This window comes from Mastigoproctus giganteus, chromosome 1 (genome assembly GCF_048544385.1).
Source record: "Mastigoproctus giganteus isolate SK-2022 chromosome 1, ASM4854438v1, whole genome shotgun sequence".
Lineage (NCBI taxonomy): Eukaryota > Metazoa > Arthropoda > Arachnida > Uropygi > Thelyphonidae > Mastigoproctus > Mastigoproctus giganteus.
Window position 1 is genome coordinate 123,215,053 of NC_143575.1, and position 72,089 is coordinate 123,287,141.

Consider the following 72,089-nt stretch of genomic DNA (forward strand, 5'->3'; position numbering starts at 1 on the left):
CTAGCTTTCTTTCCTTATTATTCTGTGCATGCGTTAGATTACGGGTACCTGGTACCCGTAATCTAACTTAAATTGCACGATAGAGTCGCAATAATAGAGTCATCGGTCAGCACCCCAAGAGTTATATGAGATTGTACCTAGAATATTCAATCTCTCATGTAAAAATGACGCAGACAGAGAAGAACGCTTTCGAAAAACTAGTATACCTCTCTTTACGTGTCTAAGCAGAGCAAAGTTTGAACATCTAAAAATAATAATCAACCACTGCATATTGATTACAGTGTGTAAAAAACAAAATTTCTTATTTAGTTAATAATTTATAATCTTTATTGCATTAATTATTAATCTTTAGTGCAGTAACACATCCCTTCACGGCCAGGGTTTTTACATCGAGAAAAGAAAAAGACAAGAACTGAATTAAGGTTATATGGCTCACATCGAAATCTAGAGACTCTAGGCTTCTTAGTGTAAATTTGTCTATGTATAAAAGTCGTTATGCACAAGTTTAAGATTATCAGTGAGGATGTATTAAACATTCCGTATTACATAATTCGAAAAATATACAATAAAAGATGAATACAGAAAATAATTCGAATACTAGATAAGTATAAAATAAAAGAGAAATGATACAAAATTTAGAAAAAAACAAAGGAAACATAATGACACATTTATCAGGTGTTTACGGTGGCGTAAAGCTGCCGCTCTACATGTTATGCTTGCGATAATTTCCTTTCTATTCTTTTTATTACGAATAAATTGATGGGGATCTGCATCCAAGTTCTGGAATGTCTGAACCATGCTGGGCAGGAATGAAGCGGCCAGCTAGCGGAGCCTATTGCTGTTGCTGCGGGGAGAAAGGTTCTGAGGGTTTGATGTGAGATCAGCCAGTGACAAATATCCCGCAAATCAGGAAAGTAGATGTAACCTGTAACCAATTTGTAGTGTTAGGCAGTCTGCTTTCTCTGATCTTTGATTTTATAATTAGGTAACTGAGGACCAGCCTTCAGTCTGGATGCGACACAGACTCACCAAATGGAGTCCTAATGACGACACTTGGACTAGACCTTCCCAAACATGACACATCCACTATAACAGCACTCAAGCTGCTGAATTTCCACAAAGTTGTCAGCTTATACTTACAAGCCGTGCTAGCCGTACCTACCTTGCACTTGCAGGAAATCCCTCTCTCTCTCTCTCTTTTGGGTGATTTTCCGCCCCCCCCCGCCAACCTACTATGCCCTCTGGTGAGGCACTGGGCATGTCACACTGTCAGTAGGGCCATCTTTCCTGTCGGACCCTTCCTTCTATTTCCTACCCTCCAGTCTTCTGCCTTCCTCCCTTACTTTTCTCTTGCACAACAGGTTATATATATACAGTATATATACAGGGTGTCCCAAAAATACACGGCATTACTTCAGGAATGAGTTCCTCATATGTAGACAATAAAAATATTTTATATCAACATTGTTCCGGAAATGCTTGGTTCCCGAGTTATTAACTGGAATGTCTTATCTCCGGCATGTGATTTCCTTCATCACAAGATACTAACAGAATCTGGTGGTTTTCCATTCCGACCATGTACTCAAATCAAGGGGCAAACGGATATACACTTTATGTACGGTTTGGCGGACGGCAATGCTCTGGAGGCTCGTCGTTTGTACCACGAAAGGTTCCCAGAACGAAGATGTCCAGACAGGAAAACAAACATGCGTGTGCCGATTCCAGGAGTGGCATGCACAACATCCAAAATGTCCTCCTCTACTTCAGGAGTCGTAGATCTTGGTCGCCCTCTGTCGGCAGCACAAGATGTAAAGGTCCCATGTTCACAAAGGCGGCGATGGATACCTTCAAACGATTTCCTGTCTGGACATCTTCGTTCTGGGAAGATGTCCAGATGGGAGATGGGAGAAATCCCAGTAGCTGTTAGACACTGACATACCTTACCTTACATTATGGTTTGCCAACTTTTTTTTTTTTTTTTTCGTAATTAGGTATCCAGTTTTCTCTGACCGCTCATTGCGCGTGATTGTAGACGGCTCTCTGTCTTCTAATTAATTCCGCTAATTGTTAGTGTTCCCCAAGGTTCAGTTCTTTCTCCCAATAGTTTACTATTTTATATTAATAACCTTCTTTCATTGAATGGAAAATCTTATCCATAGTTTTGCTGATGACAACACATTTCATTCCGCCTTCCAATTTGAGAAACCTTTCCCAGCAAAAACAGCTTCAACTGCTTGAATATCCACTGCTGATTCCTTAAATGCTGATTTCTAGCTCTCCATTGATTCAACAATAATTTAGTTAATGCAAATCCTTCTAAAACTGAGTCTTGTAATATCTTTCAAAAAGGATTATTTTGTTCCTATCGTGTCTATTGGAGTGGTAATTCCAATAGACACGATCACGTCTCTCTTGGAATTATCGTTACTTCTGATCTCTCTTGGCATAAGCACATCACAAATATTGCTTCTTCTGTATCTAAAAACTGCTTTCTCTTTCGCTCCTGGCGTTCCGTTTTCTTCTAAACAGCTACTTACTTTGCGCAAATCTCAAGTACGCCTTACCATGGAATTTCGTTCCACACATCTGGGGCAGCGCTCCTATAACCTCTCCCGGGTTTCTAGATTCCATTCAAAAGAGATTTAATGAGCCATTTTTTATAAAGCCTCTCTACTCCCTCTCTCAAAAACGTTCTGCAGTATGCCTTTTCTATAGACACTTCCATGGGCACTGTTTTTCTGAATTAGCTTCTGTAATTACCGCTTTCTCTTCAAAACCAGTCTGAAGACGTGCTGCAACCAGTCGTCATCCCTGTACTGTCCAACTTCAAATTCACAGAACCAACTTTTCGTCTTCCTCATTTATTGCTTCAATTTCCGTTTTCTGGAACAACCACTCCAATTGTAATTCCTGAAAATTTCTATCTTCAGAAATACAAGTCTAATGTCTGTTCTTTTATTCCCTTTTCTAACCCTGCAGTCCAAACATGGTACTAAGTACTACACATTGTAATACTTTTCGTATAGTAACGAATGCGCCTGGAGTACTGGGGTCCATAGTTTAATATATACACTTAAGTTAGTTATAAAACGGTACGCTCCCGTTCCTGGACGTCGAAGTGCATCGCGTAGGCCCACATCTAGAGACCTCAGTATACGGCGAACCCATGTGGTGCGGTCAATTCACTAACTACAGGTCCGGCCACGCACCAAGCCATCTCAATAGCACTGCCCGCACCCTATTCTCCAGGGCTTGGAGCCATTCCAGCACAGACACAATTAGGCGTAACGAGATCTCCCGTGTGAAGACGGACCTAACCAAATGTGGTTATCCATCCATGTACTAAGCAGATGCCTATTACAGGCAGAAGAACTCACATCCAACCCAAGACCACCGAACCAAGTCGGTATATCGTCCGCCTACATTCCCTATATCCAGGCGTGTCAGGACGGATCTCGAAGGTCCTTAGAAGTTACAACATCAAATGTGTGCAATTACCCTGCAGGAACCTACGTTCACTTGTCTCCAGCGTGAAGACCCCTGTCACACCTGTCTTACGCAGCAATGTGGTATATCGCATCACCTGTAGAGACTGTAACAGTTGCTACATAGGAGAAACATCAAGGCGTCTCCAGGATCGCCTCACGGAACACGATAGAGCAAACCGGCTTGCCGAAACTGACCAGTCCGCGGTCGCGGAACATTTTTGGGCCACCAACCACGATCTTGATCCCAAACGCGACTTTGAAATAGTAGACCACTCACGGCACTCACGCCACCGCCTATGGCTAGAGTCACTCAACATAAGTAAGCAATCCAAAGGCATTAAATCGCCAGAAAGGCATACGTCTACATCCCATCCTGGAGACAACCGTTTTATTGCTGGATGATCAGTGGCGTAGAAAGCAGCACACGTCCGCGCAACAACAATGACGCATGATTAACATGCCTCACTCAGCTCGTATTGTATTTAATTTGTCAGTTGACAAAGGGACACGCGTCCCGAAAGCTACTGATTTTTTGTTAATATATTTGTATAACTGGTTTATAACTAACTTAAGTGTATATATATTAATACTTTTCGTGTTTGGGGTTTTCATAAAAAAAAAAAAAAAAAAAAAAGTTATTTTTATCCAATTTTATCAACGCTATTTCAGCTGGGGACTATATTTGAGAGGCATACTCCAATATCAGAAGGTTAACTATTTTATAAACATTTATTATTCACCTGAAATCCGAAAATTCTAATCATATACTGTATGACTCAATATCCCTAAGATTCTAGCAGTTTGCTTAATGACGATAGTATTTTAGTTTCAACAAGAAATAGTGTACCGTTGAAAATATCGGCAATAAGCATAGAAATAACTTCATATTTCTCACATGTGATTTTTATGAACTTGCTCTACCATTCCATTTCATTAAATGAACTACGTTTCTTAGGTTAAATTGAGTAATATAGTATGGAGGAAAAATATTATATATATATGCGTAAACTAATTTTGAAAATCATTGCCTATCCAGATAAATCTTTCAGTTCTCTTATATAATCAAAAAAATAATAATCATTTATTAGCTGTATTTATTCTTATCGAAGAAATAAATATTTCGATACAGCTGCGGTACACTTCACTAAATTTTAACTTTACATAAAATTCTGTTCCTTTTGCTTTCGTTGTTGCTTTATAAAAACTAGGCATAATTAAATATTGCAGTTATTGAGGCAAATAATTAAATATTTCAGTTATTGAGGCAAATAATTAAATATTGACTGATTAGTTAAATATTGAAGAATTAAATTAAATAAGGCATAATTATAGTTACTATTAAGAAAACAAAGAAATTCAAGTGTGTTCATGATGGAAGATTACTAAGATTTTATGGAGGTTGGTTCAATTTGGTGCACTCTAAGTTCATCTTAAAACAATACTGCTGACTAATTCAAACTATTTCTATATGATCTGTGATATCACAAAAGAACGAAGTAAATGTTTACCGAAATTCTCAAACCATTATATCCTCTACACCTAACTCATTTGAAGTTATTGCATTTCGAGTCTCTTAACATCAAAGCGTTCATTTTCTCACCAGGATTATCGCCTGTCTCCTCCTTCGTTCTCATCATCAGTGACTTTATTTGCGTTACCTTTAGGGAATGCATAGAGCGAGTCGTCTCAAGTAGTGCTTCCAATAATCGGCAACTTTATTAGTCTTCTCTTATTTCCCTCGATACCTTCGTCTAATCTCCACTCATTGCTCGCTCGGTAAACGTTAGCATCTACGTTGCACCCAGTCGCTTAAATTGTGGCATGCAATGGATTAGAAATTAATCACATTTCCAATAAACTGCGGTTATGATCTATCTAATGAGAAGATACAGGAATTCGGCTAGCTTTAATGCAAACTATAAACTGAGGCGAAACTAACCTTGGGGGAAAATCCGAAAATGCAGACCACAGATCAATACACGCTCATTTCCCTTCCTAATGTTATGCGGACGAAGTCATTACCAAACGTTTGCTTCGTCTCCGCATTTCCCTGAACTAAACACTGCTTACATGCCGCTGCTATGGATATTGCGGTATTAAAGTTCAGATTTTTCTGCCTCGATGGAGTAGCGGATCTGAAGGGAGATTTACTCTGGTGCGTCTCAAAACTCTTCTGAGATTCATAAAGGAAGGTCGAAAATAATGGGTAGGAATCGGCGCTTCATTACTATACAACATAAATGTTCTTCGTTAGATAGCTACTGAAGTAACTAGGCATGATTATCCCTTAGGTACCATTCATGCTTAGTAACACGCATCCATGCATTTGTTCAGCAAATGAAACGAAATAATGCATAAACTACTTCCATAACTCATACACAGATTGTTTCAAAAGTATATACAAAAACTTCTAGCATATTCTAGTGCAGAGATTACAAAACTTTTCCAATCCTCCTTTAAATATTTCAGAAATTTCGAGCCACCTCATCTTCCAGAAGAAGTGTAATTAACAGATTTGACAAACTTTAGCTTTAAACGAGCACAAATACTTTTATACATTAATAAATATTTCAAAACATTTAATCACAAATACGCTTCATATCTGTATTAGTGGAATGGTTTGTCCATATTTTGTTAAAAAAGTGCTTCATGAAAACAATACGCCCCTCCCCAAAAAAAGAAAACTAAGCGGCCCTCAGGGGAGGCGCTCATACTTTGGGAACCTTTTCTGAGCCAAAAAAGAAAAAAAATCAAACATGTGTCCGTTTCTCAACTGTACAGAGCTATTTGTAATGCGATATGGTGTATGCCGAATTACCTAGAATTCTGTGAAATCGTGGAAGCTTGAGTCTGCTATATCCACCGCAACTCCAGCTCCTTGTGCTGGCATTTCTGTTATCGGCAGCTCCTGGCGCTGGTATTTCTCTTCTTGGCAGCTCCTAGTGCTGCTGGCTTTCCAACAGACTGTGAACAGATGCAGATCTTTCCAATGAAGTTTGGACTTTGTCTGAAATTTAATTATATTTACAGTATATTTTATTTTTTTACGTAATTTGATTATTTTTCAACTTGTTCATATCAATCTTTTTTGGTCATGGCAGGTTTTTTCCCTCCCTGTACTTGGGCAAACAGGAGAGGGAATATATAAGAGTACTGCTAAATTATGTGTAACTGATAGTGGGGTTGCCATTGGTTGGCTGGGACCGCTTTAAGTAATAAATATCAATGTACAGAGCTATGACTGTTGGAATTAAAGAAAAATTACTGTGGAGTTTTTAATCGTAAAACAAAACCAAATAAATGATCAGATCTCTACATAGTGAAATATTTATTCATATTAGATAATTGTTTCGAATGAGAATAGTAATTGGAAATAATATATATATATATATATATATATATTATATTATATATATATATATATATATATATATATTATATATATATATATATATATACAAAAAAAGTAAAGCTCTACATGTAGTATCCAACAGGCCATCAAACTTACTTAAAGAACTTGAAAACTTTCTTTTCCGAAAAATTAAATTTATTTAATTTAATTTTTCGGAAAAGAAAGTTTTCAATTTATTCAAGCAGACGGGATGAATTTTTAATAATGGAAAAGTATCGTATTTTGTTGTTGTTTTTTTTAAATTAAAATGGTGAACGTCAGTAGTGGGTAGAACAGTAGGGGTGAAATTATTAATAATAATACAATACAATATTATTAGTATTCATCAACAACATAATACTATCAATAACGAAGAGAGCTACATGCCACGAATTTTCACGAGAGCTGCAGCCAACAATCCTTTGTTAACAAAAGCAAATGTACATATTTCGTGTGCTGTACATTTGACGTACAGCACACGAAACTGAACTGTAGACCAAAGGAAATCGATTCAGTGGAGCGATGAGCCATGCTACACGCTCTCGAGTTCGATGGATGTGTTTGCAAATGAAGAATGCTGAGAGAACGTTTACAACCTGAACGTCTTGTCCAAACTGTGAAGTTGGGAAATGTGATGGTCTGTGAGAATATCTCGAGGTACAGACTACATCCACTGGCCGCAGTGTACGGAACCATAAATGCTACGAACTACGTGACGATTTGGCCAAATCTTTGTGCTCTACGTTTTAACAATTGTGGAGGCGGTCCTTATTTTCCTACACAGCAACGCACCATCTCACTTAGCAAAGATTGTGAACTTGTAGTTTGAAGAGAAACATTTCTCGTCAAACTACGCGTTCAATAGAATTGAGCCAGGGCCCCTTCTCAATTCTATTGAACATCTCTTAGATGAAAATAGCTCTCTCCTTCACAATTAAACTGCATCAAAAATTCCCACATACTTTGATTAAACTCTTCAATAAATTCTTAATCTTAAGATCTTTCTCTACAGTCTGGAAATCTGTAGTTGTGAAAATTCTCTTTTAACCTGGCAAACCGATTTATGACCCTCGTTCTCTTAGACCTATTTCACTTCTAAGTCACTTAGGAAAAGTTTTTGAGAGACTTTTGCCTTACCATATTATTAGTATGTTGACTGAAAATGAATCCTACTCTGAAAATCAATTTGGCTTTCGTCCTGGAGTTGATACTGAAGCCAGACAGACATATTTGTGTCGATTCCAAATTCCAGGCTGTTTATAGACAAATTAATCATAGTTGCCCACAAGGTTCCATACTTGGTTCACTAATCTGGAATTTGGTTTTAAATCAGTGGCTGCTTAAACCATACGACGATTATCAATCAATGACATATGCGGACGATCTTGTCCTTTTTCGCTCCAGGGCCCAGATAGAAACTCAAGCTAATAACATCTTACAGGACTTATCCGAATGGGCTAAAGCTAAAAAACCAAAGATTTCAACACACAAAACCTCTATGATGGTATTTAAAGGTTTTTTACTGCTAACAGACCTCCCTTAATTAAACTTAATGGTCCCAGAATTCGTTATATCACTAAAACCTAATATCTGATATTAGTTATAGATAGTTGTTTGATGTTCTATGCTCATTTATAGTTTTTTACGCGATAAATTGAAAACATTTGCTAGAAAAATACCAGAATCACTCACCTTGACTGGGGCCTTAGTCAAAACACATTAATACTCTCCGCAAGGTTGTCATTCTGCCTATTGTCACATATGACAATAGGCAGAATGACAACCGAGGCTGCAGCCTGGTTTACTCGAACCCAGGCTTTCCGCTTTCAAGAGTAAACTATGCGCAATACAACGCAGTTTTCTTTTACTTTTATCGAAAACTTGTAGAACTACCACGACTCCTGCCTTACAAGTATTGTCCGGTTCCATGCCCCTTTACTTATTCTTGGGTTTCGAATATTTTTCTATTTCATTAAAAGTGTTATTCTTCTTGACTTTGACTCCATACAAATTGATATATCTAATGATCAGAAAAGAAATAAAAAATCCGGTCTTCAATATCCTTATGTCAGAGTGACAGCAACGTTGGACTGACTTCCCTACGGCTCAAGTCACTAAATATTTTATCAGTGATGTTAATTTTGTCAATCAAAGTACAGTGAATTGGTTTTCACCAAATCTTTTTTTTTTTCCTTCTTACAGATCATGGCTCTATAAATGTGAAATTGGCTAAATTTAATATTTCTGATTCCTATCTTTGTTTCTTTGGCGAGGTCGAGATTTCTGAGCACATTCTATTTACACGATCTACTTATGATGATTTTTTTTGTCAAACCGCTTTTTATTTTCACTCTCGAAATCTTTCGAATTCTCACGAAATCAGAATCCATGTTCCTTTTAAATAATTTTATTGCCTTTCAAAAAACTTGCTTCTTCTTCTTCCACTTTTCGTCTTCGGAAGTCGTCAGTAGTGGTTTCGATTTCCTATAATGATAAAGTCTTCTTTTTATTTCATTTTTCATTAATATTTTTATTAATTTATTAACTTTTTACTATGATTAATTTATTTTTATTATTTTTTTTCTTGGGTGTCTGGGTTTGGGCCACTCAAGGTGCGAGATTCATTGCTGACCCTCACCCACTACCTCCAGTGGGTGAGGGATAATGACAGCAACGCGGATCTCAGGCAATGATTTTATTGCCTGAGATCCGCCACGTTTTGTGCTTAGTTGTAGCCCACCTTCTCGTGATGTAGACGGGCACTGGGCAAGCTTTCCAGTTAATCGGTGGCAAAGTTCCCAGACACAAATAAACAATACCACACACACACACACACACACACACACACACACACACACACACACACACACACACACACACACACACATACGCACGCGCGCGCGCGCGCGTATTTACAATGTACCAAGGAGGGGTTAAATTGATGTTCAGGTGTTGCCCTACATAAGATAGTGTGTAGTGTGTTTAAGGTCTAACGGCACCAGGGGCTTCCCCCATCTCCGCGTAGTTTACATTGTTGTGTGATACAGTACACTGTACAGGCCAGAGATTTAAAAGTGTATGGATATTCTGCGGTGGCTGAACCGTCTGGGAGGGAACCCCTTCACCATCTCGAAATCCATTCTCCTAGTCAACCTAGGCATGACCTCCTGGAAGCTCATTGTCCTAAAAAAAATCTGTCAACGCTTACCAAGCTGCTAACTCACCATATTGATGCCCCATCAATAAAAGATATCATCGCACCAACAAGAGGAAGAAATAGAAGCCATCCCCCACTTAGGATGAAGCTATCAAACTTGGGCTCCCTAAAAGGAATGTTCCCATGTAACATCATTGAACACTTCAACACCTTCTCCATTGATCCGGTAAAGTTTGAAGTCAATAAAACTTACAGAAGTCAAATTATAGACCAAATCTGGACTAAATCACCAGGATTGCTGTGAAAATCTAGTAGTTTTTATTAGAAATGTGATGATATGAACAATTAAATGCAATAATGTAATGAATATAAATAAATCTGCATGTTAATTGCTGATTAAGAAGTCAACCTATGTATTTAACTCTTCAATTATCAAGATCTATGTTATTTCGAAGTGAATACAATTAAGCAAATGTATATATCTATTTAATAGTTATTATTATACAATAATTATATTGTAAATATCTGAAAGTTTGTACAAAAGTGTATAATGTATATTTTAAAATTTCTGTACACCCTCCTAGCCCACTTGCTGTACAGGGGGTGAACCTTGTGTTAATAAACTGATAGTAAGTAAGTAAGTAAGTGGTGTGTAATGTCGTGTACCGTTGTTTTTCTGGCCATTTAGCCGCTGGGACCCTGGTGAGTCCCAACGTTGCCCACACTAAGCCGCGTGGAGGCAGACCAGGTACACCAGTAATTCGTTTTACTCTGGCAGGCCCTGCCACCTAATTTCATGAGATTTCAGTGGATAGGGCCTAAAAAAAAAAAAAAAAAAAATTGGGGAGATAATGCTAGAATTGGAAAAGCCTGGTGAATGCTGTTTAATTTTGTCAAATTTAAATTTGGACGTTTGAGACGTGCGCTAGTGTATAGACAGAGTAGGGGAGAGAGAGAGAGACTGAAGGCCGGGGGGAAAAGTCAGAAGTATGGAGACAAAAGAGAAGACGACTCCAATGATTTACAGTGGGGCATGCCCATGCCCCACCAGGAGAGACTGGGGGATGGCGGGAAAGGAAGAAGACAACAGATCGTCCCCTCCCTTCCCCTCACCATGATAGGGAAAGAAAGCAGGTGAGGCTAGGTGCCCTCCCCAGATCGCCAACTGACGAGGTGGCAGCTTAGATGCATTCAACGTCTTGGTTTTCACAATGTGTCCAGCCAGGGCTGCTCAGGCTGAGTTTCAGTGCAGGGTTCATAGTGATGGTTGTTCTGGTCATGCTAAGTGGTTGCCAAGTTTCTTGGTTGAGGTAGGGTTCTGCGCCTTGTGAACAAGTCTTAGGAAAACTTTGTGAATGGTTTGTAGTTCTGTTTGTCATCAAGTAAGCAGTGTTCCTGGATCCTGGGATTGTACTGGAGCAGGAGATCTTTGTACAGATAGCAGTTGAACATCAAGTGGTCCCAGGTTTCTTGGGAGCCACATGCACATAGGGGGTTGTTTTCGATGCCTAGCATGGTGAGTTTGCTGCGGATGGTGCCATGTCCAGTTAGAAGATAGGTAGTTTGAAGTCCTTGTGAAAACCAGGTCGGAGACTGGGGAAATACTCTGTCGATGCCCGGTATAAATTTTCGAGTTATTTCTCCTTTGGTGGACGTTTTCCACCTTTCCTGCCAAATTTTTTGTAGGTAAGTCAAAACTTTTTTTTTCTCGCTGGGTCTGTTGCTTAGTGGATCTGTTGTATGATCGATATAGGTAGCGGGTTTGTCCCTACTGAGTTGGTAGAGCATTCTAACACGTGTGACCTCCAGCTCAAGGGGTAGCACCTCTACCAGTACCTGCAGTGCATTGCGTGTTAACCTTGTTACACGCCCTGGTCATGTTAAGAAGAACTGGACTCCAATATTCACTTATTGACTACGGTGGTGGCCTTGTGAAACCACGCCCCAGAGGCGTAAGTGATTGCGAGAATGAATACGGCTTTATAAAAGAGAGCCAGCGTGCGTTTTTTCAAACCCCCAGTCTCGGCGGGTCACCCTGGCCATCATTGCCGTGTAGGTTCTGATCTTTCTTTGTATATAGTTCAGGTGTGGCAGGAAGGAGGGGGGTTCTTATCTATTGTTATTCCTAGGTGCTATTGTTATTCCTAGGCTAGTTCAGTGACAAGTTTGACTGTAATGCCATGGATCTTGATCTGTGGTGGTCTTGTTGGCGCCAGGGAGCCTTTTAGCAAAATGGATTGAGATATTGTGTCCCCCAGTACCCAGTCCATAAGGGTGGTGAGGGCGCGATTTGCATAGGTTTCAAGTTGAGCCCTTGAGTCAGCGGCCAATATTAGTGACAGATCATCTGCATAGGCCAGAGTGCGGACCTCCCCGAGGTCCATACCCAGGAACTCATCCAGGATATAGGTCCAGAGCAGCGGGCCAAGAACCGAGCCCTGGGGACAACCTCGATAGATTTTCCTCTTCACATGGGAATAAGGTGCCTGGACTACTACACTTCTGTTTGTTAGGTAGTTTTTTATGCAGTTATAGAGGTTGTTATGGAGTTGCGCTTGTCGCAGTCGGCCGAGGACCCTCGGCCACCAAAGGGTGTCGAACGCCCCAGCGAAGTCAACTGAGATAACTAGGAGGTATTTCTTGCCATAGTTATTGGCTGCGCTGATGCGATTTTCCAATGCATCGACAGTTGATCTTCCTGGCTTGAAGCTTTATTGATTCGGAGCAGACATCTGTGCAGCACTGTAGTGGTTGTCTATTTTTTGACGGAATAAATGTTCGAACACCTTACTCAGCACCGAGAGTAGGGCGATGGACGAGTCAAGAAGTTCTTGAGGTTTAGAAGGATTCTTCTGAATTATGCAAATACTTGCCGTCCGCCAGTCTGATGGGAACCACCCCCGTTGTAGGCAATGGTTATAGAAGTTTAGAAGGTGTAGGGTGTGTTCTGCTATTTTTTCACGATTTCCGGTTCTATCTGGTCAAGTCCGGGGGATTTTCTGTTTCTTCCCTACATAAGATAGTATACACTGAAAGGACAGAATTCATGGGATACTTAATTCCTGGGCAACGCCACGCTGTCAGCCCTCTCGTCAGTGGACGAACCCGCCGCTTGGCAGGTATATAGGTACAGAACATCACTGCATTCACGTAGACGGTAATTCAATGTTAGTATGGATAAACGGCGTGAATTAACCAACTTTGAAAGAGGGATGATATTGGGTGCCCAGGCATGGGTTACCATCGTAGAGGTGTACAAAAATTGCATGGATACCGAATGGATACCCAGTTTAAATAACTGGGTCTCCTGCTGGATAATAACCTTACTTTTAAACCGCACCTCAAGTACCTGCAGAGGAAAATTAAAAACTATGCTTTACTGTTTGACAGGATTACCAGGAAAGACAGGGGGTCAAAAAGGAGAACCCTCAGTGTATTCTACAAGACGGTCTTTCTACCCTCTGTTACATATGTCGCTCCAGTCTGGTACAACAAAACCACAATGGTCTCCAATCAACGGAAGCTAGAAACTATCCAGAGGACAATATTACTGACAACTTCTCGAGCCTGCTACACGGTGAGCACCCACGTCATGCAGACCCTAGGGGAAGCTCTCCTCCTGGACTTGGAGGTTAGTGCGGTCTGGCATCCTAACCAACCTGACCAGAGGAAAGGTTACCACCTTCCGAGACCACCTCAAACACAACAAACAACCACAAAATGGAAAACCGACGCTTGACCGAATACTTACATGACCTCTGGCAGCAACGCTGGAATGACAGCACAAAGAGTGCCATTACCAAAATATTCATTCCAGACCTCAGAAAAACTCATCCAGAAATGCCGGTCTGGCTTTCCCCAGGCCTACTGTCCTCAAACCTACTCACTGGGCATGGGGCCAACAGAGGAAAGTTAATAACAATGGGATTAACAGACAACCCCCTATGCTTCTGCGGGCTCCTAGAGACCTGGGAGCACCTAATGTATAATTTCCCAATCTACGAAGATCTAAGTTGTGTATTAATTACCAAAATACATTTTAATCCAAAGGACCAAGAGGAGTCCTCTTGGAATCCAGCGATACCTATAATGCTTTTACAAACTTCGCACAGGAACTCTTTTACAGACGAAGGACCCTCCATCAGCCATAATCTTGGCTTATACTGTACATAAGCCTGTACATAAGCAACCGAGTACACCCCTTAACAATGCCGCCAAATTATAACCAACGCCTAAATTCTACCGGTTTTGTGCAAATCTCTAAGATATCTAACACTATCAGCTTTTATCTAGCGTTACATGTCTAAATTTAATAACATCAAAATTTTGCCCGACCTATTTGGCCTTTAACACATCTCTTTAGTGTTCAACCCTAACCAGCGATTTCCTAACAGCAATCCCATTAAGCATTAATGTCAAATGCATAAAAATTTTATTTTATTTTATTTATTTATTTTTTTTTTTAAATAGGCCCTAGCCACTGAAATCCCAGGAAACTAGGTGGCAGGACCTGCCAGAGCAAATTGTTGTGATACTGGATACACCCGGCTAGCCTCCAAGTGGCAGGGTATGGGCAACGTCGGGCCCCACTAGGGGCCTGGCGGCCAATAAGCCGGATAAACAATGGGCACAACATATCACACTGCACAGACACGACCCACACACTTTCAAGTCTCTGGCTTGACAGCGTACTGTCCTCGATACAGCGAAACACACGCGGAGATGGGAGAAATCCCAGGTGCCATCTGAAACGAACATACCTTATACCTTATACCTTATACCTGTACATAAGCCTCCATAAACTCCATATATCCACTAAGAAAACTACTTCAATTCTACTCAGAGGAACCCTTCAAATAAGCAGGCCGCCGCAGATTAAAATTGCTGGTAGAACTATCAAACTGACAACTGAGATGAAGTACCTTGGGGTAATTCTCGACCCCAAGCTCACATTTTACCCGCATATAGACTACCTTCATCGCAAAGTCAGGAACTACACGGCAATGGTAGTGAGGATCAGCAGGTCTGACTGGGGCCTAAATCGCCGCTCGCTGCACATGCTATACAAAGCTGTATTCATTCCCACTATAACCTACTGTGCAGGTGTCTGGTTTCATCGTGCACTCATTGTTCGTAACCAAAGGAAGCTCACCTCCATCCAGCGTAATATCCTTCTCACTATCACCCGTGCCTGCTGCACAGTAAGCAACCCAGCGCTCCAAGTCTTGGCAGAAGTTCTCCCTCTGGACCTGCAGATAATTCGCAAAGGTGTGCACTACCGGCTCGCAAAGGGACTCCCTACCACCATCCTGGATTTCACTACAAACCCAGCAAACACCATCAAAGAAGAAAAAAAGCGCCTTGCAGTCTACCTTCTTAACGCCTGGCAAAACAGATGGAATACTACCCCCAAAGGTTCCATCACTAAAAAATTCTTACCTGAAATAGCCCAGATCTACCCTAAAGCTCCAGCATGGTACAGCCCAGGTTTATATACCACTTTCCTGATTACAGGCCATGGATCTATAAATCACAAACTTGCCTCTATGAACATCGTGGATGATCCTCGCTGTCTTTGTGGTGAAAACGAAGACTGGGATCACCTATTCTATGTTTGCCCGCTCTACGAGGACCTGCGAACGTTGCTCATATCAAAAATACATGCCTTGCCTCGAGGAAATGAACATTTTCTGATCAACGAGGAAGACCAGTACCACGCTTTTTCTGCCTTCGCCCATGATCTCTTCACCAGAAGAAGATCACTGGTACAACGTCCTGGAACTGATGCACATTGATGAACACTCTTTCTCATATACTGAACATCTTCACCTAGATTGTGACCACTTCTAGCTACTGGACTTGACACTCAGGTCGCTTGAATTGTTTCATCCGTGTCTCTCTTGATACGTGATTGCCTTCCCACCCTCTCGAGGGGCCTCTTCTACTACTTTTGCTTAGGTGAGAGAATTCCCACCCAACCTGTGGAGGATGCCTTCCCTTACATCCTCCGTCGCTCTGTCTATACTTCCTTCCTTTACCCCCTCCAGTACATCCTGTACTCCCTGTACCCTATTATATCTTTTATGTATGTATGTATATCTTTTTTTTATGTATATCTTTTTTTTTTTTTTTTTTTTTACTTGGTCTCTTTCCAGGAAGCTCAGGTGACCTGGAGGAGACTAGCCAGAGAATTATGGGCAGCCTGGCTACCTCCTAGTGGTGTGTGCGGGCAACGTGGGGTCCCATCAGGGGCCCTGCGGCCAAAAGCCAGGACACCCAACAGAACCCAGCACAATACTTCATTTACAACACAAAAAATTTTTTCTGGCTTTCACAGTGATACTGTTTGTCTCCACAGAGTATATATGGCGCAGATGTGGGAAACCACCGGAGGCGCCTTTCCCCCAAAACTATGCACACTATGTACATAAGAACTGAGAACACTGTACATAAGAACTGAGAACAGAGCCCTATCCTAACAGCGAATACCAACACAAAGGGCTCTCCATATACGAGGACCATAACATGGAACCCCTGATCCCATGAACGTCACATCGGAACAGACAAACGTCTACTGGTGTCTGATGTCAAGCATGCAGGGATGGGCTCCCCCTGGTACCTCCCCCAAGGACTAAAGAATAAACCATTTTAAAAATCACAACACGAAACCAAAGATGGGACTTTGTCCCAAAGGAATCACAGACAGGATGTCTCTGCTCCTGAAGGAACAAAAGGCTCACTCCACCAACGAAAACTCCAGTAATGTACCCAAGTACAGAATATTGTTTTTCCCACGGAATACTAGACTATCTCCGAACCTAACCTCACTACTATTGATATAGAGACGGCCTATTGGCGACACTTAATCCGCTCTCCCTTGAGTGGATCTTTCCTACCAACACCCCCGGGCAGGAGGAGAGGGTTCCCTCTTCTCGCCTCCCCAAATTTTAACGCTGGTGGGGCATGGGCATGCCCCACTGAAAAAAAAAAAAAAAAACGGGGGTCACCTTCACTATCGACCCCCTCCTTCATACTTCAGCCCCCCAGTCTTCAGTCTCCCCTCCCAATACTTTCTCTTATACAGCGTTCGTCCCACATGTCCAAACTTAAATTACAACAAAATTTTGCCCAACCTTTTAGGCTCCTAGAACTCGTCCTTTCAGCGTACAACCTCACGCTGAGCTCTTTAACGAAATCTTACCTAAATCAACCGCGATCACTTCAACTTTTTTTTTTAGGTCCCTGCCACTGAAATCCCAGGAAAGTAGGTGACAGGACCTGCCAGAGTATCACTTACTAGTAACACCTGTCTAGCCTCCACGTGGCGGGGTATGGGCAACGCCGGTTCCCAAAATAGGGGCCTGGCAGCCAATAATCCAGAGGAAAAATGGGCGCAAACTTACGCAACCCACGACCCACACGCTTTTAAATCTCTGGCTTGACAGTGTTCTGTTTCCGATACAATGTGCATACGCGGAGATGAGAGAAACCCCAGGTGCCGTTTGACTCGAATATACCTTATACCTTATCCCCGTATGAGGTGTATCAAGAGTGAAGCGAAATACGCCATTTCCGGAATAACATCTCATCATGGACAGAGCTGTGGGCGAAGAAAGATGGTGGATGAACGTGGTCGGAGACGTCTGCCACGTATTTCAGCCAACCGCAGAGCGACAGTGGCACAAATTACCGCCGACTTCAACGAGGGAGGTGCCAGAAACGTCTCCACTAAGACCATCAAACGATCATTAGCCGCAATAGGTTATGGGAGCCGCCGACCCACCAGAGTCTCATTGCTAACACCAAGACACAGAAATCTACGCCTCAACTGGGCGAAAGAACATCGGCCCAAGACCTTGGATGAATGGAGACGGGTCTCTTGGTCTAATAAGTTCCGTTTCCATTTATTTCGAGCGGATGAGGTGGTGCGTATCTGTCGGAAATCGCATGAAGCTATGCACCCGTCATGTCAACAAGGAACTGTTCAGGCAGGTGGACGGTCGGTAATGGTCTGGGGAGTGTTCAACTTGCAAACGTTGGGCCTCTGTTATGTCTAGACGCATCACTGAACGGTTCAGGTTACGTGTCCATCCTTGCAGACCATCTGCATCCCTTCATGGTCATCGGCAATGGATTATTTCATCAGGAAAATGCGCCTAGGGAGGCGCATTTTCCTGGCGCATTATTTCACATCCCTAGTAAGACAGTTGGGTTTCCCTGGTTTCTGTGACGGACTTAGTGTTACGTACAATTATTTTGTGAGTAAAGAATTATATTACATTATATTCGAACCATGTTCTGTGGGGACAGAACATGGTTCGAAAAGCATTCCGCAGATTTTAGCACCATGGAATGGCCTCCCTGTTCACCGGACATGAACCCCATGAAGCATCTTTGGGATGCTGTGGAAAGATCCGTTCGAGCTTTGGCTCCTCCACCCAGGAATAATGGACAGCGGTGCAGCAAGCATGGATGGAAATACCTGTGGAACGCTTTCGTGAACTAGTGGACTCCATGAATTGCCGTGTTACTGCCCTTATCTGTGCGAAAGGTGGGCTTACCCGTTACAAGGTAGGTATCCCATGATTTCTGTCTACCCTCTGTACATGTCTTCATGTCTTCTTCACAATTGAACTTTATATGTGCTCCGCAGTTCACGATTTTATCAATATCTGGGATATCCTGGAATGGAAGGTCCCAGGCAGAGAGCTTTGAGGCACAGGCGACCTCCAGAAGTTCACCTTCTAAGCGCCTTTTCTAACAGCATTATCAGTGAATCAATCGGATATAAATATTGATTTGTGGTTCAAGTATTCCGCCTACAGAGACAACAAGCACAAATACCTGTTCATGTGTTTGCAACATGCTTTTAACTGTAGCTGCAATTAGTACTGGTTCTTCAGCAAGAGATATTTGTACTGTTACTAAAGATGGAGTAATTCATATTGTATTAACTTTGATTCAGTACTTTGAATATTTGTATGTTAGTTGTTATGTTTTGTTTGGACGTATATACACGTAATTTTATTTCACATCCCTAGTAAGAGAGTTCGGTTCCCCTGGTTTCTGTAACGGACATAGTGTTACGTACAATTATTTTGTAAGTAAAGAATTATATTACATTATTAGTGGTGTTCACAGTTGTTTTAAAGGAGAAGAAAAGTATAATATCATCAGATTTCTACCAAAAATTAGTAAGAAAGAGTTCGAGGTTGCAATGAAGTGCTTTTGCTAGTAAATTATGAGTTTTGAGAATAACTACAGGCAAGCGTTCCATTCCATGACTTTTGAAATGTGTGTGTGTGTGTGTGTGTGTGAGTGAGAGAGAGAGAGAGTGTAAGATTAAAAATCTTACAGAATAAAAATAATAATAAGTTGGTTTTCATTAATTAAGAAATAGGAATTCTTGCTGCTAGTGAATAAGATAGTAATACCATCTGATTTCAATAATAAGAATTTTTCAGCATGGAATATAAATTTAATGGGTAGTAAGAGATAAAAGCAGAGCCATTAGCCATCAACATCCGTTATAAGCTGGGAATAAACAGTAGAAAACTACTGTAAAGCGGCATGGGTCCAAACAACAACAGACAAATTAATCTTTATGCGGGGTCGAACCTAGTAGGTCGTAAACAGGAAGTGGTTTCTTGACCAGCACATAAGTTTCCAAATATAGGTGTTGTGGTCAGGAGATGTGATTTTCGTGGTTTTAGAACGCTACGGGGACAAAGGCGTTATATGAGAGGAGAGAGTTGTTTTTTGGATAATCGGCAAACATCAAAGGGCACACCGTATGGCAGCAGATCTAGTAAAATTGTAAAAAGGGGTGTATTGAACACGTGCTACTGGGCAGGCTGGATAGGGTTTTATAACAAATGAGACAGGAAAAATCCGTAAATAAGAAGAGGATTGGAAGGAGTCGCTGAGAATAGGCGTGGCGAAATCGGGAGTAAGATGAAGGAAAAAGGGAGTGAAAGGGTGGCAGACTCAGAGAGAGTTGAGGTTTTTGTCGGTGTTTCTGAAGATGAGTTAGTCACACACACGAAGTTGAGGTTTTTGTCGTGTTAGGAAATATGAGTTAGTAAGAGAGAAAGTGGAGATTTTAGTTAGTGTTAGTGAAATGAGTAATTCTGTCAGAGTTGAGCAAGTGTTTTGACAAAGTTTAAGATGTTATAATCAGTCAGCGTCAGTAAGTTGAGTAGTTGAAGTATAAATTCTCTCCAACTAGTGTTGGAGAGAAGAAAGGGGATCAAGATAAGATGTAGCAGTCAGTCAGTTAGTCAATCCGTCAGCCAGTAGCAGACAGAGGTTTTTTCAGTAAAGAGTTTTCAGAGTTTTTACAGAGTTCAGTAAAGAGCAGAAGGCAAATAAAATAGTTGAAAAAGCAGAATACGGTGAAGTTAGCTCACTGTAGGATAAACAAGATGTCTGATGCCAAGGAGATAATGGAGCTGAAGCCGATAGAATCCGGAGCCGGACCGAAGGGAGAACAAACGTGCTGACCAGATGAAATGAATCGTTTTTAAGGAGCAAAGGTACTCGAAACCCAAAAACTCCTGTCGAACTCTCCAAGGTTTGTGAGATGCGTTCCAGATGGAATTGACCTGCTGTTCACTGCGAGAAAGATGAAGGACATGCCGCAGAGCCCTCAAGATAACTAAGTAAGTGGCTAGTTACATAAGTATTCTCACACACACCAAGAACTGTAGGAACCTCGAAATTTGATTAGCTGGACTTTCAAAAGATACTGTGTATAAGAATTACTCAGTTGTAAGGGTAGGTTATTTTAGGATATGTGCTGAAGGACATTAGCCAGGGCAAGTTAACAGATATATAAATAATTTTGGAAGGGAATACATATATATAAAAGATTTGAAGTAATTGATGCCTTGTTTATAATTGCTTGATAGGCTACAATTAAATATGTTTTGGATGGGAATTAGAAGTGAGTGATACCTGTTAATAATCATTGTAATAAGTAAATGAATAAGTATTGAATTTTGTAAAGGAATAGAAAGGGATTGATATTTTGTTATTAATGGTTTTAAATGATGCAGGATTGAATATATGCAGAAGTGAATTGAACGGGATTGGTATTGTTATTAATGGTTTTAACTGATTCATGATTAAAAAATATATATATATGTATAAGACGATGAGACTTGTTGTCATATGTTTGGGTTTAATCATTTTGGTTTTGATGTATTCATGTAAATATGTACAATAAACTGAATTTTATATATAACCTTTGTGTGTTCTTTTGTTGTTCTGAGTACTGGCCTATCCGAAGGGAATTAAATACATCTAAGAGCTTTTCCCCTTGAACCAAAACTTTTCTGTGAAGTTAATAGTCAGATGCACAAGTGGGGAGTTATTTAGAAGGGGAACTAATCTCAAGGGGATAGATAAAAATATATAAGAAAAAAGGATATACAAATATAAAGAAAATAAATATAAAATATAACCAAAAAAATCCCCACCCCCCACAAGAGTGCTAGTTATAATTGAACGTTATTAGAGTAAGATCAAAGATTTAAAAAAAGTGCATAAAAATTGCATAATCAGGAAAACCTGTTCATCCCCTTCGAACTTCTAATCATTATAATAAGCTTTACCTAGAACAATAGAATAACGAATAAAAGAGTATCCGAATATTACATAACGAACAACTACACTAAAATTGATTCGATATCTTACAATTTTTTCCTTTTCTTCGGATCACTGTCAGAGAATGGCATCTCTAGTTTTATTCTAATTCATAAGAATAATGAAGGAGGATAAGAAAGATATCTCCCCATACATTCCCTAGCAATTTCTCTAGCTGGCACTGCTATTCTTACAGGCATTTATCATATTAAAGTTGTTGCGTGTCAATTTTTTTCCTTCTTTTCCATTCGAATAGGTTTTATCGTAATGCCCCTGGGAAAATGACTTCGACAAATGGTGAAACAAAACTAAGCACTGTTATGTCACTTGTTAGAATTGATTAACATTTCAGCATATAATTCTAGAATTGCTGACTACAACCTATACGCAAGCACAAGAAAAGTACTTAAAATAAAAATACCAAAGTTAACAAGCAACAACCTGCACTCGCCTAAGGCACCACAGTTGCACCCAACCCTGCGATAGTATGGTGCTTGAAATGATTCAGGAAATTTCTCTTTTCCCCCTCCTAAAAAAAAACGCGGTGACCACTTCATCACTGATTCATTATGAAAGTTTCCAAACACTCGTATTTCTATTGAGGCCTGCTAAAGCGGTAAAACGAACATGGATCCCCTCTCTGAATGATAAATAGAAATTCAAAAGAGAGTACGACTTAAATATAGCTTAATAAAATGAATAGAAAGCAACTAAACATAAAAACACGAACGAAATATATTTTAAGTCAATTGAGCCAATCTACAAGCCTAACAAAACTATTAAATTGATTTAGTCTATTATTAATATAACCAATTAAAAAAAACAAACAAAAAAACTAAAATGCTAAAGTATAATAATATTTATACAACAAGACACATAAAAAACTCAAATGACAGAAAAGTGTAGGAAACTATATCGAAGGGTGAGAAAGGAAAGAGGTAGGCAAGAAAGAGAAATAAAACATTAAACGGGCTTTTCCTTTTGTCAGTATCAAAGTCATTAAAAATGTAAATTAAACGAACATGGTATAATTCACTAATGATGACAAAATAGTGTTATACCACATATAAGAATTGCTAAAAACTGCAACTAACAACGCTAGAGAAGTTCTGACTGAACCCTTTATCCGGAAATTCATGGTGGTTGTCGATTTAGCAGGCCATGCCAAAAATGCGAGCGTTTGGAAATAGTCATAATTCCTATTGAAGCGTTAAGAGATTGAGGGATTCGTATTGAGCTTTCATAATGAAGTAAGAAGCTTAGCACTCCTAAACTTCTGTTTCTTAGCCTGCTAAATCGATCTATGATGTCTTTTATTAGCTCGTGCGGGTAATTTGCTCCAGCAAGCTTTAGGGAGCAGAAAACCCTTACTCCTGAAATGTAATTTTGCAGGAGTGGTACACCGTAAGATGATAAACGTTTCTGAAACAGTTGCTGGTAAGCAGAACACAGTGAAAATAATTATAAATATTGTTTGTTTGTTTATTTATTTTTATTTTGGCTTATTGGAGAGAAGTGTTGCTGTTGTAAGAAATAGTACCCAAAGTTGTTGTTCTTTTTTTTATTGTATTTAGTTAACCAGCGTATTGTTACTTCAGATAAAGTTCATAATCCTGCTAATTTCAGTATAATATACCATTTGGACAGCGAAAATGGAATGCATGGCGATAACCATACAGTGAGGTGAATTTCTTAGCAGTGCAAATATGCTGTCATGCAGGAACCCCATTACTTATTTCTATCACTGACAGTCAACTGTCAATTATAATCAGGAACTTTTCAAGCAGAGACAAAGAGGAGATTATCCCATTGTATAAATAAATTGTTAAGCAACACCTTAAAATTACATAACAGTATGTATACTATCATATTTGTCTCGTATGTTTTGGCTTAATTGCTGAGACGTCCCAAATTTTATTAAAATCGGACCACTAGATATATAATAATTATTATTTCTTTTCCATCTCCGTCTCCATATAATAACTCGACTCCTCTTACCCCTCATCGAAACGTCAACCTGAAAGGAAACTTTCCGTCTCTCTAAGTTTCCCTTTGAACCTCGAAAAGGTCATCTAGGTCAACAAAACAATTTTTACCATCAATTCGAGAGAGGGTGAGGTTTCAAAGTATAAAAACAAGTCTTGCCTGACTTGTTTTTATACATTGAAAGCGAGAAGGAATCCTGGATTTTGAGAACGATATTAAGGTCCCTACCACCGCTCCACCCAAAACAGACCTACAGCCACGTAGGCCAATCATCGACCAAACGATCTATCAGCTCCTAGAATACCTCAAGCAGATGGGGCTTTGCTTGAGCCAAGCTAAAAGTCTTTTTCACTCTAGCCAGCATCTGCTGGCTAGAGTGAAAAAGCACTAACTCCAATGAAGAAAATATTCTCAGTAGACTATAGCCAAATGGGTACAAATTTCGCCACAAGTTCAAACGGTGGGATTTATTTATTGTATTAGTTGGTCACTGCCAAAGTTTTGCTTCACCGCTGTCTAATGCAATGTACTCCAGTACCAATTTCAGGGTGGGAAGACTGTCTGAAATCGCAGTCTGCGCGGGTAGCACAATGGTATTGTTACCGTCCTCCCCATACCGGGTGGAAAAGGCCCGGGTTCGAATCCCGTCGTTGACGCAAAGAATTTTAGTGAGCTTTTTTCACTCCGTGGCTGAATTAGTCGGTCTCAGGCGTAGATAGCAAGGTCCCCCCCCGCAGAAACTGGGGGTTTTTCGTCCAGCAAAACGCAAATCGACCAGAGAACACACGGAATTTACAGACACGAATACCGGGTTAATGTAATCATTTACGCGTAACCCTAATATAATAATATTTTTCAAAAATAGCACATTAAAGCAACAAAAAAAAATAGATACATATAAAATAAATAAATTTTCTGTTTATACTCCGGGACGACCAAACGGTCAGAGGAGTTCACAAGATAGACAGAATACAAGAAACAGCACCATATTCAGTAGTCACGGGCTTGAACCCCGGTCACTCAAGGCACGTGTACTTATGCACCCGCGCGCCTGACCACTAGGCTACGGCGAAGGCAGTTCAAAGTCCAGGTTAAAGTGCCTAAGTCTAGGTTATCAATAATTGTCAACCCATTTCAAAGTCCACAGTGTCATCAATAGTATAAACCAGGTATGTATAAACCAGGTATGTAGCTAAGAAAAGCCTGCACCACAAGTAGCTGCCTAGGACAGAACTGCCAGCCTCAGGAGCTGGAGCTCTCTCTCTAGTATCACGAATCAGCACAAGGAGCTGACAGCGCCAATCACAAGATGTCAAGAGAAAAGTGAAGATATCGATATATATATATTTTTTTTTTATGAAAACCCCAAACACGAGAGGTATTAGAACCTATAGTACTATAGGTTCTAATACCTATAGTTTCCATTGAATTTGTCCATAAACGGGTAACATAGGCCAGAATATCACCAGTGGATCGACACTGAAGGAATCCATACAGGCGATCGTTGATCAGACGAAAGGGTTCGAGGTAGTTTAAGAGTTGGCGGTTAATTGATTTCTCCATTATTTTGAAATGGAAAAATTGTATCCTTGGTACGTTTAGTGTGGTACCTAATTTGTTGAAATCAAGAGAGCAACCTGGAAGCATTTCTTTGATGCGTATTTTGCTGGTTTGTTAGCTGTTGGATGTACTCTGTTCGTGTTTTCTCATATTGGTGTAATAATGTTTCTTACACAGAATGCTTTAGAATACATTTTATTTTAGCTACATAGGATAAAAGTAGCGTTTGTCTTCCGAGGTGAAGTGGTGGTTCATAAGCCTCAGCATAGAGACTTTAAACTGTGGAAGTACGATACTCCCCAAGAACTATGCGGTACAGGGTACAACCATCTTAAAGCACTTGGTTTTGCAGATCAGTATACCGGCCCGTAATCGAGTCGGGATCTATCAAAGTTCTATACTACAAAGTTCTATGTATCTCCAATTCACAAAGGGGGATCGAAGGGTGACAAGAGTAATTACAAACCAGTTAGTTTAACTTCTGTTCCGGGTAAAATAATGGAGTCACTGGTTAAAGATGCATTGCAGGATCATCTAGACAAGACTGCTGCAATAATTCAGACACAGCATGAATTTGTTAAGGAACAGTCTTGTCTGACAAATTTGATAGGATATTATGATGTGGTTACAAAGGAACTGGATGCAAAAATAATTTTGTTATCATCTATTTGGATTTCAGGAAAGTTTTTGACACTGTTGCGCATGAAAGAATATTGTACAAATTGGAGCAGAATGGTATTAAGGGTAAGTTGCTACAATGGATAAAAGGATGGTTAAGTGGGAGAAGACAGAGGGTGGTAATCAATGGGTGCTGCTCTTCGTGGACTAATGTTATTAGTGGAGTCCCACAGGTTTCGGTGTTGGGTCCACTGTTATTTTGAATATTTATCAATGATATTGGTGAAGGTATATCAGGCTTAATGTCGAAGTTTGCAGATGATACAAAGGTTGGCAGGGTTGTTAATGACAGTAATGGCAGTGTGCTACTGCAACAGGATCTAGATAATTTGGGCAGATGGGCTAAGAAGTAGCAACTGAAGTTTAACCTTGACAAATGCAAAGTACTGCATATGGGTAGAAGTAACCCCAGAGAAACGTACCAACTGTGTGGTATTACACTTAAGGTGGTAGAAAATGAAAAAGACCTGGGAGTAATTGTGCAGGCAGATATAAAGTTTTCTGATCAATGCACCAGGCTGCCTGGGCAGGCCATGGGGTTTTGTTAATGATATATAGGAATTTTGCTAGCAGGGAAAAGGAGGTGATTATCCCTCTGTATAAGGCAATGATCAGGCCACGCCTTGAGTACTGTGTACAGGTCTGGGGGCCTCATTTTAGGAAGGATGCAGATTTACTTGAGCGTGTACAGAGAAGGGCAACAAGATTGGTGAGGGGAATGAAAGGATCCCTTACCAAGAGAGGCTTAAGTTCTGCAAATTGCAGTGGCTGGAGACTAGGCACCTGTGCGGTGATCTGATTGAGGTATATAAGGCCTTTAGCATTAGCATTAGTAGAGGCATATAATGCAAGAAAGCAAGCTTATTCAGCATCAGCCAAAAAAAAAAAAAAAAAAAACCACTACTCCCATTTCACCCCTCCGTTCGTTCGAAATACCTGTCCAGCTGAGCCTTCAATTTATTTAGGCTATCAACTTCAACAACAAGCGATGGGAGTCTATTCCACAAACCAACTGCCCGCTGGCTAAAGGCAAATTTCCGCACATCTATCCGACATCCGTCCTTCCTCAATTTGAATTTATGCCCTCTCAGGTGATTATTCTGAGCAAGAGGAAGAATCCCATCGGCATTGAGCATGCTCAAGCCATTCAAAGCCTTATAAACCTCTATCAGATCACCTCGCCGATGCCTAGTCACCAGGCTCTGTAATTTGCAAAACTTAAGCCTTTCTTCGTAAGAGCAATCCTTTGTTCCATTCACTAATCTTGTTGCCCTTCTCTGTACTCGTTCCAGCAGCTCTACATCCTTCTTGAAATGAGGCCTCCAGACCTGTATACAGTACTCAAGGTGTGGCCTGACCAATGCCTTATACAAGGGAATAATCACATCCCTGTCCCTGCTAGAAAAATTGACAAGACACCATGAGCTACTCTTGCAGCTCGTCTGCACTGCTCAGAGAACTTCATATCTGCCTGCACAATTACCCCCAGGTCCTTTTCATTCTCTACCACTGTCAGCGTAGTACCACAGAGTTGATACGTTGCTCTGGGGTTACTGTTTCCCATATGTAGTACTTTACCTTTGTCAATGTTAAACTTCATTTGCCACCTCTCAGCCCATCTGCTCAACCTTTCCAGATCCTGTTGCAGCAGCATAGTATTATAGGCCTTGAATGGGTTGAGCACGCTGAATTCTAATGGGATCCTTCCACTTGTTCAGATTACGAACATAAGGGGCCATAAATTCAAATTAAGAAAAGACAGATGTAGAATAGATGTGCGGAAATTTGCCTTTAGCTAGCGGGTGGGTAATTGCTGGAACAAACTTCCATCTGTCGTTGTGGAAGTTGACAGGTTGAATAAATTTAAGGAGGAACTGGACAGGCATTTGGAGGGAATGGTGTGATTTTTTTTTTTTTTTTTTTTTTGGCTGATGCTGCATAAGCTCATACACATGCTTTCTTGCATCACATGCCGCCACTACTACTACTACTACTATACAAATGCAACAAAGTGTACCTGTCTGTCCGCACATTGTTGCAAATATTACTTTCAGAATATATAATTTCTTTAGACAGTTTGTTCTAAGACGCTTTATATGATCTATAAAGGTCAGTTTGTTATCAAGGGCTTATCCGAGAAAAATTGTGCTGGATGTTATTAATATTATTTGTTCCTCTAGCTTTATTTCCGGGTCTGAGAGTAAGTTTCTTTTTCGGCAAAGGTGTATTCCTACTATCGCTTTTTTTTTTTTTTTTTTAATATGTAAGTGGTTTAAAGAGTAGTTACGTTTATAAAATATATATATCCTATGACTCACTGCGGGAGTCATAGGATAAAATTTTATTGCAGGTATTGAAGAAACGCACAAGATATCGGTGTTTGGAAATTGTCTTCGAACTCTAAGAGCGACATATATAGACCATAGCCTCATAGGCTCACGATAGAGGATTTTCCCTTGTGAAAATTCCCATAGACTTTACATTGTTCCGTTGAAATAACATTATGCAAAATGGAGACTTGGTATCTTATTGCCTTGTAAATTTACTGGCTTTGGGGTAGCCCCCTTTAGGGAGAAGCCATTAAATATTTATATGTCACTATATATTGGGAATATATCAGTCTTTATTAGTTAGGCTTCACATTTACATTTCGGAAAAGTCCCATGGGTTAACATGGGGCTAGTTTTGGGCTACTTTCAAAGAAACTTAAAGTGGCTATAACTCTCTTAATTTTGGAGTTGAGCATCTTACTTTGGAGGAAAAGAATCTACTTTAAATCACTCATTTTGTAAATAATTTTGTGGCCCCCCCCTGTCCGTCAGGGGCTGAGACCCGTAAACCATACTTGATGAATTATTCAATTCTTATGTAGATTTCATCCCAGTCGGGTAAAGCGTCTATACAAACACATATTGTTAAACTGTTGAAATTAATCGGTTGTTGTCTTCTGAATTACTTGTTTAATAAACATAACGTCAGAAGAAGACCGAGATATTACTTGGTCCCAGGGATTTGAAGCATATTCATCTTCTTCTGATGCATATTCTTCTTCTGTTGATTTTGCAACAAAACAGGCGTCTCCTAATAAAGAATCTTTTCAGACACCAGTAAAGCGTAAAGGTAAAAGTAAATCAAAGACCCCTAAAATTTTTACAAAAGGGGAAAACTTAAAACAAAATTGGAAAAAAATAACATTTTGAATGATGAAGAATATAAGAACAGCCAGTCTCTCGTTATAGAAGTTTGAGCCAGTACAGACAAGAACAATGAGGGCTATGCAGTTCTTGATTCCCCACATGATATAGGGGATAAAATAGTTAAAGTTTGTAGTAGGGTGGACCAAGAGATTTCTTTTATAGATGGTTTGAACCTCGGAGGATCATTACATGCGTCGGAGGTGTATATGACATTGACTAAGATAAGAAGGGCTTTAGGAGAAATAATGTCTAAAGATTCAAGTAAAATAACAAAACCAGCGTCTAATATAATTTATGGTCTCTGGGCTGACGTGGAGGCGGTGACCACAGCTTTGGTTGTGGACAATGAGAGCCTTAAGATACGCGCTAGGGATCTGGGGGAGAGTGCTTCTCAGAGAAAAGAAAAGTTAGATTGCCAGATTGAACTTCGTAAGAAGTCTTATGAAGAGGTATTGCGGCAGGATCTCAAGTTGGTTGATCCTGTTGTCAACCAGGATAAACCAAGATCCAAACAGAGGACTGACAGTGCAAGTCGGGATAGAACCTTCTCAGTTCCTAGAGGTGTGGCTGATCCTCAGAATCTAATTATTTTTAGGCCTACAGAGGACTCTTCCTTGAGTTCGAGTCAGGATATAAAGCAGAACGTGACACAAGTCATTAAGCGTGACCACAAGGATATGAAAGTAAAAGGTATCCGTCTCCTTAGGAATAGGGGAATCCTTGTGGAAACCACATATTCGGTGGATGCTAATAGGGTCTATTCTGCTTCTGCTTTGAAAGAAATAGGTCTTACAATGGAGAAACCTCGGTTATCTTATCCAACGGTGTTAATATATGGTGTCCCTCGTGAATATGCTAAGGAGAAAATACTTGATGATACGCTAATATCGTGAATATGCTAAGGAGAAAATATTTGATGATACGCTAATATCGTGAATATGCTAAGGAGAAAATACTTTTCGTTAAAAACTTAAAAGACTATGGTTTCTCGCAAGATGAAGTTAAAGACGAGGTGTCTTTCAGATTTAGTTCTGGATCGGGCGCAAAGGTGGTTGGATTCAGTCCTCGCATGATGCGGTTTATTTTAGATAGCGATAGAATCTATCTAGGATTTCTATTATACAGATTCCATAAGTTTACGATTGTAAGCAAGTGTTTCGGTTGTTGGGGTTTGGCCACTCGGCACAATTTTGTTCGCATAAGGCAATTTCTTGTGGACACTGTGCAGAGGCACCCTGTATAATATTATACAGGGTGCCTCAAAAATATTGGTACAAACGTTTAAGGGAGGTAGTTAACATCTAAAGAAATGTGAATCGCATAGGAAACCATAACCGGAAACGTGACCGTAGTCGGTACACGGCGCTGTTCATCAGTTCGGGAGAGGGAAAATTTCTGGTTTACTCATTCAAGCAGTAGTCGCCACACGAAGAGCATGCATCGATATACGAACTGTGAGGCAGGCAGACATGAACCTAGTGTATGGATTAGAAGAAGGCAATGGACGAGCCGCTCAACGAATTTATGGAGAACGCTTCCCAGACAATCATGTACCGAATCACCGTTTGTTTGCGCGTGAACATCAAAATTTGGGCGATTATGGGTCATTTAGAGGTAACAGGAGTAGTGCGGGCAGACCACGTTCGACGTGAACTCCCGCCATGGAAGAAAGTGTGTTGAATGCCGTCCAGAATAATCCTACTACCAGCACAGGTGCCGTTGCCTCTGTCTTAGGAGTGTCTCGTTGCAGTGTACAGCATGTCTGGCACGACGATTCCTTACACCCCTTTCATCTCCAAAGCGTTCAGTTACTGCTCCCCCAAGATTATCCTGCACTCACGTGTGGCTTTTGCGCAGTGGTTTCTCCAAGAAAGTGTTCAAGAATTTTCCAGCCTATGTTTTGTTCGCTGATGAGGCTTATTTCACTCGGGAAGGCTTATTCAATCAGCACAATGCTCATGTGTGGGCTCACGACAACCCACACGGTGTGCCCCCCCATGCGGCACAACATCGCTTCGCAATAAATGTGTGGGCAGATATGGTCGGTGACTGCTTAATCGGCCCATACCCGTTACCATCCCGCATGAACTCCGCTAAATATCGGATCTTTCTTGAACAAGTTCCTACCAGGGTTACTTGACTATGTTCCAACAAATATGAGATGCAACATTTGGTTTCAACATGATGGGGCGCTTGCCCATTATGGAAGGTGTGTTCGTGACCATTTGAACAGGCGTTTTGGGCGTCGATGAATTGGCCGTGGTGGACCCGTTGCCTGGCTCCTACGCTCACCTGATTTATCGAGCCTTCATTTCTTTCTGTAGGGCCCTCAAATCTATCGTGTATGAATCGCCTGTAAAGTGTAAAGTGTAAAGTGTGTTTAGGGTCAAGCGGCACCAGGGGTTTCCCCCATCTCCGCGTAGGTTACATTGTATGTGAACCAGTTTACTGGAAAAGCCAGAGATTTAAAAGTGTATGGACTTTGTATATGTGTGATGCCTTGTACCGTTGTTCATCTGGTCATTTAGCCGCCAGACCTCTACTGAGGCCCGACGTTGCCCCACTTTCGCCCCGTGGAGGCAGACCAGGTATCCACTTGAATATAGTTCACTCTGGCAGGTCCTGCCATCTAATTTCCTGAGATTTCAGTGGCTAGGACCTAAAAAAAAAAAATAAAAAAAAAAAAAAATAAAAAAAAAATATATAAATAAATAAAATAAATAAAATAAAAAATAAAAATAATAAATAAATAAAATAAAATAAAATAAAATAAATAAAAATAAATAAAAAATAAATAAATAAAAATGTGATCACGTTGAGGAGGAAGTGCTAGGAGGTCAAAAGAAATGTTGGGCGAAATTGATTTTCACTTGTGGAATTTAGATTGTGTGGGGCGTTCACTAGCGTGCAGGTAGAGTGGGGAGGGAGACTGAAGACTGGGGGGAGATAGATAGAAGTATGGAGCCGATAGGGAAGACAACTCCAGTTTACAGTGGGGCATGCCCATGCCCCACCAGAAGGAAAAGAAGGGGTGGCGAGAAGGGGAGGTGACAGCAGGGTTGTCCCCTCATCCCCCGCCAGGGAAGGGTAGAAAGTAGGCCAGGCAAGGGAGCTGGCCTATTCGCCAACAGGGCATACATGTGGGGTGGCTTCAGTCGGGCGCCAAGGCGTCAAGGCTGCCCCATTTGGTATTCCCAGGAGTGGAGTGAAGATATCTCTGTCCAGGTTTTCAGTCCAGGTCTGTATGACATTTGTGCAGATCATGCTTGGTCTTTTATTAAGTAGTTACTCGTGGGATCCAGGTCCATCCACTGGTGGATATTCAGTAGGATAGGCTTCATTCACAGTCAGGGTGGACTCCCGAAGGTCCGATTGTAGTCAATGCGTTAGGTTAACAGTTCTCAAATGGAATCGGTGTCCTCCATCGGTCAGTATTTGGGAGAGTGCAGTTCAGGCACAGTCCAGTTTTATCTTGGTTCATCATTTGTTGTGATTGTTGTTGTATTTATCCTAGTTGTCCTAGATTTTCCGGCAAAGGAAGAGTCTGGCGTCTTACAAAGAGGCACTGAGCAAAGTTTGTTAGGGCATTGTAGGTTCCCTCGTCCTCCAGTAGATAGTGCTCCTGATTTTTGGGGTTGAACTGGACTCGTGTGATGAGGTGTCCACGCAGATCTTCGTACAGTTCACACTCGTGTAGCAGGTGGTCCCAGGTCTCGAGGGAACCATATGCGCAGGCTGGGTTATCTGTCAGTCCAAAGAGGTTTAGCTTGTGGCGGATAGCTCCATGTCCTGTGAGAAGGTAGGTGACGTGGAGACCAGGGCAGAGCCATGTCGGATATTTTGGGTACACCTTTTGCAAGTTCGGAAAGAACCTTCGCGTGACGTCTCCTTTGTCAGAAATCGTCCAGCGTTGTTGCCATATCGATGTCAAGTACGTTTGCAGCCTGTATTTCTCAACTTTACAGTTATTAGCCGGGTCCGTAGTGTGGTCCTGGAAGGTTGTGGCTTTGCCACGTCTGAGTTGCTGAAGCATGCCATTGCGAATCACCTCAAGATCAAGAGGGAGAGCGCCCGTGATCACTTGTAGTGCATGAGTAGAGACTGTCTTGCATGCTCGGGTGAGGGTCAATAGGATGGGTCTATGTATGATATCCAGTCGTCTGCGGTTTACCGCTGTTGAGGCTTTGTGGAACCAGACACCGGAGGCGTATGCGATTGCCGGGATAATGGCTGCTTTATAAAGGATCGCAAGTGTGCGCCTTTTCAGGCCCCATTCGCAACGTGTGACTCTGGCAAGCATGCCAGCGTATTTTTTCATCTTAGCCTGTATATATTTTAGGTGTGGGGTGAAAGACCGATTACGGTCCAGGATAACTCCCAGGTACTTTAGTTCTGTGACTAGCTTAATTGTCCTATTGTTGATTCTTATTTGCGGCGGTCTAGTTGGGGTTAGGTAGCCCTTAAGTAAGATGGATTTAGTCTTGGTGGCCGAAATGGTGAGCCGATGCCTTTCCGTCCATTCTTGCAGTGTGGTTACTGCTGCATTCGCGAGAGTTTCTAGTTGGGCTCTTGAATCTGCAGTAAGGGCTAGGGATAGGTCGTCTGCATAGGCCAATGCCTGTACACCCCCTAAGTCTAGGGAGAGGAACTCGTCTAGTACATAGTTCCACAGGAGGGGGCCTAATACTGAGCCCTGGGGGCATCCTCGGTGTATCTGTCGATCTACCTTGCAGTAAGGGGCCTGTACCAGGATCCGTCTGTTTGTTAGGTAGCTTCTTATGCAGCTGAATAGATTTGATGGCAGTTGGGCTGCCCTGAGTCTTGCGAGGATGCTCGGCCACCAGAGGGCGTCGAACGCCCCTGCAAAGTCAATAGAGATGAGGAGAAAGTATTTTTGTCGGCAGCTCTCCGCCATGTTAAGGATACATTCCAGTGCGTCGAGGGTTGAGTTTCCAGGTTTAAAGCCAAACTGTTTGTTTGCTGTTAAGCTAGCTGTGAGGTAGTGTGATTCAATCCTATGTCTGAGCAGCTGCTCCAACACTTTGCTGAGCACAGTCAGGAGTGCTATTGGCCGATAGGAGTCCGGCTTGTGCTGTGGTTTTGAAGGGTTTTTAAGGATCAATTTAATGTTTGCCACCTTCCAGTCCGTAGGGAACCAGCCTGAGTGGAGACAGTGGTTGTAAAGGTCCAGGAGTAGATTCGGGGTGTACTCAGCCACTTTCCTTACTATTTCCGGCTCGAGCATATCTAATCCTGGGGTCTTCCTGTTTATTATCTTGTTAATAGCAATTTGGAGTTCTGCTTGGGTGAAGGGCTCCTCCGTCCTGGGGGATTTGTATGCATCGTTGGCTTGGCATAGCAGTTGCTGTTCAGGAGTGTTGTCTCCTTCAATGGATTTAAAAGTGGCGTCTAGTATATTGTTTACAGTATCGTGCCAGTTGTTGGTCATGGCACCCTGGGGAGTGATGGTGGAAGGGGTTACCTCCCCCCTTGGCAGCTTATTTGTGACTATCCGATAGATGATACTCCAGGGGTCAGAGTTGCCGACAGTAGAGACCAGATGCTCCCAGGACAGCTTTTTCCGCTGCCTGATCGTCGCAGTATAGGTGTTCCTGGCCTCCCTGTACTGTTGCCTGAGTGGTTCCACCTCAGGGGCCGGCCAGGTCCGTCTGGCTCTTTGGAAGGCGCGTCTCTTCTGGTTCATTTCTCTTCTTAAAATATCAAGTTCTTGCGACCACCACGGAACGGCTCCTGGCCGAGGGGTCCTTTTCCTGATTGCTTGATTAGCCGCATTTACAATGGCATTGGTGACAGCGCGTTGGTGTTGGTCCGGAGTTTGTTTGTAGAGCTGGTTGGATGGCAAATTTTGTGCATTTCTAGTGATGGCTTCTTTGAATTTTCCCCAGTCTGCTTTGTTGACAGCATATCTATTCTGTTTGTAACAGTTTGTCTGAGTACGGTGGAGTGACCTATGCATAGTAAAGGTGATAGCCCTGTGGTCGGAGGAGGTCCAATCCTCCTGCACTTTCCAGTCATTGAGGTGACCGGCTAGGGATCTAGTTGCCATGGTGGCATCCAGTGTGGCCTCCCAGAGAGTTGAACTGAATGTTGGTAGATTATTAGAGCGATTTATGAAAACAAAGCTGCTATTGGCCAGGAACTCCTCCATGTGTTGCCCATTTCTGGAGCCTCTACGCTCTGGGGTCTCACTGTGCCACAAAGGTGAGCGGCAGTTTAAGTCGGCGGATACAAGGATCTTGGCTCCTGCTAGTTCGGTTTGCACTTTATGCAGATATTGAATGTACGGGAGGATATCTGCTTCTGGACGACAGTACAGGGAAATGATGTAGAGTTCCCCTAGAGAAGTTATGATGTGTGCACAGGATGCCCACTCGTGACACAGGTATGAGATCTTGGTGACAGTTATGTTGGGGTTTCGTACAACAACTGCAGCCCATGGGGTTGCTCCATCCATTTGGACAGTTTTATAGCTGGGTGGGTATCCTCGGACAGCGCCTGCACAGGTATAAGGTTCTTGCAGCAGGAGAATGTCTAGATTTTCTTCTTCGGCCCTTTTCCTTATCTGTCCCGCTACAGCGATGGCTCGTTGTGCATTAAGTTGGAGGAATTTAATGCAGCTGTTGTTGTAACTTTTAGGAAGAGTCCCCATAATATATTCTTGATTGTTGGGCGCTTCTTGCTTTAATATATACCGGGCATTTGTTATCTCTGACTGAATGTGTGTGGGGGAGTTTTTGCCACTTGCAGTTTGCACAGGCTGGGTCGCTTTGTTTATTTGGACAGTTTGCATAATTGTGCCCCTTCTCAGCACAGTGTCCGCAAGTTGGCTCCTGCTGGACGCACGTGTGGGTGGTGTGGCCGAATCGGCAACACCGGAAGCACTTTGGGACTGCGATGTGTTCCCTGAAGCGGTGGGAGCTCCAGTTTATATATATCCTCTCTTGTTTTGTTATCACCCTCCATGCCTCAGGGGCCAGTCCGACCACCCAGTTTATTGAGCTACCATTCCCGCTCTTGGTTTGGTGTTTAGGTACCAGTAGACTTGCGTGGTCTCTGTCTGGTAGATGTTGTTGGAGGTTTCTTGTGTATATCTCCTCGCAGATGGAAGTGGGGGTCAGATCCGGGTCTGTGCCGAATATAACAATTGAGGGGCCTTTTTCTCTAGGCAGCTCAGCAGAGAGTCCGAGCGTCGGTATCTTGGCGTTATTTATAATCAAGTTGGCATCGTCTTTTGTTTCCGTCTCGATTATTACCCCAGTGTTACGAGTTTTCCTGATGGTTCTAATCTTGGCTGTTTTGAATTCTTGGGTCAGAGAGTCAATGACTTTCTTCTTGACCTCTTCGCTAGTTTTAAGAGTATCAGTAGTGGTTGGTTTAAGAACCACAAGATGTGGTGTAGGGAGCAGCGTCTTCCTGGGTGCAGACTTGGTGTTGGTGGTGTTTGTGAGAGCCATTGTTGTCGCAGTTTGATTCCTCAGCGCATCAGAATATGTCGGGGCGCGCTGTGGCATTTGACTTGCCCCGCATTCCATATAGGCCTGTAGCCGTGTAGTAGCTCTCTCTCTGTCAAGGTGTTCATCATGTAAGATTGTCTCCATCTTGTGGAAGATTGTGACAATCTCAGATCTGAGTGCTGCTGACACTCTATTTGAGTTTTCCTTGAAAATGTTCTCAAGTGCGGTTTTCAGAAAGAGCGTCTTTTCGTATATGGTACCCTCCGGTATGGCAGGGTCGAGGGGTGAGTCCTGCTGTATGTCTTCTTTTTGGTCTTTTTGTGATGTGGCTATTTCTGGCTGTTCTTTAGTTTCTTATGAATCGCCTGTGGAGACGGAAATGGATCTCGTGGCGAGACTCGTCTGCGCTGCTGCTACTGTCAAAGAAACTCCAGGTATGTTCGACCGTGTCCGCCAATCCATGCTGCATCGGTGTCATCGCGTCTCATGGTGGAACCTTCGAGCATCTGTTGTAACATCATGAAATGCATCCATCTCGTACTCCATTGTTAATATTATGTCAAATAAATGTTTGCCACTAATTACTCTCTTGTGTCATTTTGCATCTTGTGCCTCTGCTACTACTTTCTCGTGACATTTTCGGTTATGGGTTCCTATGCGATTCACATTCTTTTAGATGTTACCTACCTCCCCTAAACGTTTGTACCAATATTTTTGGGACACCCTGTATATGAGGGGATAAAAGGTCTTCAGATAAATGGTCAGCGTTGCAGAGTGGCAATGGATTAGAATAAAAGCATTCCAAAATAATTTTGATATTATTTGCATACCCTTTCATTCTTTGCAGGTAGGGGATGGGGCCCACAAAGTTGTGGGTTTTCACACCTCAGCAAGAATTATTCATTCGCTTTACAAACCTCCAAAAAGTGCCATAGTTGTTATAAATAATGATCTTGTTGTTACCAACCTTCGAGGTCTATGCACGGACACTGTGACCTGTTTAATGATTTCTACACCTTACATAAATTTTTACATTGCATCTGTTTACTGTCCGCCTAGTGAAGACATACAATTGGCTCTCCATCGTTTGGACAATATATGTAGTAATTTCGCTTGTAAAAGTCTTATAAAAACAGCGGATCTAAATGCCAAATCCAACTTCTGGCACAATGGTTTTACCTAGAGGATTAGCTCTCGAGAATTTAATTTTATCCGACAACTTAAGTGTGCAAAGCTTGTCTGACAAGCCGTTCACATTCTCTATTGTGAATGGCGAATCAAACATAGATGTCACTCTTACAACGATTAAAATAGATGAAATTCTAACTGACTGGGATGTTATTCCAAACCTTGTGAATAGCGACCACCGCGCTATTGTACAGTATTTGGTTTGAAGCCTCGACAGCAATATAATGATCACAGCCACACGATCTTAAACGTTTCTCAATGAATACCATTAAATGGAACAAATTCAGATTACCTTCTCACTATGTTCTCTGCAGATGTTGTAGATAGTTTAAACGCTATGACGGCAATGAAATTTACAAATTTCGTCCAGACCCACCTGTATTTGGCAATGGAAGCCAAAAGAAAGCAGACAAGAAGAACTTCTGTTCCTTGGTGGTCTTCAGACTTAAGTAACCTGCGAAAGCAAATTCAACAGGCTAGAAAAGAATTCCAGCGACATAGGCACCTTTCTGTCGAGGATGTTCGGTCCTTCAGGGAAGCTTACAGTACTCTAAGGAAAAACTATCAAAAAGCAATTTCCAACTCAAAAGAAAGTTGTTGGAAAAATATTGTAACGGATATAGGAAATAAAGGACTGTGGGGCTTGCTTTACCGGATATCAAGGAACTAAATGGCTTGCGGAGATGTTTATAACACAGTTAAAAGTAGATGGTCAAGAGACTCAAGACTGAATGTCTACGGTGGATTCCATAATTAACAACCCCAAAGATGTAACGGACCTAGATTCACCGGAACAAATACAAATATATCATGATAATGAAGGACCATCAGATATATTGAACCCTTTTCACTCCTGGATTTGGGCTCTGCTGTGGTAAAGCTCAATGGTAAAAAATACCCAGGTATTGACCTCATTGAGAACACAGTCATCGTTAAATTTTTTGAATTTTTTCAACACATTCTTTTAAATTTGATGAATAAGTGTGTACTAGAAGGAATATTTCCTCGTCAATGGAAAATATAAGTATACTGTATAAGCCTGGGAAATTAATATCAGATCCATGGGCCTACAGACTTATTTCGCTTTTAGCAAAACTGGGGAAATTGTTTGAGCGAATGTTAGCTCCAAGAATCCAAAAAATGCTAGAAGATCATCAGTTATGTTCAGAAGCACAATTCGGCTTCAAGAAAGGACGGTCGAATGAAGACGCTATAAATCTTCTGACCAACTATGTGTCCAACTCACCTGCTAAATACGTACTCGCTGTGTTTGTGGACTTTCAGGGCGCGTTCGACATTTTATGGTGGGAAACTGCCCTCAGGAGCTTGAGCTCAGCAGAGTGTTATGCGATCATACTTTAGCGGCAGACATATTAAGGTGATGGAAAAACATCTTACGTACTGGGCTCAGATTTCAAGAGGATGTCCCCAAGGATCAAAGTTGGGACCTCTCCTCTAGAACGCTGTGGTGGATGAATGGTTAACGCGAGAACACAATGGTATCAGTAAGATAGCCTCTGCGGATGATTTGGTGATCGTTGTTGATGGAAACACAAGGAGAATAACTGAAGAGAAAAGACAGCCTATTTTGGATGACTTGATGTCATGGGCTACAGTCAACAAACTGAAAATATCCCCCAGTAAAATATCCCCAATAAATTTCCCATATTCTAGCCACTACAGACCGCCCAGAATCCGACTAAATAATACCCAAATACCATATGTATCCCAAACTAAGTATTTGGAAATCACCTTAGATGATAAACTCAGTTTTCTGCCTCATATGTCAAAGCTCAGGGACAAAATCCGTTTTTTCACAGCTCAGTTATCAGTCTCAAGGAAAGAGTGGGGATTATCAAAGAAAACCTTGAACCTTTACTATAAAACCATATTTTTGTCTATTATATCATACACACCAAAAAGAATCAAAGGTAAAAATGAAACAGAAACTTAATTCCACACAAAGATCAGTTCTTTTGACAATCAATAATATTCCAATGACTGTTACAAACAACTCACTCCCAATACTTGGCGATACGATTCCTGTAGATTTATATATTGCTTTTCGGGGTTTGATTTACTACCTAGAAAAAGGAAAGTCTAAGACAATGCTCGGAATTACGACTGACCCAGCCAGCGACTTTAAAAGGGAGAAGAAAAGGCTTTGGAAGGAATTTACTGTTGTCTGGCAAAAAAGATGGGATGAGAGCGAATTTGGGCTTGTAACAAGAAAGTATATTGCGCAAGTGGAATTCTCAACAACCCCTGGAGTTATTTCGTGGTGTAGACCTTCTATGACAACTTCTTATCTGCTAACAGGGCATGGGACCCTCCGGGCTAAGTTATTTGAGCGTGGCCTGGAGCCTGATCCGTACTGCACATGTGGGGAATATGAAATGTGGAATCATGTACTTCTAAACTCTCCATTGTACTCTCAACTTAGAACAGATTTAATGTCTGCTGTTCCAAACTTATTGGAGAACGATATAAATATCTTAGTTTAAGACCATAATAACTTTACTTCTCTGCAAAACTTCTCAAGATCAGTTTTCATATTGAGGACTCAGCTAAGAACTTCAGCTTCTTCTGGGAATTGACTTCACGAATGACCAAAATACAAAAGGTTTAAGTGTAAACAGAAGATTTAAGTTAATTGTTATTGTGTTGACTTATATGGATTGCTATTGTGTTGATTTATGTTAATTAATGTTGAATTGATTTTGGCCAATTGTTATCGACAAGATTTATGTCAGTTATTATTGTTTTCTTGGTTCTCAGTAATTCAGAGACTCTGAGCATATTTAAAAAAAAAAGTATTGTATATATCTGTTTAATATAATAATTGGTGGGTGTAAGTGAGGATAATTTGTGGAAATTCTCCACTAGTAATTCATTTGTTGACACCCACTGGTATTGCAATACATCCAGTGGGCCTAGAGAAAGGCACGGGGCAACAGCTGTCTTATATTGGTGGTGGTACATGTTTTGTACCACAGCCAATATAAGACATATTTTTTTTATTATTATTTTTTTATTATTATTATTATTATTTTATTTTATTTTTTATTTTTGGTCTCCGTCAGGAAGCTCAGGCAACCCTGGCGGAGGCCAGCCAGAGTATAATGGGCAGCCTGGCTCACCTCCCAGTGGTGGTGGCGGGCAACGTGGGGTTCCCTTAGGGGCCTTGCGGCTAAGCAGCCAGAGACAGAACAACAGACCACAGCACAACTCTGTCACAAACCAGACACCACACGTTTTCTGGCTTTTACAGAGATTCTGTAAATTCTTCACAAAGTACCATGGTGCAGATGTGGGAAACCACCGGTGGCGCCTTCCACAAAACATTATGCCACTATGTACATGTACAATTTTGTACAATTATGGAAAATGGAATGGAATTTCGTTTGCTTAGAAATTCGAAAGACATTTGGGGCTATGCGATAACTATGAATTGTTGGTTGCAATTGACGCTCTGTTGTTCGCATATTTTGCGAGTGATAAGAAATGCTGATATCGGTGACATAAATTGTCGACGATATTAGCATTTCTGATATCTGCATCTACAGTATTTCGTATTTGTTTAGCTATTGAGTTGATTTTTATGGAAAACAGGGTAGCGCTGATTACTGATCCCTGAGGCACTCCTTTCTTCACAAAGACCTGCGATAGTGTGATTAATAACTTCGCTTTGAAAGTTCGTTGTTGCAACAAATTTTGGATATACAGTATATCGCGCGATGCCATCTCATTCCAAAGCTATAAACGTCTCTAAGTATTCCCTATCGCCGTGCTGTGTCATATGCCTTTTCTATATGAAAACATATCATTACTAGGTGTTCTATTATGAAAGTATTTCTTGTGTTGTTTTCTGCTTGTATCATTAAGTATAGAGTGGACCAGTTCTTCCTGAAACCACATTGAGCTGAGTTTAGCAGGTTATTAGTTTCTAAGAACCACATTAGTCGAGCGTTTACCATTTTTGCAAGAATTTTTCCAAGGCAGCTGGTTAGGGTTATGGACAGATAGTGATTCTGATTTGTGATATTTATCTGGTTTTGGAAAGGCTAAGAATATTGCGTGGCTCCACTGATTCGGAAAGGAATAATCTAGTTATATTTTGTTATATAAGAAGAGCAATAACATCAATGATTTCTCATCTAATTTTTGTATCATCGTATAGTACACCTAATTCTGTTTTTACACGATAGATACGTTCCTGAAAAATACGTGTAAAAAAAATTCGTGTAAAAAAAGACATTGTATTTATGGAAGAAAAGGCGATTGGTTCCGGATCTAAATAATCAGTAAAAATAATTTAAAAAAAACACATAAAAATATTCGTTTTAAGCTTATTATTTTATTTCAACAAAATACACATGTAATAATATGTAATGAAAATGTATTAAAGTAAATTTGTATGCATATGAAATGAAAAAAAATTCTTCAAGAAAAAAAAAAAATCTGTTTTACACATAAGATTTTATTCATTTTCACTTGCTGATAATAAACGGCGCATACGTTTGCGTACGACTGGAATATCACTAGAAATGTTGTGGACATGGTCTTCTTCCTCTATTATGAAATTGTTTCTGTGATCTCTTGAGCAAAATCAGCACGAGTCTCCACTGGTGCTGATGTTTCACCGTTTTTTACGAACGAATTCAGTTATTAATCGTTGTGTTCGTGTTTTGGTTAGGACGTTATATAATTCTTTGTAAGAGGCTGTCAACAACTTCAGTTCACGTTGAAACTTCCCAGCGCGTTCTTCATTAGGGTCATGTTTGACAAAATGATTACCTAATTTTCTGGCCAGTTCCAGACCTTCTTTTATTAAATCTGCATTTAGAACAGGATCATTTTCTTCATTATCACTACGTTCTTTGGAATAAGGAGTCCCAAGGACAACCTCTAATATTTCATCTTCGCTTAGGGCTTTGTCGGTTAACAATTCATCAATATCTTCAAACGATAGCTCATCGAATCCTTCTCCACCAATTTTGTGTGCCATTGTAATGATGATCGGATCTTTGCTTTTTACACATTGTGGCCAAACCTCTTTCCAACACGCATTTAAAGTTGCTGGTTTTAATTCAGTTAACGCTAATCCAACTTGATTGATACAATCCATAATTGAGAATTTCTTCCACACATTAATGACTGTTAGTGTTTCATCATTCAGTTTGTCCAAAACGTGTTGGAATGTTCGTTTTACGTAGTATGTTTTAATTGTCGCAATTATACCTTGGTCTAGCGGTTGTATCAAAGATGTAGTATTAGGTGGCAGAAATAAAATTTGTACGTTTGGGTGTTCCAAGACATTATGGCCAGGTGCATTGTCAAGAAATCAGAAGAACTTTAAATTCGAGACCTTTCAAATTCATATAACATCTGACTTCTGGGGCGAAACATTTGTTGAACCATTCTGTAAAGATAGCAGTGGTCACCCAGGCCTTCTTGTTTGACATCCAGTGAACAGGCAGTTTATTGATATCTACACCTTTCACTGAACGTGGGTTTAGGGCTCGATTTACCAGCAGCGGTTTCAACACACGATCTCTTGAAGCGTTGGAGGAAAATAACAAGGTCACACGATCCTTAGCTACCTTAAAACCACCAGCCGTTTTCTGCGATTTGGCTACATACGTTTTGTTCGTCATTCGTTTCCAGAAGAAACCAGTTTCATCTGCATTCCACACTTGATCAGGAGTGTATCCTCCATCTTCAATAATTTTTGCAAGTTCCTGCGGGAATACTTTAGTGGCCGATTCATCTGCAGATGCAGTTTCACCTTTAATTTTTATATTAGAAGAGCATTCCTTTTAAGAAACCCTATCATCCAACCTGTACTCGCAGAAAATTCATACTTTCTGTTTAACTGAGATGAAGTGCTTGGCTCTTTTTCTTTAATCTGTCTGTAAATTCTTAGTGCTGTTTGCTTGATGGCATTTCCATCTACTGGTACTCTTTTTTGTGACTGATCTTCTATCCATATTACCAGAGCCTTTTCCATTTTTTCCTTGACAATATCTCTTGTATACGATGATGAATTAACACTTACTTTTGTTCCAGAACATACCGACTTCCTAATTGCAGCTTCATTTTTCTTAATAGTTCTTACGGTAGCTTCATGTACACCAAAATGCTTTCCTACAGACGTAGCCCCATGTCCAGTTGCAAGACGATCTAAAATTTGAATTTTAAGTTCCAAAGAAATCGCTTTCCTTTTCATTTTGGTAATAGGCGAATTATTCGACATTATATAAGGGCTACCGAAAAATATCTCAGTTATAATTAATAAAAAAAGTATGAAAAATTTGTAAACTTACAATTTATTGACTATAGGCAAAATTAATAAATTTATATGTGCACAAATTTCACTAAAGATTCTTTCACTTTGAAATAGAGTTACTACTAAATGTCTTTCGAAGATACAATGCACGAATACCGTAGATGTGCACCAAATTCAATAAAAACGTTGATGATTCATAGATACCTAGATGTACACATTGGTAAACAAAAGCACGCATTTCAAAACGCACACACTAGCTAATCTATCACACTAATAAATAGCTGATAATCACACTAATCTATTGGTGCGTGTAATATAGAAATGATACTAATATGCCACAAATAAAAAAAAATTTCTTAGAATTTAGGCAAAAAAAATTCATAGAAATCGTGTTAAATCAAAATGACTCGCGTAAAAAGAGAATGAAATATTTATTTTGAATTCGTGTTAAATCAAATTCGTGTAAAAAAAGTTCGTGCAAAAACAGAATTAGGTGTATTTCATTTGGACCTGCTGCGCTTTGCTTCGTCTGAAGTTCTCTGAGCGTGAAGGGTTGGTTATAAGGTTCTTTATTTTTGCTGGAGAAATTCAACTTACATGCTTCTGCATGGGCTTTATGTTTTTGGAAAGTTGGCTCATAGGAGCTACTATCCGATATTTTTAAAAGTTTCTACCAAGAGCATTTGCTATGTCTTCGGGCTTTACTATATCTTGTCCGTTCCATTTTATAAAAGGGGAGAAATTCCTTGATATTTGTTGTTAATTTTATTTATTTTGTCCAACCCCCCCCCCCACCGACTGCCTGTTTTTTTAGTAATCGTAGATGCAAAACTGATCCAAGATTCTTTCTTACTAATCCATTTGACATTTTCTCTTGCCTTTTTGATTGTATCAAGGGCGTTTTCGGAATATATTCCATGCCTTGATTTACTCGCGTTTTGCTATAATGCATGTATCGTTCCACCACGGCATTGGATGTATAGTAAATTTTGATGAAGTTTTTGGTACTGTTAATTTTGCTGCCTGGATGAGTTTGTCGGTTACATATTTCATTGCAAAGTCAATTGATACCTGTTGGATTTGATGCTCTTCTAATATGGCTAGCTGTTTATATCTTTCCCAGTTTGCATTATCTAATCTCCTAATCTCCACTATTGAATTCTTTCCGGTTGACAAGGAGTGGGTTCTTTTAAAGTAATCTTTGCTGAATAATGACCACTACCTAGTGGATATTGTGAACTGCCAAATCCAGTAGAGGGTGTATTAATGAAGAGAATATAGAGCTTTGTTTTGGCCATGGATTGAATATTATCACTAGGATCAGAAGGTAGCCAGAGACAACGAGTGTTATCAATTACTCCGAGCCGTTTGTGTACTGAGTGCGGTAGTGACTTGCTCTGCGATTGGAAGTCTGTATGTGTATTATGCTGCAAATATTTACGTATTTATCCGTATTCACTCCACTTGATTCCAATATTTAATGGCTAATAGTGATTGAGCGGTGTGAATTTGACGTGCAGTTGAGTGTAGTACATAATTTTGGCGGGAGCGTTGGGGTTGGGGTTGACCTCATGGATTGTGCAGAGGCGCGTCGGGTACAAAAATTCCAGAAATTAGAGGATAAAATGAGTTAGTAGCTTGGTGGCAGTAATGTACGTTCTTCTGTATGTCGTGGTTGGTAGTCTTGGCAGCTCTATTTATCCCTCCATTGGGGTCGTTCGTACCTTTTGAGAAATATGATTTTTATGAAGAGGCCACTTCAGTAGCCAGTACTCTTCAGCATACTTTTTTTTTTTTTTTTTTACTGTTGAAGCTACTGACGCCCACATTTCTGATGAAAAAGAGTACCAAAGGGTAAATTACAGCCTGGATATACTGTGTGATCATTGAATTATGATCACCCACCTAATACCGTGTTGGGCCACCGTTCACCAATAACAGCCACTATTGGCCTCGGTATTGACCCTATTGATACCTGAAGACGTCCGAAGGGATCTGCCACAGTTTTGGAATGGATAACGGTTGTGTGTGTCCATACCCCTCACTTCCGTTCCAAAACATCCAGTTGGTGTTCAATTTGATTGAAGTTAGGTTAATTTGGAAACCAGTCAAGATATATTTATTCATTTTCCCTCAAACCGCTCGTGCATAGTGCGGGCCCGATGACACAGCGCATTTTCGTCTTGGAAGATCCCGTTTCTGTCCTCGAAAAATTGCAACATAGCAGGGTGTTCATGGTCTCATAAGACCTGCCGGTAGACTTCGCCTGTGTGTGTCTTTACAGAAGATATACCTGCCTTCTCCACATGGATGTGACAAACACTATCCGAAGAGACCCACCTGAACTGGATTACATCTGACAAACTTCAATACCCACATAGACAGCCTTCGCTGTCCATTTTACTTGTGCTTACCAACCGGCAGACTCCACTACAAACATTGATCCAAAAAGATACTGACCTGATACTTCACCTATAATGACAAACCCGGACTGACTGCTCACTAGACTGAAATTTTGATCCACTTCCGATCACCTGGACTTGTCAACTGCTGATCCCTAACTCCACAGGTGGGAACTCTCTCCTGCTTATCCAGCAATCCAGCTGGGTTGGGATCTTTGGGGGTTCTGATGCTCGGCTCAGAGCAGGAAGATAGACGACCCTTTTAGAGACCAGGCTGACCTTGGTAGCCTGATGTGGGACCCTTCTGCTGACCCCTTCGGGGGTGGGTTTAACGGACACCACTCTCCACACTTTCTTTGCTTTTACTTTCCTTCATTGATCTTGTAACTTCTACTTTTCTTAGGGATGTCTCCTTCTTTCTTCCCCTACCTTTCTGTCTACTCTCCCTCTCCATTTTACCCCACTCTTCACCAACTATTTCCTCTTCTGTTCAATGTTTCTTTTGGACTTCTCTAGTATTTTCTGGAAAGTCCGGTGCGAAACCCATCCTGGATAGTTTCTGGCGCGCCTTCACATGACTGAGGTTGGGAGGCAGGGGTAAGCCGACCAGGTGTCTGCTGCGAAGTCGCCAGGTGCTGGCACACAAAAAACATAACACTTGCAAACCTACATTACACTTACACAGCCGACTTTGGAATTTGCCTAGTACAGATGATACAGCGGCGTATGGGGGTAACCCTGGAGACCGCAAAAAAGAACAAGGACACAAACAAAAAAAAAAAAAGAAAAAAGAGATCTCGCCTGTGGTCTTGCGCAAGTAACACCTACACACATTTTTACTACACATATTTTCACACACACTTACTTTAACAGGCCACCATATTCAGAAGAGTAATATATTGGTGGAGATGGATTCAGGTGCCACCCTGTGACGGAAACATACATACATGCGCAGGTAACACAGTGGTATCGTCACTGTCCTCCCCACACCGGATGGAAAAAGCCCGGGCTCGAATCCAGTCGATGACGGGAGGAACTTTAATGGGCTTTTTTTAACTGCGTGACTGAGTTACTCGGTCTCAGGCGTAGATAGCAAGGCTTTTCCTCCCAGAAACTGGGTTTTTTTTGTCCAGCAAAACAGGCAAATCGGCCAGAGAACACACGTAATTTACAAACATAATAAGTAACCACCACCAACTGCGCCAAGATAGTGGGCATGATAAGTTTACAGCGTTGTGTTCTTGTGCCACACACGAAGGCGTTCGTCGGCGTGTAGCACCAGGTATTTGAACTCATCCTACTAGCACAATCATTTACAGTCCTCCAGTGTCTAAACAGTGACAACTGAAACTTTTCTCGTTGTGGAATGTGCAACTGGCTACCCGCTGTCGAGTATTGTGTTCTATGGCAGTTGTGTGTACTGGAATTATTCTTCTGTTTCCATGTAATTTTAATGTAAATATCACACATTTTGTACTTTAATTGTAATTTACCCTCCAATTTTTTTTTTTAGAAAAATGTTAGCCTATTTTAGACTACATCTAACTTTCCATTATCATAATTTTAACATGACCATTTTTAAATTAATTTCCTTATTAAACCTATATTGTTATTATTAGAGGTATATGAATATACCTCTAAATGTATATTCATATATACTCATGACGAACTGTCGAGTCCCTAGCGTTGTATGCTGTGAGGGGCAACTTATTGCTCATTGTATCTGGTTTGTGTGCAATAAAACATTTATTTATAAGCTGGCCTTTGAAAGCATTTTCAGTTAAGATATATTGATGCTTCATTAAATATAAGTTACATTGACGTCAATTCAAATACACGCCGTTAATAGTTCATTTTAGTTGGACAGTCATTAACAAAGGGAGAATCGAAGAAAATAAACTGTTAAGTAAAGTACTAATGCCAGTGTAACTGATATCACGAAGTGTAAATATATAGTGCAATTTTTTTTCAAAGGAAGTCCAGCTTAACTAATTGCAGAGTGGATAATCCCAGAATAAAAACGTTTCACTTTCATCTGATCTCGAAAAAGTCAGTGGCTTTAGTGGCTTTATTAAATTTTGCATTTCATGAATGATAATAAAATCCGGGTCATATGATTAAGTACTGAACCATAGAGATTAAAAATAAAGGTGGAAGAAGGAGATTCAGAAAGAAAAGATTTATCTTTTATTACTAATGAGAAAAAGTGCATGCATTGAGTAACGATAAAATGGCACATAAACTTCACAATTGTGAGTAATTCGTTGCAGCGTTACACCACGTCATCATTTGAATCCAATTGATTGAAGACATGATTGACAGCTGCCATTATTCTAACCAAAATTTCTATTCGCTATGGTAAAGGATTGGTTACTTTTATTTTCACAATCAGCATTAGAGGTTTTTTTCTTTTCTCTCTCAAATGAGCAATCTAATCGTGTTTAGTTGAATTACTTTGTTTGGCAAACAATTTTTATAAAACGTACTAGCAATAAAAATTCCCAGAGGTGAAGAAACGTGACATTTGGCCATCACGGTTCCGACTAGTATGCAAACGACGCTACATAAACTCCTCCCAGTTACTAATTATAGTATACGGGAGGAATCCATATTATAGTAACTTTGTCAATACTATTTTGAAGTCGTTTACTGTGTTCCTAAAAAGATAGTTTTATGAGAAAGAGGCGATCCTTGTATCTTTACAATACAATGATCGCCAAACGACACAACGATATAAATATCTTTGTTTATAATAAATGAATAAATGAATAATAAATGAATTATTGTATCTTTAAAAGATTTTATAAAATTTGTAATATATATGTATTAATCACAAACAGTAACGCGCTTTCTTTCGGTTTTAAGCTCATGAATGTGGCAAATAAAAGAATTTGTACGTCTTGATTCAAATATCTTATGTTGTTTAAATTAAAAATGCAAAAAAGAAAAGCTATTCAGAGAAGACTGTTTATTCAAATTATTCTATTACTGTTACCAAAAAATACGGCTGCTTGCCACCGTAATTGTTTCGAGACAGGCACTCCCACAGGTTTGAAAGAAGATGTACTCTTATCAATATTAGTGGCACCGAGAAAGGTTGGATATGTGCCAAAGAAAGTAGCGTTTGTGCTGCACCATTTAGAAGACAAAAAGCTGATAAGGACAAGGAACTGCGGCTGATAGGAAATTTTATAGTGGCCAGCCGCTAAAAGGTCCTTATTATAACCTGAAAGGCCATCTTTGTAGCGCGATCTTGAGCACTGCGATAACCATTACGTGGTGGCTACACTACAACGATCGTTAAGACAGCATCCCCTTCACATTTTTGGTTCATCTCTTTCCTACTTATATCAACAGATTAAGATCATCGTCTGAACGTCGACAACTGAAACTTTTCTCGTTGAGTAAACATATAAACCCCAAACGAATGTACGAAATTTTCTCGTAAAATCCATCAAATTAAAAATCATAAATATCATCAGAAGCAGTTCGTTAACTGTGCTCACGAGCAATAAAGCGAAACTACAGAAGCAACGTTGCATGTTGCTTATGGTAATCGCACATTTTAGTGCAAGTCATGGTTAATTAATGGTTCTAAGTGTAGCAATCCAAATTTTAAGAAGTATTCCAAATTTATAATTTACTCTAGATGCTTCTATGTGATGCTTCATTCTGTAGAATGAGATCAGTACCAGCACTTCACACTAATTCAAAAGATTCTAAATAATCTCTGGACACCATATAATTAAATAAATTAACTGCAAATAACGATAAAACTTAAAGAACGTAGAAATCCTAAAAAATATCTTTTTGAAATATTGTCAAATTTTTGGTAGTCTAAATCACAATTATACTGATAAGAATTACAAGTTGTTCGATTTTCAAAATGAACAAAACAAAGAAAAAAAAAGTGGCTGTTACCTATTAAAATGTTCACATTCATACACGTTAGTTAACTATTAAAAAATCGATGCAGTGTACTACAGTGTTCTCTTTAAGCCTTTAATTTTACAATAGTGTCTATTCACGCATAGTTAAATCTAATTTTAGTAATCAACAGGTGATGCCAGTCACGACTTACACACAAACAATGAAGCATATGGAAGGAAGCAATGTAGTGAAAACGCCAAGGTGAAATAAATACCACTAACACGCTTGTTGTGGTCAGACTCTATTAACTAACAAAATCACTTGCACTACCCATGCTTCTATATGTTCAGGGAATATGGCCCTAAAAGTGGCCCTACACTCACAAACTTTTGGGATTGAAGACTGTAGTTAACCTTTCTGCTGCAAAAGTAATTGAGTGACTGTTTGTCAAAGTGTTACCTCAGTCCGAGGAACGGAATGCTAAAACATCCATCGTACACTTCGATGCATAATACACTCCCGCTTAAAAGTTTGGATTCACAGCATATGACAACAGTTTCGTTGATATTTTGAAGTTAACTATGACAATGTAAGGATTAATGTAGTAACACAAATACAAGTACTTTAAGATTTTTTATTAAACATTGGAAAAATTATAGTAAATTATTGAAATGATTAATATTAACAACTATACTGGTTTTTCATAAAAATATCCTCCAAGCGCTGTTATCATACTGCCTTAGATAGATCTGCATTCTGGCATCCAAAAACAAGATCGACAAATTCTAGTTGTCAATTTGTTAATCTGGAGCGGTGTTTTATAATAGTGTCTTGACTAACATTATTCCAAGCGATTTGCAAGTTTTCCCATAAATTTTGTGAAGATGGTAGACTGCAGAGACTGTACGATTTACGAATTGAAAATGCATCATAATTGAAAATACAACCTGTTGCCTCGTCTGTCGTCCCGATGACGTCATATACAAAATTTTGCTAGTTATTCAAGAACACCCGAAGCTTTTAACAGATGTTGCCATTTTCTGCATCCGAAGCGTTTAACAGATGTTGTCATTTTCTGGCTTATATCTTTTTTATAGGGGGAGTTGTGGCTCATCCTTTATTAAGTGGAGTTGAGTTATGGCTTATCCTTTATTAAGATTCTTCCCAACTCAATCCTTTACACAGTGATCAACCAGTCAATTCTAACACTGCTCCAGATTAACAAATTGACAACTAGAACTTTTCAATCTTGTTTTTTGATAATTTTACTACTGCTGTTTGACGGACTGTTTTTCTCATTGTGGACTACTTTGGGCAGCAGTGGATAAAGATGTGATCGAGCAATATCCTTGGTAATATCCAGAAAGAACTTTGCAGTATCCAGAAAGAACTAAACAACACACACACACACACACACACACACACACACACACACACACACACACACACACACACACACACACACACACACACACACACACACACACATGTACTGCACAAAACATAACACTACACACATTTCTGGCCTTTTACAGAGTTCTGTATTTATCAGAGTGTACTAAGGCGGAGTTGAACTGATGTTCATGTGCCATCCTGCAAAAGATACTATACAGTACATGTCTACAGACTTGACGGTCTAGATGATCCCAGAAAAGTTCTATTAGGTTTAAATCAGGCGATTGAGATGGTCACATCTCAATCGCCTGATTTAATCGCCCATAATTTGAAATACCTGCTCATGTTGTTTAGTTGTTAGAAAGACCATACACAACTTAGAGCTGTGCTTCTGGTCTTGATGTTATATAAAATTTATTCCTCTAAGTTGTATTCCAGAAGAAAATTAAATAAATAACTATTCATTTATTGCAAATACAACAAGCCCATCACAGCACTAGGCTAGAGGCATAAATTCAGTACAAAGGAGACAAATATAAAAACAAATACATAGCATATTCTGTATTATATTAGCTATATGGTGCAAGGAAGCCTGAGGTTTATGCTGCACCAGCCAAACAAAAATTCCCGAGTTACAATAAGAGAGAGAGAGAGAGAGAGAGAGAGAGGAGAGAGAGAGAGAGAAGAGAGAGAGAGAGAGAGAGAGAGAGAGAAGTAGAAGGGAATCACCAAGAAAGGGAAGAATGATGATATCCAGCTCAGGACCTTGGGTGTGCCAAGCCCATACTCACAAAATGTGAGTCCCTGGGATTAATATATACATTAACAATGAATATGAATCGTAATGATAAAAAAATTATATATATATATATATATATATATATATATATTTCAGAACATCGCATTTGTTCATCGGGGAATATTCTGTCCATTTGTTTGAGTCTGGAGGGTTTGGATTTGAATTGTTTTTTTCTTGAATTTTCTCTATTGGGAAGAGCTATTACGTTGGCTAAGTTTGGTGAATCGCTTGCAGAGGTAATTAACTTTGCAAGAAACATGACTCCTGACTCGTTGATCATCTGTTACAGAGGCTTTGCTTTTAAGTTTTGATAAAGTTGTTGCCTGGATATTGTATGGGAAAAACAAAGTTTACTGTTCAGCCATCTAAGAACCCAATACTCTAGAGCAAGGAATTTCTTGACGGTAACTTGAGGAGCACGAGACCAGATTTCCGAGATATATGATAGAATGGGAAAGCTATTGCATTAGGTTCAAAAATGTTTTTATAGGCTTCTTTTCTTAAAATTCATTCAATTCTAATGATGTCGCCCACTCTATAAAAACAGTAGCAAACCCCAGATGATGACTGAACCACCACCGTGCTTGACTGTCGGCACTAAACAATGATCCAGAAATTTCAAATTTGGATTCATCCGTCCTTCAATTGTCCAGTGTTGATGGTGCTTAGCGAACCGTCTCTTTCGATTTTTCCGGTTTTATAACGGTTTCGGACTGCTACACGACCATTAAGTTCTGCTTGTTTAAGACAAAGTTTTACAGTGAATGTAGACACTGGAGTTTCTCTGTTCCTATAATAAATAATAATAATAAAGAAAAAAAAACAAAACAGATAGAGATTGACCGAATTTCAGGTGCAGTAAGTTGATTGTTTTTAGAAATCAGCGTTATGGTCTTATTTTGTGCTTTCACTGTTATGCGTACTGATTGTGGTTTATCCTTTAAACTGTCAGTCTCGTTGAAGCATCGAATGGTAATTATAGGAGTGCTGTACTAATGTACAGTACTCCTATAATTACCATTCGATACTAATGTACTAATTTAAAGGAGTACTGTACTAATGTACAGTACTCCTATAAATGCAACACAGTTTTTTTGTCAATATTTCTCTCACGGAATAACTTTCTTTTTAAAGAGTTATAATAGAACTTCTGTTTTCAACACTCATTTCCTTATTTCTTGCCACAATTTCCTTATTTCTTATCACAAATCACACAAAACTTACACCAACGTTCATTCTGAATGACGGGTGTTCAATATTATAATTTACATCTCTTACTCCTCAATTTATATTATTGCAAAACAGTCTAGAATCATCTACAATCTTCTTAATAAATACTGAAGCAGTATTCTCACTTTTATGAATCATCTACAACGTTCTACCACATTCTGGAGTGTTTTACATCTTTTTGGAATGTTCTAGAAATTTCTTAAATATTTCTTAAATAGGTTTTTTTGATTTTTTATACTTATTAGAAAATATTTTAATAAAAATTAGTAAACAAGTTGATCACTTTTTATTTTAATGAAATCTTTGAAAATTTTGCAGGTATAATTGCACTTCGATCGAATTGTTGCATTTCGGCGAACGTTGTTCAGTATTTGAATGACCGGAAGGAAATGCGCAGTGTGTTCAGTTTAAGCCTACCTAATTTTGGCAGCAGGGGTGTTGCCTGGATATTGTATGGGGAAAACGAAGTTTACTGTTCAGCCATCTAAGAACCCAGTACTCTAGAGCAAGGAATTTCTTGACGTTAACAAGGAGCACGAGACCAGATTTCCGAGACATAAGACAGAATGGGATTACACAGGGATGAAGAGTGCACAGATTCCAGAAATTTGGAAATAAAATGATTCCGGTTAGCAGCCTAGTGTGGTTTCCAGACTTTTTCTGTTTATTATGGTTGTTAACCTGGGTAGATTAATATCTTTTGCCACCTCAGTAGCCGTATTTGTGGAAGAATCTGTTATTTATAAAGGGCCCAACTGAATAGTCAGTACTCTCCGGCATAGAACGTTTTCTTTAATATCGGAGCTTTTGCCATCCAAATTTGCGATTCACAGAGCACTGCATAATAAATAAATGTATGGATATATTTTTTCGCTATAGTTATTTATATATAAAAGGTTTTGCTTGGCATGCCAATTAAGGCTATGAATTTTCTTTACTGGGGATCAATACATTGATGGAATGTGAGCTTTGGTTTAAAAAAAATATATATATAATAAAACAGGCCTACGTGCTCTGGGCCGACCGGGCTAGCTGAGTGGGTAAAGTACCTGCCCGGCAACCCAAAGGTCGCGGGTTCGATTCTCGCCTCGGGCTTGGATCAAAGTACTGCAAAAACCTTGGGAGGTGCAATATGGCCACAGAAGCCGATGCGCCAACAACTACCAAATCAAAAAAAAAAAAAAAAAAAAAAAATCAAACGTGCTCTGGATTCATAATGCGAGGGAAATAGCTAAAGAGGGGGAAGTTAAAGTGAGAAGGAAGAAGAAGAACGTGGAAAGAGGGCGTCCTCCAGATGACGGAAGTAGGGAGGGAATGAAGGTTGAAGCCCCTGGCCTAAGGAGCCCACTCACCCAGGGTCAAGGAAAGAAAAAAGTTGCAGGATAACAGTTACCCTGCAAAGAGGTGCCATATGGCGTTTACACCCGAAGGCGTTTATAGCACCTGAGCCACCTTCCAGTATACAGATGCAAAGTCATCCCGCACCCGAACGTGTCAGCAAGGTTTGAAGTTAATCTTACCCCAGATGGGGTTTGCAGCGCATCGTACCCTGGCAGAGGCACTAGTTAATTCTACCCCGTAGGGGTTTGCGGTTCGTTTAGGTGGATTCCCTTTGTACTACTGTCGAACTGTTGCCTAGGAGATTGTTGTCTGATTAGTACGTCTGAGTTGGAAGGTTGATTGAGCAAACTTGGTAAGGCCATGATAGTAGTGCTCATCTTGCAGAAATACATGGTGTAGGTTTCCGTGTGTTTTTGTGATCAGTCTTGTCCGTAATCTTCATAATAAGGACAGTAGTCTATACTTACCTGCTCCCAGCTTTCAGGTTGTCCGCATGTGGGTTTTGTTCGATGCCCTGATCTGATCAGTTATTTTTTTCCTGAAGGGTCCGTGTCCTGTAAGTAAGAAAGTTACTTGGAGGCCCGGTGAAACCAGGGAGTAGGCTTTGGGTATGTTTGGGCAACAGAAGGTAGGAAAAGTTTGGTAATATCCCATGCGTCTTGCCAAATTTCGATGAGTTTGTTTGCAATACGTTTTCTCTCTCTTTTGGGATCGTTGGTCAGATCATGATGGATGTTAAGAATCTCAGAGGGAATACCTCTCTTTAGTTCTCAAAAAAACAAAAAAAAAAAATTAGTTCTCAGTACCTTGATGTCGAATATATTGAAATATCTTTGCCATCTATCAAAGGCGTCAACAGCACCCATGAAAAGAGTGCTGTTGTACAAACACACAAAACGCCACCCTGCGACACCCACAATTTTTCTCGTGTGGACTGATTCGTTGTTCTTGATGTAAACGGTTGTAGGAATACGACAAGTAGGAATTTTACGAAGACTAGAATATTTTCCTTAAGGTTGAAAAAAATTTTTTGGTTGCCTAATGTTGTCTTCAGATTATCGTAGAGCCGCTTCTGTTTCTTAGTTTCTTTAATGACATTGATGAGGGAGTGCAGTGGAAGTTATCAAAGCTTGCTGATGACTTAAATGAAGGGTGATTAACGACCAAAATCAGGCCATTTTTGCTACAGAATGACTCCTTAATGTCTCTAAAAGTATAAGCCCTCGTGGGTAGCCTATGTTGGAATACTGATTGCACAAAACATCAGTAAGCGCAGTATAGATGTGTTTTTTCTTGCAAGGAGGCGACTCTTGGTTTCGTGGGTTTGCTGTATTTTAGTCATTATTCTTATGCGATATTCCTTATATTCAGGGCATGTATACATAACGTGGTCCAAAATTTCAGGGTCACCTCAAGTGCGGAGAGGGTTTTGCTGTATTCCAAGGGTTGTCAACTTGTCATTAAACGGATCATGCTCCGTTAACAGAAATGTTACTGTAATGTAATCCAGGAGAAAACTAGGGAAAAGGCTTTGTGCCAAGAAACGTCACATTAGGAATTTTTTGTGATGGCACCGTTTGTAGTTTCATTCCGAGATTCCTGCCAAATGGCTTGCAATCTCTCCATTATGTGTATTCTTTTCCTATTCAGATTATTCGCCATGTCTATTGAATTCTAAGAATTGTATGTGAAACCCCAGCAAGGTTTTACAGTTCAGAGATACTTACCAACTGGCACCGACTACCATGTTGAATTCAAAATCATTTAAATTTTTCGTGCTTACCCATTCTCGCACTGACTTGCACACATACTAACTTACACATACATCCCTTCATATCTACGTACCTGCTTTATATCTCATGGCTCAAACTCATGATGCTGTTACTGAAGTATTCCATTTCTTGAAAAGGATAGATGTATTTAATAAAATTATCACTTAGTGTATATCTGGTTTTACATCAGCTTATGATACGTTATATAAAACTAGAGGACTTCTTTTCAGATTGCAACCGTATTGTGCATTTTGTAACATTATTTTTCTGTCAACAATCAATCAACAAGTTCTATCGTCTAATTCAATTATCTGTTGCAATTTATATTGTGTAAAGAATAATTAACTCCCATATCAGCCAGGGTTTAAGTTTTTGATGTGAGCCCGTTCTCAGAGCTAAATCTCTTAAATCTACAATGTTGTTAATTTCTTAGTCGACGGCTCCGAATGAAATTTTTATTACTACGTGCATTGGACCTGGTTTGTTTTCAATATTGCAATAACCATTTTTCTTTATTTTTATACCACGCAAAATGCACGGTTATAATACAAAAAAAAAAAAAAACATAACCGAATAAGCTGATAGAAATACAGTATATTTATAGCATGAAAGTGGAATAAAATAGCAATAGATTTAATTAAGTAAAAATAGTATATTTAATACATTATTAAGTACAAAATGAGAGTAGTGGATTTTTATTGGATATGGATATACATTTCTAATAAATACTTACTAAACATTTATTAAAACACATACAAGACAAGAATAGGGATTGAAAGTTTTTTATTCTTCTATTGAAACAACGTATTCAAAAGTAGCAGCTGCTTTACAAAATTAACCGTGTTTTTCATGTAATATCCACACTGAAGTCGAGAGGATATTAAATTATTCTTACTGTCAAAACAATTTCCTTCTAAAACAAGTTTTCTCTTGGAAGTTTTTATGCTGTCGTTTTCAACAGGTTAGGATGTCCATTATAAAACCTTCCAGAAGTCATACGCATTATCCTGCAGGACAACTGAATCCTGTTTACGTTAGACATAATTAATTCTTTAAAAAGTATTATGTCGTTTTGAAAAAAAATCAAAATGATTAATGTTATCATTAAAAATAATTCATTATTACATTAAATAGCTTGCGAGAATGAAAACCCTTACTTGCAATAAGGAGGGACGTATTCTTCTCCAATATGTTATTTGAAATGCATTCTTATACAGAATACCTTCTTGAATACCTTCAAGAAAGTATTGAAGGTACATTGGTGTTTGTTTCGTAATGCTGATTTTTTTTATCTATATACAAGAATTAAGAACACATTAGTCATTCTTTATTGCCGACGGAGGCTTAATACAAAGCAACGATCAGTTGCTTTGTATTAAGCCAAATGTCAATTTAATAAAAAGCCTCTGCGCTTTTATGTCTGCAGAATTCAGAGTATGTAATTAAAATGCATACTATTATGCAAACGTGTTTCTCATTCTGCCTGTATTCTTCCCCTCCTCCATATAAATGCACACACACACATCCATGTCACTGCCAGAGTAACAATAAAAAAAAATAAATAAAAAACAAATAAAAGTGAATACACTTTGTATGTTTGTTTATTTTATTGTTTTTCTTTTATTTTATTCGATTTATTTGGTTCATTACTTATTTTCATTTGTTTTGTTTATTACTTATTCGTATTTATTCTGTATTTATAATAATCGATGTTATATATAAATAATTAAATGATACGTATGCGATGTAGTCCAGTGGTTCATAAAGTGTGGGTGCACTTGGTTTCTTGGGAGGCATTTGTTTTCATGAATCACTTTTTAGCGCAATATGGACTAACCACTCCAAGAATTTAGGTGCGAAGCGCTCTTTATTTATTTATATTTTTCGTATTTTATTTCTTTGAGATTAAAATGCACTGAAGTATATATTAATTTATAAAAGTATGTACAGTATATTCACAGCTAAATTTCATGTCAAATTTGCATATTTTCACATTGTCCTGGGAGGCACGTGAAATTTATGAAAAATTTTAAGGGGCTCAAGGTATGAAAGTTGTGGGATGCGCTGATGTAGTCGTATTTATAAGAGAAGAGAACGAAATGACATCGTATAACCCCTAGAGTGGGTCTCATTGTTAGATAATGCAAATAACTACGCATGCTTACAAGGACGCTTTGGAACCCTTTCACAGCTGCCAATGGATGACTAGTTGTGCAAAGGAAACACTGGGTCCAGTTTCTTGTTTCGCACACTTTTATTAGTGTTTATTCATAATGAACAAGTAATATTAAATTGAAAAAAACCACTCATGTGATGATACACTTAATATTAAACAATTAGGTAAAAATCTACCTAATTTAAATAAGGAAAAGCAATGACCTAAAAAAAAAAAAATATATATATATATATATATATATATAATGAAGTACTTACACCTATATATTATAATAAATATAAAAGTGTAAGTATGAGTTACACGAAAAGCCAAAAAAGAATAATAGTCGAAAAATAAAAGAAATATTTTAAAGGAAATGACCTGTAAAATAAATAAATTAAACTGACATGTAAAATAAAATAAAATACCAGTAGATAATGGTGGATAAAATACCATCAGATAATGGTGGATAAATTTAGCCATAGTTCAAAAAAGGGGAAATAGAACAAAAATACAATTAAATCCGATGTCAGCGAAAATAAAAATAAAATTATATATATATAGACGAAATAATAAAGAATTAATAGACAATACAAAAAGAAAGATGGAGAAGTATTTAACACAAGGTTAATAGAAGAAAAGCCTAATAGAAGAAAAGTAAGAAAAAGAAAATAATGAAAAATACAAAGAAAAAGAATAATATTTAAAACCTACAAAAAAAAATTATAAAATTAAAGGCTGAATCAACGAGCCAATCAAACGTAGATAAGCTGAAAGGAAAAGAAGAAATATATGATTAATTAATTAATACAAAAAATAGTAAGCATCAAACATAAAACTGAGGGAGGAAGAAGGTAAAAAAGGAAAAAAAAAAGAGTTTGATGCAAACTAAACAAAGTGGGTACATAGATCAGGCATTTCATCAGGGGACTACACCTGATCATGCACGAAACCACTGCGTTTCTATACAAACTTATGTTATGGAGGAAAAATTAAAAATAATATATAAAAAAAAGAAGGAGAAAAAGATAGAACCTCCAAAACCAGAAGTAAGGTAGCCCCAACGCAGTAATTAAATCAAAGAAATTAAATTAAGCAAATTAAAGTATAAATGAATTAAAAAAGAATAATATATATATACAGGGTGTCTCAAAAATACACGGCATAACTTCAGGAATGAGTTCCTCATATGTAAACAATAAAAATATTTTATATCAACATAGTTCCGGAAATGCTTGGTTTCCGAGTTTTGAAGGTATGCCTATGGCACTTAACATGTTAACATCACCTTATAGTAACTGTTCAAAATGTCCACCTTCTCCTGAATACAGGCCTCACATCGAAGTCTCATGTACTCCCGAAAACGATGCCAAATTCCTGGCATGTTTCGTATTGTCTCACAACCTGTCACAATTAGATTGCGGAGAGTTTCCACATTAGCTACCGGAGTTGAATACACAATTACATTAAATATCTGCATGTGCTGATTCCAGGAGTGGCATGCACAATATCCAAAAATCTCCTCCTCTACTTCAGGAGTCGTAGATCTTGGTCGTCCTCTGTCGGCAGCACGAGGTGTAAAGGTTCCATGTTCACAAAGGCGGCAATGGATACCTTCAAACGTTTTCCTGTCCGGACATCTTCGTTCTGGGAACCTTTCGTGGTACAAACGATGAGCCTCCAGTGCATTGTCGTCTGCCAAACCGTACATAAAGTGCATATCCGCTTGCTCCTGATTTGAGTACATGGCCGGAATGGGAAACCACCAGATTCTGTCAGTACCTTGTGATGAAGGAAATCACCTGCGGGAGATAAGACATTCCGGTTAATAACTGGAGAACCAAGCATTTTCGGAACTATGTTTATATAAAATATTTTTATTTTCTACATATGAGGAACTCATTCCTGAAGTTATGCCGTGTATTTTTGAGACACCCTGTATAATACCAATGGATAATGTAATCTGAATAGGTTTTCTAAAGAAATAACCGAAATTAAGCGAGTAGTTGAAGAAAACATGTTTCCCTTTGCTTTTACTAGGGGATGCAGTAACACTATCACACGCCTTTATTAGTTTTAAAGATTGCTATAAAAACCAAGTGTTTCCTAGCAAAACTACATTAGATTGTGTAATCTAACCAAGTTTTGTAAAGAAATAACCGAAATTAAGAGAGATGATGAAGAAACTTTTTCCCAATGCTATGGCACATTGCAGTATAGAGAAAAAAGTGCTGAATTTTCTTCTTTTTTGAACGAAAATCTTTGATTTTTGCCAGTTTCAACACTTTTCGTTTTTTTCGTATAATTTATCGATTTCGGTAACAACCCTGTATATATATATATATATATATATATATATATATATATATATATATATATATACAGGATTGTTAAAATTAAAATATCCCTATGTAGAGGGCTCTGGAGCGAGTTCTAAGGATCGTACCGAAGAGAAATTTGGACGACAGGTACAATAAAGAATGCGCTCGCCATTTATTGGGAAAAAAAATTAGTTACAAAATATGTCAGTATATGGCGTTGTGGCGATACAAATCACGTGAACGTTACAATTGTTCAATGTGTCCTCCATTTTGGTGAACAACAGTTTCCATTCGAAGAACAGCATTTTCTACAGCAGAATGTAACATGTCAACTGGAATAGCTAGCACATGACGTCTAATGCTGTCCTTCAGATCTTCCAGAGTTTGACATCCTTCCCGATACACCTGGTTCTTCAAAAAAACGGAAACAACGGCTGATGACCCGTTCGTCTGTAAAGTGTTGCCTTAGCAATCTTTGAACACAACAGTGGATGTGGGTGGCACACCATCTTGCATGAATATGGTACCTCGAAGGCACCCGCGTTGTTGCAGCGTGGGTGCCTTCTGGTATTGCGAAATTTGCAACATTTCATAATATCGCTGTCTAGTGACGGAACAGGTGTGGAGTCCAGTCGGTGTTACCTGTTCAAAAAAAATATGGCGGTCCAATCATCAATGTGGCCATAAATCCACACCACACTGCCACTTTTGGAGAATGCAACAGGAACTCTTGGATAATTCGAGGGTGTTCCGTTGCCCAAATGCAACAGTTGTGCATATTCACTTATCCATTTAAACAGAAGTGGGCTTCATCACTTCAACGGATGTTCGTGGCCAAGTGATATCCACTGTCACTCGTGCCAGAAACTGAAGTGCGTATGTGAAACGAATATCTGCATCACCATGCTTTAGCCGCTGTAGCAGGTGCATCTTGTAAGGATAGTACCGCAACACCTGACGCATTACTAGCCTTACAGTGGAATACGGCATGTCCACTTCACGAGAAACAGCTGGCACACTTGCGCTACCACATGGAGATTGACTTGATAAATCCACGATAAGCATAGCCACATCTTCAACACGAGAAGAGTCCACTCGTTTTTGACCTCTTCCCGGTTGAACACCAAGATGTCCTGTCGCTTCAAATTTCGCAATCAGTTGTGCGGACAGCACAAAGAGTCGTAGGTCCACGTGGGCCTAATGCCCTTCTAACGCCGGAATTCTCTCATAGTCGCAGCTTCATTGTTGCTGTTCCGTAGGATAGTAGAGTTTCACTAATAGCGCATTTTCCTGCAACGTTGTTGACATTGCTTCTGTAGTGCAGGCAAACATCTACTGTATGATTTTGAAGAGACTGCTTTGCTTTTATACAGTACAGTAGAGCTGAGTAGTGTCGCTGTGGCAATAACTTACGATTATGCAAATAACGTAAGTTATTTGCATAATCGTAACTAAGATAGTTACGCTACGCGCCATACAGTGAGGCGCCTCCGTAGCCAGGTGGGAAGGAGCAGCAGTGCGTAGCACACGCTTCTTGATTAGACCGGGGTTCGAGCCCGTCACCACCAAATACGGAGGATGCGGAAAGGTCAAGGAATGACCACCGCATATTCCGGAGCAATATGGCCTTAGTTGCTAATGCTCCTAAAAACCAAACAAACAAGCCATACAGTGACAAACTTAGTAACTAATTTTTTTTCCCAATAAATGTCGAGAGCATTCTTTATTGTACCTGTTGTCCAAATTTCTCTTCAGTACGAGCCTTAGAACTCGCTCCAGAGCCCTCTACATAGGGATACTTTAATTTTAACAACCTTGTATATATATATATAGACGCTGCAGTTGAAATCTGCAGTGGCTTCTATTACTTTTGATTATAATATGAAATGATAACAAGCTAGCAAGCCATGAAAAGAATATAGGTATGTTAAACGTTACTCGTATTATTTATTCATTGAGTAACGTATGATAACAACTGTTATTACGAATATGTTAATCAGTAACCTGCTTTATTGTTCCATAACCGAAAAATTATCGCTTTATTTCAATTTTATATACATTTCTGCCAAAAATTTCAAAAATTTAAATAACTGAGCATCCCTGAATTGAGGCACTTCGAGTGACCAGGCGCGAGGGTGCATAAGTACACGTGCTTTGAGTGACCGGGGTTCAAGCCCGTAACTGATAAATAAGGAGCTGGTTCTCTTATGCTCTGTATCTTGTGAACTCTTCTGACCGTGTGGTTGCCCCCGAGTATAAACAGAAAATTAATTAAATTCGATTTCATTTCCGAGCGCTTCGTAGTATCCAACTTGGTCATATTTTTTGAATATTTTTAAATTTCTTGATGTTAGCCGAGTCTGTGATTCCTTGCTTCCAAATTTATCACAGAGACATCAAAAAGCATGGATACTTAGATGTTCGAAAATTTACAAGGTAACTGGAAACTAGTAAAAATAAAACTGGAAAATTAAACGGCATTTGTCAATTACTCTTACCATTGATAGAATGTGGAGATAAATTCGTATTGCTGTAACTGTACAGCAATACTGTACAGTTATGTTTGTAACTGTACAGCAATACTGTACAGTAATGTTTGTAACTGTACAGCAATACTGTACAGTAATACTGTAACTGTACAACAATACTGTACAGTTACAAACATTAACTGTGCAGTATTACTATACAGTTACGAGCAGCCTAATCGGCCATGAAGACCGTTAGCATTCAGAAACATTTATTTTATAGAATAAGGCTACAATTATACATCAAATTGTTTGTTTTAGGAATTATTGTCGAATCTTACATCGTTCTATTTAAAAATGTAATGAGTAATTGTTTTAACTTAATGTCATTAGAAAATAATCGAAACTTCCATTTCTCTTGGTTCTCTCAATATGTTACAATTTTGGTTATATCTGCAAGCCTAATGCAGACACTGAATACAAAATTAGTCACTTGTGGTGTTTAGGGCATATATCATATTGAACACGTGCATCTTCAACATTTGTTTGCTTACAGAACTGAAATTTCAGTATAATTTTAACCTGTTTTCTCTATTTGCAAGCGTAATCGAAGAAGCAATCGTTTCCACCAACAAAAATTGGGTGCAGAAAACATGTTTTTGATTGGCAAAAAGGAGTGATCGCATTTGGCAGGTCTAAAGCGCATCCTGTTAAAGAAGTGGCTGAATTTATTCTGGTTTCAGAAAGAATAGTAGCAAAAGTTTTAAGGAATGGTGTAAGCAGAAATCAGTGTCAGAATTATGGTCGAAAGTCTCTGCTATGTCATCGCGATCGGCGATGAACATCGTGACTAGTAAAAGAAAAATGATGATTGGAAAGCTGCAGTGTGGACAGTTTATGATTGGAAAGCTGTGGTATGGACTGTTGATATTTGGAAAGACATCATGTGGTGTGATGAATCCAAATTTTGCCTATACTCCAAAAATGGCAGGCACCGAGTTCACAGAAGAAACAATGAGGCTTTCATGAAGACAATATGCAAAGTATTGTGCAAACTGTAAACAATAAAACTGTGGATCAGTGATGTTTTGTGGATGTTTTAACTATTATGAAGTGGACCCTTACTTGCAATACCGAGCAGGCTAGGTATACAAATATTCTGGATGATCAGTTTGCGCTTTTTGCAGAACGTTTGAGGGACAGTTATCATTTCGATACTCTTCTATTCCAATATGATAACTGTTCGGTTAACAGGACCTCTACTATTTTAAACTGGCTCGAGGAACAATGGTAGGACATTTAAATTGGCCAGACAAGTCACCACATTTAAATTCTAGAGAATATAAGCAACTATCTTATCTTGAACGGAATCGGAAACATAACAACAGCATCCACGAAATCAGAGTGAATTAAGGTCTTGAATCCATACCAACGATAATTCATGAAGCGATTCGTATTAAAGGAGGAGGATTACACGTTATTAATCAAAAAATTACAAGCGTGACTAATTTTTGTCTGCTGTCTGTATATTCTTCTTCACTTCAATTATTCGTGAATTTATGTTAACGTTTCAGTTCATCAAATTATGAAAAAAAGAAAAAGCAGACATCGAAACTTTGTCAATAACTCAAATTTATAGAAATATTTATTCTGATATTCCTCGGAATATTTATTCTGATTATACGAACTTTGGTTCGTTACCACTTATTGCCAGTTTGCTACCTATTGCTTGTAATAGGTGGCAAACTTGCTGGTAGCTCCCTTTTACTAATGTCAAGACTAGTTGAAATTTAAGGAAAAGCTTTTCTTCTTCGGCCAAGTTAATCATCTACTATAAATATGTTGTTCTGTAACGTATGAACCACAATATATATAATCTCCCAGAAATAATAATTCTTACTGGAAGGAATATATTCATGATTTCACACGTTTACACTTTTGTTAATTATTGCAAGGAAAGCGTACCTACCAGATTACCATTTTTTTTGTTAATTATTGGTGCATCGGGTTCTGTGGCCATAATGCACTTCACAAGGTTTTTGTACTACTCTTATCCAAGCCCGAGGCGGGATTCGAACCGGCGACCTTTGGGTTGCCAGGCAGGCACTTTACCCACCCGGCTAGCCCAGATTACCACACTTACCTTGAGTGAAACACTGAACGCTACGTGTGGTACCATACCCCAGGATTTGTTTTAATTAATTTTTTTTTTTTTTTTTTTTTGTACTTTTAATTAAAAAATTCCACATGAGTTTCTGGTTGCATTTATGTGCAAAAGTGGATATAGTGGAGTTAGATGTAAAATTGTTTAAGCATGTTGAAAAAGCAAAAAAAAAAAAAAAAAATCTCTTGTTGTAGCTCGACGGATGACAAACCTGTACATACACTTTCTACCGCACATCATGCTAGAGTGGTTGGCAAGTTTTCTTGCAATGTTTGTCTTCAGTAATGAAACTACAGTTCACGTTTCCTTGCGAGTTAATCAACTTTATGTCAATAATTGGAACACGGAATATCCGAAGACAGCTATGGTGCATCTCACAACGGCCATAGAGAAAGATGTGTTGTGGCCATATACTGTAAAAGATGGGCAAGTCGTTTCTCTCAGCGGAAAAGACATGTTATAGAATTGATTAAACTGCACTTAAAAGGGGAGTCGTCGAGGTTCTCCATTGTGTTGGAGAATCGTAATATTACATGAAGAACGGGTTTTCCTTAAGCAGATGCTGAAGATAAGATGAATGTGCTCGAAAGATTGATACTCAGAAACCGTGGTACTCTTTCTTCTTCTCCTAATCTAATACCGTTTTGTTTATTATTTTTGTTTCAGTGAAATTCCGCTTCAAATAAAATAAAAAAATTCACGTTGCGGAATTAACCGGTCTGTTGTGAAATTTACTGTGGAAGGTGTCGCAGAAATTGAAATATACTGTGAGGCTGGTAGAGGAACTCATTTTGCAAATGTCTAGCCTTTTCAAGTAACAGAAAACAATTCTTGCGAAATATATGGTGACAACGTGAGCTACTATTTATTTCCATTGTAAGAAATTCACAGTTTGCTAATTTCATTTAATATTAGTTTAGAGATAAATGATGCAAGAAAGCAGGTTTATACAGCATCAGCAAAATAAAGGTTCTCCATTGTATCTGATATTCAACCTGTCTGATATCTATTACAATTTATCTTGCTCTTCCTTAAATTCATTAAAACTACCCACTTTACAACACCGGATGGAAGTTCGTTACACTTCCATCTGGTATTGTGAAGTAACTATCAGCTGTCTGAAAAAAAATTTCTGCACATCTATTCTGCAAAATTCCTTCCTCAGATTTTTCCGCTTATATGTATTGAGTGAACAACAGGAGGAATGTTATTAGTATTTAACATTACTCAACCGGTTCACAGCCTTAAACACCTCAATCAGATCTCCTCGCACTTACTAAGTTTCTAGACGCTGCAATTTGCAGAACTGATCTTACTTAATAAGAGTATCCTATTATTCCCCATGACTATTCTTGTTGTTCTTCTCCGTATGATAATACCACACATTTGGTATGTGTGATTTTGGGATTTTGTTATTCTGGGATTTTGCAGTATTTTATAGTTATGAACGTTAAATATCAATTGAAAACTTTTCAGCCCATTTGCCTATTCCTTCTAGATCATTCTGCACTAGCATACCCTGAATCTGCGATTAACCACCCTCCCAAATGTTTATCCTCTGAAAACGTAGACATTAAGCCTTAGGCCTGCCTTTATCAATATCATTAAAAAATGTAGAAAACAAAATTAATTCGGCTCAATTCTGGGTACTCCACTAATAACATTTGGCCAAGAAGAGCAGTCTGTCCTCTACCATTCAACTACCCCTCCATCCACAGCAGCAACTTGCAATTAACGCCACACTAGTTCAATTTGTATAACAGTCTTTTATGTGTAACAGTATGAATAAGCTTTCCCGAATTCAAATATAAGATAACAAAATTATTTTTTTCGCCCAGTTCTTTTGTTACTACGTTATAGTATCTAATCAGATTGGTCAGATAAGATTGCCCCTTTAAAAAATCCATGCTGTGACTTCAGTATAATTGTATTCCTACCTAGATGGTCTTTCATTTCTTCTTTAATCAGTGACTCCATTTTTCCTTCGAAAGAAGTCATGTTTACAAGTCTGTAATCACTCGCGTCACCAATTGATTCTACTTTGTGAACTGCGGACATTTCGCACATCTCCATAGGAATCTCCCCTGAATCCGAGAATGCTCTCATAATTATTGATCTAAAGGTTTGCTGATCTCTTTTGCTGCTTCCCTTAAATATAATTAGATAGATCCCAACCGCCAAAGGTTCCTTATTTATGTTTGGCTTCTCCGATTCCTCTTTCAGTTTCATCTCAGTTATCACAAAATAATTTAACTCCCTGTAATTTGATATGCATAAACATCCTAAAAAATTCCTCATATTGGAACACTAATGCAAAATATCTATTCTGTTTGTCAGCACCTTGAATATACGAAACAACCTGAAAATATGAATAGTATAAATGTTCTTTTAGAACAATTATACCTTTCATGTCTAGAAGACAAATGTCATCCATCCCTGACCTTCGAGTGTTCACATAAGTCAAAAATTTTTTACTATTTTTTTAATAGTTATATTGACCATGTTTTCAAGCATTTATAATAATACCTTCTGATATAATCATGCAAAGTGAACAACGAATGAGGCAAATACTTACAGTTGAATAGGAAAGTTTGAACAGAGGACAAGGAGAGTTATATTGATAACAATAAGAGATATGCTGACAAAGAGAGAGCTTTTGCCTTCATATACATTTTTACCTAGTTTATATCAAATGTTCACCTTGTTTTAGGCACTTTCGCAGATATATATAAAAAAGCACCTATTTTCTTCACCACGCCTTCCGTCCGTCTACTCCCTCTAGAAAGATAATAATTAACTAACAATGAATTCCTTCTAGAAATCTCAGGAAAGCTTCTGATACTGTTGCGCAGAAAAGACTGCTGTACAAATTGGAGCAGTATGGCATTAAGGGCAAATTGCTGCTATGGATAAAGGGTTGCTTGAGTGGTAGAAGCATAAAGTGGTAATCAATGGACACTGTTTTTCGTGGACTAATTATTAGTGGAGTTCTCTCCACCCTGGTTCGGTTGTTGAGCCCATTGTTGTTGTTGTTTTCTATATTTATAAATGATATTGAAAAAGTCATATTAGACTTAATGTCCACGTTTGCAGATGATACGTTAACGACGACGGTGGTTAAAGACAGGATTGACAGTATGCTACTGCAACAGGATCTGGAAAAGTCAGGCAGATGTATTGAGAAACGGCAATTGAAGGCTAACATTGACAAATGCAAAATTTTAAAAAAAAGTTGCACATGGGTATCAGTAACCCCAGAGTAACTTATCAACTGTGTGGTACTACACTCAGGGTAGCATTCGCGCGCTCCCCTCAACTTTTTTGTTCGCCCGCTTTTCTTGCTGTAGTCGTATTATTTCGGTGTATTTTCAAAATGGCATCAATATATTTCATTAATGACAGTATTATTATTATTGTTGTTGCTATTATTATTATTATATAACATTTTTTTCTTCTTCTTTAAGGAGGTTTTCTCCGCACCGTGACGGGTACTGGTACCATTGGGTGGTTTGGCTATGTCCGACTATTATTATTATTTTTATTGTTACTTTTGATTGAGGAAGCCTCTCACTATCCTTCAAGTGTTCAGGATCGCGGCTTTCTGGAGTTCCATTTAAGGCTTATTGCTGCTTGGTTCTTATGGAGGCTCTTCGTCACCATGCCAGTGATTAACACAGTGAACGAGATGGTCATTACTTGTTCCATAAGCCACATATCTTTGACTACCGATCTTAGGTCTTAGTGATTCCTGATCTTTTCCTCGTATGTTTTCTGGAGGGTAACTAGCGTTTGCCACCACTGCTATTATTTTTAGGCCACCTGAATAAATAAATTCATCTGCCATGCTGTGTCTTATGTCTGTTAATTGCGTGTGTTCTATGGTCGATTTCTCTGTTTTGCTGTACAAAATCCCCAGTTTCTGGGGGAAAAATCTTGCTATCCTGAGACTGACTAACTCAGCCACAGACCGAAAAAAGCCCATTAAAGTTCCTCGCGTCATCGACGGGATTCGAACCCTGGCCTTTTCTACCCAGTGTGGGGAGGATGGTGATGATACCACTGTGCTACCCGCGCAGACCGGGCACCACTCTTTCGAGTAGAGGTCTCTAGTATGGCCCGAGCCTTGCACTTGTAGTACGGCAAACTTTCTTTGTTCAGCTGTTATTTTTGCTAGCTTTACTGTTATTATTATTATTATTATTATTTTATGATTTTGTGCTGTCCCTACCCTACTGGTTATCCTGTTTATTATTTGTTTGTAAACAAGTAGCTGCAGTTAATATATTAATCTTAACCTAGTTTAACTGCTTAACAAGTTCTGTAATTTTGCCTTTTATTGTAAATAAAGTATTTTAATATTATTGTATTTTAATATGTTATTATTATCATTATTTTAATAGAACATCATCACGTTTATAATATTCAAGATATGTTTCTTAGGGCTGATCCATATAAAAATGCTATAGTGGGATGAGGTTGTATATACATTTTAAATGGAGTAGAAAACGTTTGTTTTTGAAATTAAAAATATGGAACTATAATTTTAACATTTTCAACAAGAGGGCTGTTCTTGGTGGATATAAATAATACTTGTGCATTAATATTTCTCTCCTTTTTAAATTTCAAGCTTATGGTTTCTGGCTAATTTCTGTACACTACTTACATGTAAATTTTAAAAGTTATATCATGTAGGAAAATTTATATTTTCAGCGTTAATCTATCTTGCTGTTTGAATGTGGAATGAGTTCTGGAAGCTTTATTATATACACATAACATAACATAAATAAAAAAAAAAGGCTTTGATCATGAACATAACTCACTCTTCACAGCCTGAAACAGTACATATTACTGTTTTACAATTCATATCTCATTTAAGCATTACTTAGCTTATTATAATAACATTTTACAGAAGTTAAAACTTATCTCTAGTGAGAAAAAAACAGAGACAAATAATGATAAGTAACTTGCAAAAGTAGGGAGAAGAATGTTGGTCCCTGTTTATTTGATGTGTATTGATGATATGCACCAACCAAACGACTCGAAACGAAAAACTGTTTATGTATTTATATACACTTTGTTCTCAGTTTAAAAATGAAAATATAGATGCAAGTCAAGTTATCTAACTGAATACTTCTCCAGTAAAATCGCGCAAACACAAACCTTACCTGCGTCCATTATTGCTAAAGTTAATTCTGGGGAGGAAAGTGTGATTGTCACAGTAGGTATTAAACAGTTTGGTTTCTGAAGAAACCGTTGGTTTATTTATTAAGTTATGGCCTATTTAGCTGCCAAGTGTGCATAGTAGTCGGCCCATTTGTAAGACACTTCGGAGACGTTTCTTTATTCTGTGTTAGAGTTTTCATATGTGGTCCAAGCTGTCACACATGCACCCTTTGTCTCTCGGGTCCAAACATCACAATCACATATAGCCAGATTACGAACATGAAGAACACCTATTAAATTACAGTTTGTGCAAGTCGGATTTCTTTTTCCGTGTCCAATGCAACTACGATCCCAATTCAGTTTGCCGAGCATTCTCTCGCTAATTAGCCGACTACATAACCCCTTTTCGTGAGGAGCTATTGGGGGAGCAGTCATCCTTCTCTTCTTCGCTGCTATATTCCGCTGTTCTTGGATAAAATCACCACTTTAAAACTGACATCGTTTTCTCTTCTCATCTTTTCAATATTTTAAACTGTTCTTGCCGCCGAATGATGCAAATAAAAAAAAAATAAAAATAATTCAACTCAGCTACATCCGCCGTCCCATCGTAGTTCATGGCGGTTGAGCAGCGGACAACGATGAGCAGTTCTCTCTTCAAGAGGCAGTTTATTTTATTTTATTTTTTTTTTTCACATTTCTCAAATATAAAGAAAGAAGTATTTCAGGTGACGGATTAGAGTAGAACCACAGCTACTAAAGCAGCCCCTACCGGCCACCATCGTAAGGCCTTGCTTACAGCGCTGTTGAGTACTAGGGAAAGAGAGCAATAACAAATGTATTAGAATATCTGATAGTTAACTAATTTATAATTAGTAAAAAATGCATATTTGTTAACATGTTACTTAAATAAATCGATGGTAAACAGAAATGAAAACGGAAAGGGTAAAACATGTGGAA